Here is a 72089-nt window from a genome sequence, read left to right as displayed (position 1 = left end):
GTAGCATAATCTACTACAGTTAATATGTACCTATTTCCCTTTTCCGATACAGGCGTTATTGGCCCTATCAAATCAACCGCAATTCTCTGGAACGGAGTATCAATAATAGGCAATTTTGCGAGCCATAAATTGGTTTACAGTCTCTCCTTGTTCCGGCTTACTCTCTCTAAATTTCGTTCTGAAACCGTCTTCTGTTAATTGGTATCTTTTCAATACTGCTGTTTTTAATTCTTGATAGTCTGATGCTTGCTCAGGAGGCATACTAGTGTAAACTTCAAGAGCTTTCCCTGTTAATAAAGAACTTAAGCTTATTGTCCATGTATCTTCTTTCCATCCTTGACTTATAGAGAATCTTTCAAAACGCTCTATATAAGCATCTATATCATCTTTTGACTCTTCAAATTTAGGCAATCTTTGCCTCAAACCGGTGCTAGACGGGGTATCAAGGCGATCCCCAGCCTCAATTTTTAACTTCATCAATTCTATTTCTTGCTCTTTCATTTTCATCTCTACTTCAGCTTGAAATAACCGTTTCTTTCCCTCACGTTCGGCTTCTTTTTCAAGACGCTCTGCCTCAAAACGCCGTCTCTCTTCCTCACGTCCAGCTTCTTTTTCTAGACGTTCGACTTCACGTTCAGCTTCTTTTGCTTTACGCTTGGCCTCAAATCGCCGTTTATCTTCTTCACGTCTAATATTTTTCTCTTCTCTATCAATATATTCTGATTCTTTCTTTTGAACATAATCACGTAAATCCCCATCCTTCAACCCAAGCCTCTCTCCCAATGATACCCATTTATCATAATCCATAATTGCTTGATAATGGATTACTATTCAATAAAATAATCAACTTTTACGAAACCCGTTAAATAAACACTTATTATTCAATAAAATGGTGTACCTCTGTAGCACCGACACTTGTTTACCAAAATCAAATCTCTATATAACAATGCCACCTACCGGGCACCGGCAATGAACTTGTATCAACAGTAACAACCAGGGGACCGATAATAATCTTCCTGTAGTGTTTAACAACAATGTAAACTTTAAGAAAACAACCAACTGAGCACCGGCAGCAAAAACTATCTATTCAACTATGACATACACTTTTATGAATAATCACCCACTGAACACCGGTTATAACTTTTAAACAAAGGCCGTCACCGCTTCTGTACATATAATTCTCTACTTAAACTCTATTATACAGAGAGTTTACTTGTATAACACTACAACGAAGGTTTATCGATTTTCGCCTACCAGCATTTTACACTGCTACATTTTACCAACAGATCAAAAATGGTTAAAGGTTTAACAAAACATTTATCAAAATTTAACAAACAATAATTTGCCATGAAAGATTCCAACTTAAAGAGAATATCCCGGACGAGCCCCAAAATTGTCAGGAGAAATGTCTGCCTTGATGTTATTTAATCATAGGAAAGATTCAGTAATAAATTCTGGAACCAATTTCCAAGATATGGGGGCTGGGCAGCACCGCCTGACATAAAAGTGAAATATTCTCAGTTGGAAAACTGGCATGTAATTGTTTAGTTAACACTATCTTTATTTAGGTATTTTTATCCTTTTCTATCTCAAATCAATATATACATGTAAACAACAAACTCTGATTGTTATTTACACCCAAAACAAAGAACTCTGATCATTATTTACACCCAAAACAAACACACATCATTTATCAGCCACTTAAATGAAATATCTTTTCACGTATACGTCTTTTATACGAAACAAGACACCTGGCGAGCCCAAGCTCTAAACAACTTATGATCAAACAACAATAAAATTACCACAAAATGGAAAACACAAAAAAATGAATATTTTTACAACTCTAAGATACGGTATAAACAACAAACATTCATACAACAATATTAACTTCACACAATCTAATCAGCATCAGAAAACAACTTAAACTAAAGCACCCAATATTTACATATATCCTCAAAACAATGCAGCAACTAATATAATCTTGACAATACCAAACATTCAACCAATATCAACTAATTATATCTTCACAAACAGATATAACTCAACAACCAAAACAACAAATTACAACCAATAAACCCTGATCAATTAAGATCACCACAATTATATTCAACCACTTCAACAAACCAACAAAACTGACTTCAAAACAACAAAATTCTCTTCAAAACAACAAAATTCTCTTTCCAATAAAAAAATAACCGCTACACACTATCAGCGTGTCTCTCCTAACTGATGTAAAATCTCTCTCAAAACGCGCATATTTGCTAGCTTAAACGATTTGACATTTAAACATGTACATACATTTTACACTCCCAGCAACAGGTTTATAAATGAAACTGTACATTGAAATATGATACACTTCAGTGTATCGCTGACTCGTTGTAAAAAAAACTATCTATAGTGACACTGTATGATTATTCTGACACTTTCCAAAGCTTATCTCTATTAACCATATCAAAGGCTTTCTTAAAATCAATCATGCCTACATACAATTTACCACGATTTTTTTTGTAACTGTTTACTTACAATAGATTGCAAAATAAAAGCATTGTCAACAGTAGAATACCCTTCCCTAAAACCTGCCTGTTCCTCATTGATTATTCCATAATGATTTACAAAAAAGTTCAAGTCTTTTAGAGAGTATTCCAGTGTATATCTTTCCCAAAATGTTTGATAAAGATATTCCTCTATAATTATTTGGATTATTTCTATCACCTTTCTTACAAATTGTAACAATTACGGACTTTGTCCATGATTCTGGAAAAAAACCTTTATTATAAATTTTGTTAAAATAGTTATACAAAATAGGTAATAATTTGTCAATTGAGAAAATAAAAAACTCAGGAATAGTACCACCTTCCCCACTACTAGACCCTTTTTTCAATTATTTAAATGTTTTCAAGATTTCTTCATATGAGATTTCTTCATTAAATATATCTTCCTTAATTTCATCAAGACTTTCAGAATCTAAACATTCAACTACTTCTGTTATATCAATACATTCAATATCATTATTATTTGACTTAAACAATTCCTCAAAATGTTGTACCCAATTATCATTAGAAATAGAATTTGTAATTTGTTGTTTTTTCCCTGCCATTTTCTTTAATTTTTTCCAAAATGATTTAGAGTCTTTAACATTTTCAGTAAGTTCATCTAATTGTTAATTATAAAAATTTGTTTTACTTTTTTTACACTGACTTTTGAAAAAAATCCTAGTCTGTTTATATTCACTTAAATTACTGTCATTTGGATTTCTTCTATACTCACGTAAGCGCTTATTTTTCTCAAATTTTGCGGTTTTACAGCTTTTATCAAACCACTCTGGTTGATAATTACTGGATATTTTATTTACTTGTTTGCAACATTCACCACATTTTAGAAGAATATCAACAATTTCAGACTTTATTTGATTTTCGTCTACATTAGTACATCTACATTCTTTAATTAAATTTTCAACAACATTGTCATTGAGAAATAACTCGATATTTTCCAAAAATTTTATTTTACGTTGTTCTGAAAATCTATATCTAACAATTTGTTCATTACTCAGTCTTACCATCGTATCATTTCTACATAGATTTTTTTTATTTTTATAGAAAATACAATAGGCATATGACTTGATTCACTCCTTGTACCTATCTCAAATGCACTAATATCATCTTTAGTGTCATGGCTCACAACTAAATAATCAATAACACTATTACCATTTTGCCCTATATAAGTAAAAGCCCCATGGTAACAATCATTAAAGATCTTCCATTTGCAATAGTAAAATTGTAACATTTACAAAAATTTAAAATCCTTGCCAAATTTATTTACACCTGTATCATTACTAACCCTCTTTGGTATATATTCATCATCTAATATATCCCTATATTCATCATAAACAGGAGCATTATCTATGCAACCAAGATTATCAATTTCCCTCCCAATACGACTGTTTAAATCTCCCACAACAAATACATCTACATTATATTTTTCTTGTATTTCTAAGAATTTATGTTCAAGAAGGTCAATACCTATAAGTTCTTGTCTATCATAGTAGGGTGAACCATCCGGAAGTAAATAAACAATACAAATAACTTTATCTTTTAAGCTATCAATAAACAAATTTTTGTCAATGACAATAAATGTGCAAAATTAACAATTTGTTACAACTTGTTTTATAAACATATTCAAAGATTTCTTAATAAAATACTTATTCATATCATAGGACGACCATATTTTGAATGTTTTACACCTTGTATAAAATATTCATTGTATTCATACAATTCATTTGATAATAATTGGTCACTTTCTAACAACCATGTTTCTACAAAACCTATAATATAAAAAGATTTGAGATAATCAATCAAATCTTTATCAAATATCTTATTGTTCAATCCTTCAATATTCCAGCAAACACACTTAAGTTCTGAAAGTTGTAATGTGCTTTGGCCACACCCCTATAAAACACCCCTATCATTGCCAGAAGCATTTTTGTTTACACGTTTGATTCCTGCAAATGAATTATCACATTTATCGTTTATAACTATGTATAAATCTGAATTTATCTCATCAGCTCCAACTTGCGATTCCCAATTCATTTGCTTTCTTTGCATGCTTGCTCCATATTCTTCACTTTTATTACTTTTCTCCAACTTTTCACTATTAACACTTTCCTTTCGTTGATTATTGTTTTCATTTCTCTAAGAGGCATGGTTTGTATACATTTTGTAGAGAAATTTATGGTGATGTTTCATGCAAAATATATATGGGCTGCTCATACTTCAACTGAATATTTTAGACAATTTTTGCATCATAATGGAGTAGACATTTTACAAACCAAAATTATGTCAAGAAACAAAATTGCCTACAGCCGTGATCAATTATTGAACCTTGGATTAAATGTCACAAACCACTGGAGATATTATAAAACTGATCAATCTGTGTTCTATACAATAAATAAATTGGATGTAGCCCCCGGCTGGAAAAAAAGGAAAAGAAAGAGGGGTGGACAATCAAAACCTCTAACAAAGCAAAATGGGATTAACTCTCATAATCTCATATATCCAAAGAAATGCAATACACAGAATAATAGATTCAATGAAAAAGTATCTTTCATTACTCTTAATTGTCATTCAGTTCGAAACAAGGATGTTCGTGTTGGTCAGATACTACTAAAATTGAAACTTGATTTTGCCCTCCTCACTGAAACTTGGTATTCGGACGAAAATCAGCATGAATATGAAACTAGTGACCTTAATCAAAACGGTTATAAAATTAGTGTAGCCAATCGAAAGAAACGAATCGGCGGTGGGATTGCTTTGATCTGTCGCACCGTTGTGAATATGAGGAAATTGAAATCTGGAGTGACAAATTGTTTCGAATTTGGTATTTGGCAACTGGTATTCAAAAAACATTACAATGCATGTAATTGGCATTTATAGACCACCAGCCATGTCAACAAATTCACAATTTATTTCTGACTTTTTCCAATTCATGGAAGGGATAATGCCTCAATATTCCAATCTTCTAACACTGGGTGACTTGAACTTACATCTGAATGAAGAAAATAGCGTGATATCAGAATTTAAGGACTCATTATTCGCTTTGGGCTTGGTGCAGAATGTTAACTTTGGCACACAAGTTTTTGGCAATACTCTTGACGTTGTTATTACGGAAGCAGTCAATGGGGTTGAAATTGTGGCATGTGAACCTGGTGATTATGTGTTTGATCATCGAGCAATAAAATGTGTTACAAATGTTCAAAAAGAAAACATAATTAGTAAGTCAGTCAAATTTAGAAACTTTAAAAATATGGACGAGTCATCTGTTAGAAAAGAGTTCAGTGAAATTACAATAGATCAGAGTGATATTAATCTGTACGTGAATGAGTTCGAAACTAAAATAAAGATCGTTCTGGACACTCATGCACCTGAAAAAGAGAAAACAAAAGTAATTAGAACTCCTAAACCATGGTTCACTCCCGAAATTCTCACCCTTAAAACATCGACTCGGAAAGCTGAAAAAATATGGAGAAAATATCGTCAACCACAACAATATGAATCATTCAAAAAGTCTCGGAACCAGTACAATGATGAACTCGAAAAAGAGAAAACAAAAGTAATAAGTGAAAAAGTAACTAATACAAAGGGTGATTCCAAGAAGCTGTACCAGTTAGTGTCTGAGTTATCAGGAACTAAATAAGAAAACCCAATGCCACCTGGGTACAGTGATAGTGAGCTCTCCGAATACTTTGCCTCATTTTTCATGAATAAAATAGAGAAAATACGTGATGACCTGAAACCATTTGATAAATTCGAGCCAAATACTAGAAACGTTCCATCTCTTCTTGCCTTTGATGAATTTTCAAATGATAATGTTAAAGAGCTGATAAATGAACTACAGACAAAATCTTGTGAATTGGGCATATTACCGACAGCAATATTAAAACTATTCCTTGGAGAACTACTCCCAATTATAACAAAACTTATCACTACAACAAGGAATATTTCCAAATAAATGGAAAGAGGCTATCGTGAGACCACTTTTGAAGAAAATTGGACTTGAACTTGTATTCTCAAATTATAGACCTGTGAGTAATCTATCGTTTTTATCAAAACTGATTGAAAAAGCAGCTCTGAAAATACTAAAAAAACATGCTGATCAGTAAGACTTACTACCTACAAACAAATCCGCCTACATAAAATACCACTCCTGTGAATCTGTTCTACTGCGATTAGTTAATGATCTGTTGGCAGCCACGGAAAAACAAGAAGTTACAGCGCTAATCGCAATTGATCTCAGTGCCGCGTTAGACACTGTTATCATGATATACTCGTCGACGTGCCACAGAAGCAGTACGGGGTGAGCGGTTCAGTGCTCAGCTGGCTTGATTCATATCTTCGTCAGAGGGGCTGTCGCGTGTGTGTGTCAACTCGGCGGTCTCAGCTCCACGGCAACTAGAGTGCAGTGTCCCCCAGGGAAGTTGTTTAGGGCCTTGGCTCTACCTAACGTATGCGGGAACCTTTTATGACGTGATTCCATCTGGATTATCGGTGTATTGATTCGCTGATGACCATACTGCAACCAAACGTTTTAAACCGACTGAAGAAAATAGTGAAATTTCTGCAATAGCTGAATAAGAAAATGGTGCGATTGCTATCAACAACTGGATGAACGCTAATAAACTCAAAATGAACTCATCGAAAACAGAATTCATAACATTTGGAAGTGCTCAACAACTCGAAAAGTGTCACCTAAAATCCATTTGTATTAACGGAGATAAGATCAACTCCGAGGAGTCCATAAGATATTTAGGCGCATTTCTAGACCAAACACTAAATTTCAAGGAACATGTCAAACGAAAGTGCCGTACTGCAATGTTAAACTATCTTAGAATAAAACGTATCCGAAAATACCTCACCAAAGAAGCAGCTGAAATACTAGTTATAGCACTCGTGCCGTACTGCAATGTTAAACTATCTTAGAATAAAACGTATCCGAAAATACCTCACCAAAGAAGCAGCTGAAATACTAGTTATAGCACTGGTAATGTCACACTTGGATTATTGCAATGTCATTCTTTATGGTGTATTCAAAACATGTGCGCTAAGTTAGTTCTGCAACGAAAGAAATTTGACAGTTCGAGACAAGCATTGTTCGACCTTCACTGGCTGCCCATCAAATTTAGAATCGAATATAAAATTTTGTATTGTATACAATTGTTCAATCGGTCATGCTTCAAAATACCTTTCTGATCTCCTAACCAAACAAGTACCAAATACCCGACTACGTTCAGCTAAAACCTTTGAGAACTGCTACGTTATTCCATTCAATAAAAGAAAAACATTTAGAGGCAGAAATTTCGGAACTATTGGTCCAAAATAAAATTGTGGAATCCGCTGCCATTGGAGTTGAAACAAACTAAGAATATTGATGTATTTAAGAGAAATCTTAAAACACATTTTTTCAGAAAGTTTGAATCACTATTTTAAAATCTGAAATGAGATAAGCATGAATAACGTATAACTAATGACTGACAGTGCGATGAATGTGCAATATAAATAAATGTTTTATTCTTTTTAATCTATTTGTAATCAAGTTACATGTAAATAATCTTATCTCATGCTACATGTGTATCAATCAGTTTTATCATTTTATGGTCTCTGCAATTTTTTAAATATGTTAATTGGAATTTTATGTAAAAGCTTTTTTTTCATTTGATGTTGATCCACATATTCTTATGCATACACACTTTTATTCTTATTATTTATCTGTACTATACAACGCCATTGAATATTGTTAAATAGAAACAGGCGTTTAATTAAATAAAAAGTTTCAAGTATGCGAAATATATAAACTCTTAACATTGTACTTTCGGAAGGAATGTAGTTTCGGAAGGAACGGAAGGTTTTCAAAACATTTAATTACACAATGTATAGAAACTGAATGACTCAAATTAAGGTAATTGGCATTTTTTACCAAAAGGAGACATATTGTTTTGTAGCTGTCCACTAGGCAATGTAACTTGCCAAGTATCTTAACGGTAAGATTGTTGTTTCACATTTTATTATATAAATTCATTTCCTACAAAACCCTAAATTAACTCCCCGAGTATGTAATCAGTTTGACGAGTGTTTTGATGTTTTTTCTCTTTTGTATCATAGTCAAAAATAAAAACACGTTCCCTGGTGTCACATTATGAAACTCAAGAGAAAAGGTAACCAATGAAGGAGCATCTGAATATGATATTTCTCTCGCTATCCCTTTCTCTGTCGTCACAATAATTATGCAAACCCCAGACAAAATGAACCAATTAATGGGCATGTTCTGGAGTGCGGGTAACTTATACCCGCACTCATGTTAACGCAATGTGCATGTATATGTGTACGATTTAACTGTGACACATTTTTAACAGAAAGGTCCCCAAACTATGATACAAATTATGTTTTATAGAGGTTTAAAGAGGACCACGGTGTGATGCTTATGAAATGTATCTAGTTTCTTCTTTGCATTGTACTTTCAGATAAAAATTTTTTTAAAAATACACGATACAAGTCCTTATAAACCTCAATGTGGGGCCATTTGAAACGCAACGGGTGTGACTAACTAATCTTTTTTTTTTGAAGGTACACTAAGCAATTCTACATTTAAAATGTCTAAGCTTTTTGCGTTATAGTTTCACAAAATAGAGAAACATGTATTTTCCTAATATACAAGTCTTTTTTATCCAAGTGAACCTCAGAGCAGGGAAATTTGTAACAACAGGGGAATGATTGATCAAAATTTTCTAAGATTTTGGCTTTAATATTGTTAACTATCCACAGTTAGGTGGAGATGTACCACATTCTACATCATATGAGATATGTATTTCTTAATTAATTAGATTTGCTACAGCTGCAGGCGTGTTGATGGATGACTTTATTAAATGCAATTTATTTATTACTAACAAACTTCTTAAACAAGGTTATCGCTATCATAGGTTGCGTAAATATTTTACTGAACCTGATTTCCATGGAGATGTGGTTTACAAACTACGTAGGATCAGGGGTCATAGTAATTATTTTGCTGTCTTCACTAAAATTACAAAACGGTTTATTAAAAGAGGTTATGACCCAATTATCTAAAGGAAAACCATGTGCTTGCTATTCAACCCTTTTACAGTTGAACACTACGCTTTCCTCTATTACATGTATATCTGACCGAATAAGCGGGAGACTCTATGATGGAAAGTTTCAAAATCCCTTTTGGACTGAATTGTCTTAATTTTCTACTTCTGTCTTTCTTCGTCGGGCCCTTGTCGGTGATTTTCTAGTTACACTGCCTTCCTAAAGGCACCGAGTACTTTGGTAATGGTCATTAGGCTGTACCTTTTTTCTACATATTTACACAATATTTTATGTGTTTTATTTATTTTGTCTGATGTAACCATGAACATTTTTAGAATTTCACTTGGCGGGGATTAATTTTATTCACAATTTCGTGTCATTTAGGAACATATTGGGGCTAAGATTGAAGTTTGGCGCGCCTAAAACCGGTTTCAAACTCTCCAGTGGTGTAACTTACACTGACTGTTCCAAGGCGGTACCCCTCTGTGTTCGCTCGTGTTTTTCATGTCTGGATTGTTAATTGTTTTGAATATTGACGTACTTTGTGGTGTCTGGCTTGTTGCATTGTCGTTAACCGTAGGTATTTTCTCACCCCTTCTCTCTTTTTTGTTTATACAAACCCACCCCCTCTTTCACCCTTACCCCTTTTATTCATATATGGACCCATTTTAGTTTTTAAAATTTTACACATTACATTTTTCTCTCGTTTCGCCGCCCTTATGTCCACTCCCAGGTTTTGTTTTGCTGCCTATTGGGTGCCCTTCTTTTATATGTCGGGTGGGGGCTGCGTCCTGTAAACGTTCCCTTTCCCTTGTTGATCTTTGTTCTTAGGGGATTTTTAGTTGTTTTTTTTTTTTTGTTTTTTTTTTTTGTAGAAGGCCACAATATGATTCTACATGACTAATATATAAGCTCTATCAATTATCATCATTATAGCAAATTCAGAAATATGTAATATGTGAATTTTGAAGGCATCGTCAAATACAATAAGATAAACAAGATTAACAAGGAAAGGCGGCGTTCATTGAACGCAATCCCCACACGACCAAGATCCATTAACGTTAAATGAACGCAACCCCCACACGACAAATTACTATATTTACAAGAAATTATCATGTAAAGCTATATTTAAATCGGTCGAGTGGTTTACGTGGAGAAGGGCACACAGACGAAGTGCGACCGAAATGGGTGGACATTTCTTTCGTTAGTTTCTTTTGTATAACAGAGATTCACCTAAATATTGTGTGAAGTGGTTTTTAAGCCAATGTACATTCTTAACTCTTTTTTTTCCTTCGCATAGTATAAGAAACTAAAAACAATTTCCTTACCTTTTTGTTTTCAAAAGTTTCTATTACCACAGACTGTCCTAATTCAAGGCTAAACGTGTCTAGGATATCTTGAATTAATGTAAACACAAACACTTTTCCATCGAACATTTTTGCCTCCGTCGACTCTACATATCCAATTAGAATCCCGATACAGCTCAAACTGTTGTTATCTTCCACAAGAAATACTGCTGATCCACACGAGTGATATGAACAGTCTGGGCTGTTGGTATCAAGTTTAAAATGTTTCCCATAGTTTATGCGATATGTTGGGTCGTACAACAAAGTTTCATGTTTAACAGTAATATTTCCAGTCGATAACCTTCCATTAGGACAATGTACTACAATTTTTCTGTCGCTGTATGTCTCGGGATCTAGTTTATTAAGATCACATGTGCCTCTCATTTTGTATGGAAACTTTAATCCTGTAATTATAAATATATTGATAGTATTAACTGTCATAAAAAGAAAATAAGTATGTTAAAATCAAATATTCAGTTTTTCAAATTTATCAGTCAACATCTACCTTTGTAAGTGCAACCTCTGACAACTAACAAAGCATTGATTATTTGGTATAGTTGTCCATAAAGTTGTTACTTTGCTTGTTAACTTCTAGTCACACGTAAAAATTCAGTAAAGGGGATACTTCCATTATGCATTTTATTCTATCTGTAAGGAACTTTAAACTAAGATATCTGACAGAATCAAGCTTAGAACTTAATCTTATCTTAACCTGCTCGGGACAGATCATCGCTCTCGACGTCGATAAATGTGAAGTGTTTTGGTATGAAATCATCAGATATTTTCACAAGGCTTGCATTAAGTCTCCTTGAAGTCGTAATAACCTCTCCACATATATCTTTTTTTTGACCCTCTAAGGAAGGATAATGAATTACTCTCATTCCATTAGTTATGTCAAATGATCGATCGCAAATATCACTAGTTGTTAAAAAGCATGTCTCCCCCTTCTCTTGTAAACGGACAAAAGGTCCCACACATCCAAAAAGTATAAGCTTTCCATGGGGGATTCCGACATGATCTCCACTTTTGAGAACTGCTTTCAAATGCTCTGAAATATAATTCAGGAAAAGCATTATCTAGACGAATTTCCTATTTCTTACAGATGAAATGAAGTAGTTGACATATGCGTATGCCAGGTTATATAGAAAATTAGAAATCCTTTCATGCATGACTAAATTACAATCCGGATACGAATGACTTGCGTTTACCTTTAAACTCAAATTGTAAGAATGTGAACCTTCAAACTGTAAATGTGATCTTCACCTTTGAGGTAGGGACATGGGTCTTAGATGTGACACATAACTATGGTGTGGCAGACATTTGTGCCAAGTTATTTTAAAATCATTCAATGCATAACAAAGTTACAGATCGAACACGAATGTTTGTAAGTGAGGACGTACAGATCAGTAAAATATCAATAAAATGAAATATGCTTACCTTTAATGTTTGCAGATTGTCCTTGATATTCTTCTACCATTTTCTCCATTTAAAACTTTCGTTTTTTATTAAGGGACTTCTCGAATGTTAGTAACTATCTGATTGAAGTGTGCGATTTGATACACCGTGTTAATTCACAGCAGAATCTACAAGTATACGAAGCAGTTGTTACTTTATGATAATAACTTAACGTTTGCAGTCAACATTATTTATTTTTCATACTTAATACTATTTTAACTTAAACACAAGAACATCTCCACATTCATTCAAATTTCCATGAGCATTTTCAAAATTTATTTAAAAGCAAGATATTAAGATATAATCAAAAACCAATTTACACATTATCAATGGCACTTACAATCAAAGTAAATTACCAAAAAATGTGAAATCAATATATGCAAAATTAGCCATTACTGTGTTAGCAACACAGTATAAATACAGTTATATACTTCATTATAAGTCATATATCGCACATAACATGTAAATTTTTGTTCACTAGTCATCAGCAACCACAACCTCAATTCGTAGGACTAAATATCTTAGCTAACTTAAGTTAATGGTCGGACGATCGCAAGACTTACCCTCAAATCAAAAATTTTCATCAACTAGTAATTAGCAATTTTCATGCTTAATCAATGACCACGGTAAACTTGACATTCGATTTACTGACACTAAAAATCTGTGCTCCATAACAAAGAATTGCTTTGTACATTGTATCAAAAATGTTTAAGTGTCCATTAATGGGAAACGGTTTTTTATAATCTTTGATGGCAGATAGTGCTCTTTTGGTTTGTGACGCCAATTTATCTTGATCTACATTCCATTATAGTTGTGAAATAAATAATAAACCCATATTTATTTTGTAATGCTATTATTATATTAACAGAAATCAAAACACTGAATATTGCAAAACCGTTTCATACATTGTGCATTTTACTTTTAAGGTAATTAATTTTTTTGTCATACTGCACAGGTTTTATGTAATACCAGTTGTATTACAGAAATAACTTATCCGCAACTTACTAAAATATCTTTATTCATTTCTTTATCTCACTGCTTTTGTGTTCATAACTATTTCTTATTATCCTAGTTTTCAATGCCCTGCCCTTCCAAACAGAGAAACATAATTATCGATTCTCTAAACGCTATGTATATATCAATATGTGATTAAAGGTAAATAGTTATTAGTATATAGATATATTTATTTAAATAAACCGAAAGAAAAAATTATTGACAAATAGTTAACACGAATTGTAAAGTTCTGATTTAAAATGAATGTTTAAATACGTGTTTTTGTTGGGGTTTTTTAAACTACAACACTTATATTATATATAAAATGCTTTATACCTTTAATCTGATATTCTATCAATTAATATAAAACCTATTGATTATATCAAAGTTTTCACTTACCTGGTCTCTATTTATAAACCATTGTCAGTATTCTGAATAACAATTTAATTAACAAAAAAAAAAAACAATTCCTCTCAAGAACTGTATTGTAAAGTGTTATTTCACTTGTCGTTTTACAACATTTTACCGATATAAAGTAGATTTAATGACAAACGTCCGATATGACATTGAAATTTTGTTGACAAAAATAATTAGTTCGTCCCTTAACTACCATAGTATCATGTTACCCAACATGCGCGAATCCGATATTCTATTTTTAGATTTTGAATAAAAAGAAACGGATAATTAAAGTCAGCTTAAAACGGAATGACACTAAATGTGAAATAAAGTTCGATGCATTTTAATGTTTCATGTTATTCGTTTCTCAAAATAGAAATTAATCTGCACAGTATAAAAAGGAAGAGTATAAATACAATACTGTATTAATTTAATGAGTTAAAATTATACTAAAATGCGGAGCCTCTTAAAAGTTAAATCATAAAGGCCGAACTAGTAACAAAAAGATTGCTTATATTTTACTTAATTGTTTATTATTAATATATACGAGTATATTTAAACATGACAATAGTAAAATTTATTAATAAGAAACATTCAAGTAAATGAATACGTTGGACCAAAATATATTTTTGTATGAACTGCTTTTGAATTGTTGTCTTACAAGCATGTTTACTATGGAGGCTATTCGTTGCCAAAAATCCAGCCTTGTAGATCTGAGTTGAACAGTTTGTTTACGGACAAAATACAATTGTATTTCTTTGTATGCAAACTCCAATGTTGCATTCTTGGACTGAGTTTGCCGATTTAACATTGTAACCACGCATTTCAACAAAATACATTTTGTTAAACGACAATACCAAGTGTTCATCATAACATACGAAATAGTCATTTTTCGTGTATACGCCGACAAAAAAGAAGTTACTTTCTTAGCTTTACATTGTCAAACCATCATGATTCGGATCAGCATATTCCAGCTGTACACGTTTTTCAATAGGAGATAAAATAAGCTCCGCCCATTTTCCCGCCCATTACATCATCGTAAATAAACGTATTTTACCCGCTCATTTTCAGTATTTAAACGCACCGGTATAGTTTCCGTTTACCACACCTTTTATGTGTTTAGTTATTCACCAAACATAAATCACGTGCATGATTGTCATTCTATGCCTTTATTCAATCAAAATCAGCGGACTTTATATGATTTTAGGCCTATAAGTTTTGAACCGTTGTAGATACCAGATTTCCTAGAAAAAGAAACTAAAAAAAAAAAAACTCACCAGGTTACTTACAGTTTGAGCTTTTATTTTTTTCAAGGAAGTAAAAGGTATTGATAAGACTATATTCGACGAGAAATAAATTTTACTGAGAGGATTCCAGTTTGCATAGAAATAAGAAACAATGACAGTAAAGCTTTCAAATTTTCGAATCAACATCGATACGACTAAATACTAATACAGACAAAATTCTGGTTGTTGTCTTTCCTAGTAATAGCATTTACTATTACATTAGTGACCTTAATTCTAGCTAGCGTATGTCTTCGCAAGAAAAAAGACTTTTTACAATAGTAAAATAAAACCAAAGTTTTATGTACCCTTCCGAACATAACTTTTTATTTTTACCATACTATATAGGATATATTTTCCATTTTTACTTTTTTTTTAATAATAATATTTAAATTAGTCCAAAGGTATGTATGTTAATTATCAATATATGTATACTTTGTTTATTTTATCTCTAAGAAAGCCATCACTTAAAAAACTTAATATTCTGTGTAATATATCATGTACATAATAAAAGTTCTCTGCTTTTGATCTAGATAGACAACAAATCTAGTTAACACATATTTTAGAGCTGTTATTGATTCAGTACACGCATAGTAAAGACCTTAACCTACGTCAGCTTACACATATTCAATAATAAAAGGCTAAATCACATCCTAAGACTCAAAATACCTCCCAATGGAGATAAAAAGAGATTCTAGGATACACTGAATATTTATTTCAACATTAAAATGGGACAAATGCACAAGTTTTTGTTTATACTACGGAACTATCGATAGTAAACTTTGAATAGTTCCGTGGTTTTACACTTGGTCAAAAAATTGGGTTTTTCTACAAGCCAATATAGTCCTTTAAAGAAAGAAGGCAGAGCCTTACTGTTCAGTTCTCTTTATTTGTGCTGCCAAAAGTGACTTTCAATATAGCATTCTAGTACTGTTTGCTGAATGTAAAAGACGTATATGTATGTGTACTAAAGCTGTTACGTTTGAAGACACACATACCCTATCTATATCTATAAAACTGGTTTGTGTCGTTATATATGGGAATCATTTTCTTATGTTAATTCACCAACTTTAGTTTTTGCATATTATTATGCTACAGTCTCACTTCCATCCCGGCAGAGCCCCGGTAGACGTCCGGGGTGATCCGGGAACGACCGGGGTACGACCGGGAACAACCGGAGTACATCCGTAACTCTACCGGCAACGTCCGGGATGATCCGGGAACATCCGGCATTCGACCCGGCAGAAGCACCGTCATGAACCGTAGCTTCACCTGGGCTCTGCCTGGATGATCCGGAGCGCATCCTATGTGGTTAGTTGGGAGCTACCGTAGTGCTGCCGGGGTAAGTGTGACCGCAACAATAATTTCGCCCCGGATTGTCCCGGATCATCCGGGTAACTTACCGGGATGGTCCTGGGCTCTGCCGGGAGTAACTGACACCGCAGCTTAACCATTGCTACATTGTTACATTATATCTCAACCAATTTTGCATTACTTGAATATCCTGTACTAGAATACGTTTTTACAATATCAGAGGATATTCAAAGTCAACTGTAATGCAGTGAAATTTATAAAAGTTTTATTTTTGTACCAGCAAGAGTTACCTCTCTTTATATTCTGCTTTCGTGAAAATTGGCTCCGCCTATTAATTTTCACCTATTTGCGTGATAAGTTGCAAAATCGTTTACAAATGTTAATCGCGTAAGGATGTAAAAGGAAAGTGTGGTGTAGTCAACCTGAGAGTGCCAACTGATATGCAACGTCATGCACAGCATTAAACGTATTGTGAACGTTCTATCGTTTACATTTCTTCATGTCGCAAACTTGAAGATATACATTTCTAAATACAGTTTGCAATTTATCTAAGTTGCATGTTTACAGCTTCCTCTTGTATCATAGTTTGGGGACCTTTCTGTTGAAAAAGTGCCCGAGTTAAATCGTTTACATACACATGCACAGTGCGTTTACTGATGTGCAGGTATTAGTTACCCGCACTCCAGAAAATGCGCATTGATTGACTTATTTTTGCTGGGGTTTACTTAATTATTGTGACGGCAGAGAAAGTGAAAGTGACAGAAATGTCATATTAAGAAGTCGTTCATTAGTTATTTTTCTCCGGGGTTTCATATAGTGACAACAGGGAACTTGTTTTTATGTTTGACTATGATACAAAAGAGAAAGAACATCAAAACACTCGGCAATCTGATTTATACTCGGGGGCCACGCCCCTCGTATAAATCAGATAGCCTCGTGTTTCGATGCTCTTTCTATTACCGAGATTGACTAGTAGATTTTCACTTATCTGTTTAGTAGAACCGAAGTATGCATTGTCAAGTTTCAAAGGCTGAAGTTTTGGCAACGAATAGCCTCAATAGTTTACTGGAATCGTATGAAATTAAGTGTCGATTGTCGTATAACGGGGAAAGAACTCACGGATGTTACATACTTTTAATATACAAATACAAACACACAAGTGAACGAGTGGAATACCAAAGCCGAACTCCTCTGTGACATTTGAGAATAGTATATATAATAATCAACCTGTCCTAAGGACATTTTATAATGTATATAAATACACACGTTTTAGAGTTACATATATTAATCATTTTGACATAAGATCAGTCCGCATGTATCCTGCACTATAATATTCATAAATCAAAGTCATGTTCCATAGTGCACATTATGAAATAAAAACCTTAATATATGTATATACATGTTGACTTGTCATTCTTTTTGAATATAGCGTGTATGACTCATTAGCCTGTGCAACCAGCTATACGACAATTCCTCCTTTACTTATATAAAAAAATTTTAAAAAAAAGTATTAAACAAGGTATTAAATATCAAATATTTCAAACTCGTTCTAACAAATTAAAAAAAAATCTAAAATCAACTTGACATCTGTTTTACCCCTAAGATAAGGATGTTATACATCAACCTTTTGTCACTTTATTTTAAAAGAAAAATCACCTTAGGTAATCATTTTGACATAAGATCAGTCCGCATGTATCCTGCACTATAATATTCATAAATCAAAGTCATGTTCCATAGTGCACATTATGAAATAAAAACCTTAATATATGTATATACATGTTGACTTGTCATTCTTTTTGAATATAGCGTGTATGACTAATTAGCCTGTGCAACCAGCTATACGACAGTTCCTCCTTTACTTATATAAAAGAAAAATTTAAAAAAAAGTATTAAACAAGGTATTAAATATCAAATATTTCAAACTCGTTCTAACAAATTAAAAAAAAATCTAAAATCAACTTGACATCTGTTTTACCCCTAAGGTAAGGATGTTATACATCAACCTTTTGTCACTTTATTTTAAAAGAAAAATCACCTTAGGTAATCATTTTGACATAAGATCAGTCCGCATGTATCCTGCACTATAATATTCATAAATCAAAGTCATGTTCCATAGTGCACATTATGAAATAAAAACCTTAATATATGTATATACATGTTGACTTGTCATTCTTTTTGAATATAGCGTGTATGACTCATTAGCCTGTGCAACCAGCTATACGACACGATCTTGTGTACTGTACTGTAATTATTTCTCATTTTCTTTGTAACTGGTATGCATGCAAACTTAAGTTCAAGTACTGATAATGATATGATACGATGTGCAAATTTATCCAATTAGACAATAGAGTCCCAGTAAAATATTTTGTTGACATTTGAGTAAAGATTGGCAATTGATTATAATGTAATGCTTAGATTTAAAATATCAGCGGTTTTGATAGGTTTTATCGCACTGTCGTATATCGTCATCGCACTACCGCATTGTCTCATTATTGTACCGTCGTCATCGCGTTATCGCACTGTCGTCATCACACTATCGCATTGTTGCCATCACACTATCGCATTGTTCCCATCACACTATCGCATTGTCGCATTAATGTACTGTCGTTATCGCACTGTTGCCATCGCACTATTTCATTGACGTCATCGCACTGTCGTATTGTCGTAATCGCACTATCAACTGATGCATTGTCGCTCTCTGGATTATAAAGTATAACCTCGATGGCCCTAGCGGTATTCCGTAATACATAATGTACGGTTTACATTGATATCTATAAATTCACTTAAAAAGTGGACTTTTAATCGACATGTTGGAATAACCTTAGTCAACAACTCCCTGCAATGAATTACTATTTTGACTACTTGTTTTGTTTCTTAGGGAATATTAGACCGAAATACCGTTTCCGTTCTGTGTTTTCTTACTATTGTGTTGAGTGACCTTATCAGAACTTTGACGGAAAGGGCCAAGAAGTTGCCTTTGTCCTACCTCGCTTAATCTTATACCTCATATTAGGCGTTTTTTGACGTTTTTTTCACCCCCCCCCCCTTTGAGGCCACAAATAGTGAAAAAAAGCCCTAGGTAGGCCCCAAAACTGTTTTTAGTTTGAGAAATGTTGTTAAAAAAGTGATCACTTTTTCGGCGCCGCCCCTATCAAAAAGGTACGTCAAGGGGGTGTCAGAGGGTGAAATTTTGGACATGTAAGGGGCTAGAATTGCCTCAGGTTGATCTAAATGGAACATGTTACCAACACTGAAAAGCCTTTGACTCTATCCCAATCCATTGAGAAGTTGCATCACTTTCAAATCAGTTTTGATGGGGAAAAATAACGCAAAGTGGTGATTTTTGGCAATTTTGAGACGTCCCCCCGTTGCCATGGTAACATGAAATTTTAGATTGAGCATACATAGGCTATGGTCCAGTCAAGATTTGTGCCAAGTTTGATCTGAATTGAAGCATTTTTATAGTTTTAAAGCAGTTTGAACTTGTAACAGGAGGCTTTTCAAAGAAAACAACCATTTTTGCAATATGTTCATGACTTAAATGGTCTTTCAAACTGGAAAACAATTTATCAATTTTTGCTTAAAATTGAAAATATGTTCTGACTAAATAGCATAACATTGCATACCGTGACCAGACGGCCTGGATATAAACCATTTATGTAATCGCATCATCTCGGCCCTTTCCGTCAAACTTTGAATAAAAACCTCGAATACCACTTTTGCTGAGTCAAAGAATGAATAGTCACAAATTTGACATTAAACACTTTCCTGACACTATTACCAATGTATCTGAACATTTTAATTCTGAAGGACATTCTATCAAAGATTTTCCATTCATGCCAATTGATAAAGATTATCAAAAGAAACTTCATGGATGTATAAGCTAGGTACAATTATTCTTGATGGCGTGAATTCCAAAATACTTTATTAATTTTGTAGATTATAATTCTTCATTTTAATATTATTTTATTAAAAAAATGTATTTTCTAATTTTTACTTATGACTTAAAACTAATTTCATGTCAATATGTAGTTCATGCTGGTTTTCTAATTTTATATTCATTTACACACATTTATCTATAGTGCAGTTTTATGACTGTATACATAATTCTACCTCACATGACTATCTACGCCTACTTCACATGACTGTCTACGCCTATTTTACATGAACGTATACGCTTACACCACATGACAGTGTAAGCCTACTTCACATTACTATATATGTCTACTTCACATAACTGTATACATATAATTCACATAATTCACATCGCTGTTTACGCCTCCTTTACATGACTGTATACCTATACTTCACATAATTCACATGGCTATTTACGCTGCTTCACATGGCTGTATACATTTACTTCACATGGCTCTATAGATCTGACCAAAGACTATTGTATATTATACATGTATATGCTACTGTATATTATTGGATCAGATCGAAAGTGGTGCAAAAACATTCGCAGACGAACTCTTTTCCATTGATTCATTACTCACCAATTTAGTACAAATGTTGTATGTATATTATATGACCTGTTTGAAATTGACATGTCTCATTAAAAAAACGAATTTAAATGAAAAAGAAAAAAACATACGTTAAGTGTTTTGTCAGACTGAAATGCCTGCTAAATCAATTTAAAATCATTTGCTATTGCTAAATAGTCGTGTAAATAATTCTTAAATGTGTCTTTAAAGAAGAATATTACTTAAGGCCATTATCAAAACAACCAAAATTGAATGCATTGGATTTTACCAGTCACTGAACAGATTGAAAAGTATTATTAATGTTATTATATTTGAAATTCTGATTTTCCATTTGCCAGATTTTTAACAATTTCGGCTCAATTTTGTACTTTTTTGTATTTTCTTTCATTGCTATTTATTCGGTCATTAATCACTTTAATTATCGTCTGCATGTTCCAGTTTGACACATAATTATTTACATTGCAAGTACTTCCGTTGAAAACGGATGTTCACTTTTTGACTATTCAACAAAAAGATATTTTATACACGAAAAGCACACCAGGGTGCGAACAACTAAATTTTATGGGTGTCAAAGTTCTCCAGAGAAGAAACTGATGTCCTGTAGGGGTTTAACTTCGAAAATAAGAATGAATCGAGAAAAAATGGCGGCCATTTTATTTCATTTTATTGAGAAAATAGACCACGTGACCAGATATTATACTGTTAAAAAATACTGTTACCTATGTAACAGTACAAAATTCTTAGTCACGTGGTACACTTGCATTAACAGTAAAAACAACTCCCAGAGGCCTATGGGAAATTAACATTACGAAAAAAGTGAGAACTATACGATGTCACGTTGATATCATTAACATGACAGTTTGAATTATCATTAACTCTATATTTCTAAGCATGCTTTATTATTGATACATTTAATGATTAAAAAAATAAATAAGGAGGGAGATGTTTTTATATTGATCATTACAACACAGACTTTAGTTGCTAATAAGCTCCGCCTTCATAGCATGCTACATGTTCCATCAGTTACTTGTGTTTTAAATCTTGGAATATTAAGACGCGTTCTTGTTGTCTTTTCCTGGTGAAATAATACGGTTGTATAGTTTACGTGGGCATCTCATTTGAGATATAATATTCTTAATAATATACTTGTCACCCAAAAACATTTATAACATACAACATAAGCTAAACAATTTTTCTCCATAACTTTTGGTAAAGATCACGTCACTTTACAACTAGAAATCGTGATTACATTAGATTGTATCAATCATTCTATCCTATAATATTTATGAAAATTATAAATTACCATCCGGACTGATTCGAAATAAACTTCCTCACCGGACACACAAGTTCAAGTAGGTCCATTGTTGTATTTATAAAAACAAATCGCCCTGGTCCATAATAAACAAGGTTCGACAGGTACAGTCAGTTGCGGATATATTTCTTCTTGATATAGTAGTTTGATATAATATTATTATATATAAGTATATTAAACATGGCTAACTCACATCAGAGTTGGATAATTCATATCTTTTCTATGGCTATATTTTTAGCAAGTGTGCATCTAGGATGTGAAGGTAAGGAAAATCGAGATCTTTTCTATTAATTTTGTCAATGAGCGATAGAAAAACAAAATTTCTGAATGCCTTTGTAAATGAATTTGAATTTCAGTAAACATTGCAAGATGTTGTAATGTATCAGTATCGTTTTTTCTAAAACTAAATATTTGTGGTCATGTCAAGTCAAACATTTAATTGGTAAAAAATACAAATGTTTATTGCCAAGTTAACCTTGTGGATATAACATATTTATAACACATAGATGATAGATATGACATTAAATAACTACTAGAAATGTTGAAAATACTCTATGTTTCAAACTTTGACTTATGCTGCCTTGTTCTATATTTTTACTCAGAATATGCGTTTTAAGAACATTGATATACGTACATTTTCATCTAACTTGGCAATTTGATTTTCATGAACACTTAAAATATACGTACCGGAACCGGATATAAAATGTATAACTACACTCTAGTGTCACATTTTCAATAAATATAAGTTTCAATTTAAAAAAAATTGTATCTATACATCAAAACAAATAAGTTGTAAAACTCCAAATCTTGCCATTCCGTATATCTGATATCAAAAAGTGAAATTTGTCTTACTAGTAATCATACATATTTGAGCCGCGTCATGACAAAACCAACGTAATGCGTTTTCGACCAGCATGGATCCAGACCAGCCTGCGCATCTGCGCAGTCTGATCAGGATCCACGCTGTCCGCTTACAAACCCTATAACAAGTAGAGAAACTGATAGCGAACAGCATGTATCCTGATCAGACTGCGCGGATGCGCAGGCTGGTCTGGATCCATGCTGGTCGCAAACCCATTATGTTGGTTTTGTCATCACGCGGCTAATTTGATTTTATGCTTAAATACAGGTGATAGCAGTTCCGAGTATAAGCGGGTATGCTATTACACAAACTGGTCTCAGTACCGTCCTGGACAGGGTAAATACACGCCAGAAAACATCGATGCCAAGCTATGTACGCATATCATCTATGCTTTTGCCAAAGTCGTCAACAGTGAATTGAAAACAGTTGAATGGAACGATAAACAAATGTTAGATTTGGTTGTACTTTATTACATTTTCATGATCTGATTTGTCTACGTTTCATATACAATGTATCTCGTCTTACTTGCTGTATTAGAGCTTATTCTAACTCTGTAGATAAAGCTGTTTTGATTCAAACACTAATCTTAGAATTGTGTCGATTTTTACTCGAAAATAGCATCATCAGCTATTTTGTCAACCATTTTCCTATCATTCGAATATATAATGATACATATATTTATATATTCAAATATAAAAGAGAAACACGTTTTTTTTATTTCAACTTAAGAAGCTTATGAAAAGATCTTACACTTCCTTGATAAAATTAATTACATGTACGTTACCTTAAAGGTTTCAGAAACTACAGCAACTAAAAGTTTCTAACCCGCGTCTCAAAACACTTATTGCTGTTGGTGGATGGAACGCTGCAAGTACCGAGTTCACAAGGATGGTATCGAAAAGACAAAACCGACAGAAATTTATTGAATCATCCGTTTCTTTTCTACAAACATTTGGTTTTAACGGCCTTGACCTTGACTGGGAGTATCCAACGAAACGTGGCGGAAAACCAGATGATAAGAAGAACTTCGCCCGTTTAGTTAAAGTAAGTTTTTAAAATTGTAGAATGCTTAAAAGTATATATAGTTTAAATATAAACTAAATGTGTATGAGAGATTTACTTCGTGAATACATTTCTGTTATTTCAGGAAATGAAGGGGAAATTTAATATGAATGGATATTTACTGACAGCGGCAGTACCAGCGGGTAAAAAGAACATTGATGATGGATATAAAGTTAAATCACTTGCAAAGTATGTGATAAATTAATAAAGTAAATGTATAGGCATATGTAATTGACATTAAAAATCGTGTTCGCTTCCTTCTTCAACGTAATAATTTTATATTTTTCTGGTCCTCGGAATCATTGATTGATTTATAGGGGCGTGAGGAATGTTGCACTTTATAATTTTCCCCCATGTACAGATTCAATCAAAACCGAGTCTCCAGTTTTAATATCAGTGTTTCCGAGGGACAATTTTTTTCTAGATTTTGATGACTTACATTTATACTTTAATACATTTACATTTATAATATATTTATATAGATACTTAGATTCTCTATCACATTTTAACCTGATATAAATCAAAACTTTATTTCTTTCTATTTTATCGCCACATCAACGTTGTTTGTGTCGTGTGGAGACCGTAAAATGTTCCCCGTAAATTTAATCAGTGATGTTATTTTTCCGACCCTTGAAGATCGTTCGGCACGCCATTATTGCTATGTCTGTAGTACTTTTATTTGGCTTTTTTCTAGTTTGTTGGTTCCAGCATTCCTTTATTGAATACTGTTTCACCCTCAGGAAATGTGGCCTAGCTGCTTTTTAAATTTGTCTTTGACAGCTTATCAGTGATATGCAGGCTTCATAACCTCTGCTCCCCTTTTCAAAATTCTATTTTATTTGGTTAAACCTATTGTTTTCCCGTTTAGGGCACACACATTCTTTTACTTTGGGACAATACGTCGCGTTTCATGAAATGGAACTAGCGTGTCACATTAAAGTACCTATGATAACCGCCGTACCAACACATTTGCAGATATTTCAAAATTCACGTGGCTTGCACTTTCCAGTATTATCCATAAACAGGCTCAATCAAACCAAGCCTGCAACATTTTTATGCCCCGAAGGGAGGCTTGTTTAAATCGTTAAAAGTCTGTCTGTCCATTTGTTTGCGCGTCCCCACTTCATTCTTGTCCGGACCGTAACTTTGTCATACCATTTTGGCACAAATGTCTACCACATCAAGACGATGTGTCGCGTCCAAGAACCACGTACGTTCCTACCTCAAAGGTCAAGGTCACACTTACTTTTTGAGGTTTCACATTATTACAAATAGAGTTAATAGGTACACACATTCGTGACCGGACTGTAACTTTGTCATGCATGGAAGGCTTTCAAAATAACTAGGCATAAATGTCTTCCACATCAAGACGATGTGTCGCGTCCAAGAAATACGTTTCTACCTCAAAGGTCAAGATGACACTACCATTTTGGAGTTCACTTTATCACAATACGAGTTTATAGGTACACACATTTGTGTCTGGACAGTAACTTTATCACGCATCGAAGGCTTTTAGAATAATTAATAATAAATGCCTATCAAGACGATGTGGCACGTCAAAGAATCACGTACCGACCTTAAAGGTCAAGGTCACAGTACCATTTTGAAGTTCACTCTATCGCCATTACAGTTTATAGATACACACATTGGTGTCCGGGCTGCCACTTTGTAATGCATTGAATAATTTTAAAATAACTATGCATAAATGTCAACCACAACCAGATTAAGACGACATGTCACATTCAAGACCCCTGTCCCTACCTTCAAGGTTAAGGTCATACTTATAGTTTGAAGGTACTTATTCTCTCGAGAAGAGTTTGAAGATACACATTTATGTCCGGACTGTAACTTTGTCATGCATAGTACCACAGTACCATTTTGATGTTCACTTTATCGCCATTAGAGTATATAGATATACACATTGGTGTCCGGGCTGCCACTTTGTAATGCATTGAAGGATTTTAAAATAACTTGGCACAAATGTCTACCATATCAATACGATGTGTCGTGGCTAAGGCTCATGACGGTTTGTCCGTCCCAACTTACACAACAAGCATTTCCATACTAACTTTTTGCTGCATTGAGGGATTTTTAAATAACTATGCACAAATGTCTACCACATGGCAATATTGTGTTGCGTCCAAAATGTCAAGGTCAATGTCACACTTATATTCTGAAGGTTCACGCTATCACAATTAGAGATTATAGGTTCACACATTTGTTTCCAGACTATTACTTTGTCATGCATCGAAGGATTTTAAAATAACTTGGCACACATGTCTACCACATAAAGATGACGTGTTGTGTGTAAGACCCATGCATGTTCCTACCTCCAAAGTCAAGGTCACTCTAATAGTTTGAAGGTACACATTAGTTTCCAAACTGTAACATTGTCATGCATTGACGAATTTTAAAATAACTTGGCCACATCAAGATATTTTGTCGCATCAAAGACCCTTGTCCCAAGGTGTTAAGTTTGCTTTCAATAGCACAACATTTCACAAGAAAAATATAAAGCAATTAGGTACTTTCATTCCCTTTTCTTTTCATAATACCTGTATACTTAAGAAACCGTTTCGGGGGCATTCGTCACTTGCGTGACAGCTCTTCTGTTTAATTATGCCGTTTTGATGTTCTTTTGGGATTCTTTATTTCTCTCTAGTTTAGTTTCTTTGAGCTAGAGCAATTTACTATTTCATTCACACTTTTGTAATATTTCACACTTTTTTGTGTTATTTCAGGAATCTAGACTTTATAAATTTAATGTCTTATGATCTTCATGGATCCTGGGAGAAAACAACGGGAGAGAATTCCCCTCTGTATCCTAGGAAGAAAGAGTCAGGTGAAAGTCGACAATTAAACATGGTACAGTTATTCACCTTAACTGCATTTTTGCACAATAACAAACTTTATGTTGATACACAAGACTAATATAACATGTATACAATACTTGTTGAAATTTAAGTTTTGATCATTGAATAACATGTAACATATTTGTTGTATTGAACGTCTTATTTCAAAATCTTAAAGAATTGGGCAGCGCAATACTGGACGAGAAAAGGAGTTCCTAAAAACAAACTTATTATTGGCATGGCAACGTACGGACGCTCCTTTACACTTACAAACCCCGCACAGAATACAATTGGAGCCCCAACTAGAGGAGCAGGTCAAGCGGGGAAGTTCACCAGATCCGCTGGTTTCCTTTCATATTACGAGGTATTTTCTCAATTCATGACAAGAAAACAATTATTTTGAAGAGATTGTATTGAATGGAAATCGATTATCTTGAAACTTTGTGTCACCTTGTGGAAACTTGTGTCACATTGCAGGTTCCATGGTCTGCTTTAGCCGGTGCCAGGGGTGCTTGGACAGATGCTTGCAATAACCATTACCGTCAATAAACATGCTCAATCAAACTGAATCTGCAACATTTTTATTTACGTTATATACGTTCGTCAGAGATTCCGTTTATTCTAATTTATTGACAGGAGAAACCAAATAAAATATATACATATAAAACGCATGTCTGTGTCTATGTTTTCTATTCTTCTGGTCCTTCCGGGCTTAAACAAAGGGACGTGAGAGTTGTGGTAATTCCAAGGATATTTCATAAATAGACTCAGTTAAAACCGATAATGCGATTTTAACTTATTGTTTTGTTGCCATTTGCCTCAAATTATCTAGACTGTTAAAACGCACAACAGCAGGTTGTTAAGTAATTTGTGGTAGATGTGATAGGTTTCCCCCGATAACCTGTTAAAGGAAATTTCTTCCCTTACCTCTCGTTCTATTTAATGAAATTTGACCTGATGTTTTAATTCCATTTCTATAGCAAAACGAAAATGATAGTTTTAATTGAGATTTTGAAAACGTATTTTCGTTTAGATTTGCCAGATGCAGGAAACTGGACATGGTCAAGAGTATTGGGACGATGAACAAAAAGTACCTTACTTCGTCGACGGATCGCTTTGGGTTGGGTATGACAATGTGAGGAGTATCACGGAAAAGGTACTACTAGTATCTTAAACATGTCATTTAAAAGATCTCTATATCATTTGTAAGATATGATAATCATTCAGACTTAACTAAAATATAGACACGATCTTGTAAGATCAGAAATAACACACAGATATTCAATGCTGAAATGCTAAAGTAAACTGGTTTATCTATGGAGATTCTCAGAGATGGGTCAGTAGTGATATTTAATCAATCATTCTTTAGTACGTTTAGGTTAACGTTCTTTATTTTTAAAAAAACAGGTCAAGTGGTTAAAGGACCAGGGTTTCGGTGGTGCTATGATATGGTCATTGGACCTTGATGACTTCAAAAATACGTGCAGGTCTTCGGGGCGGCCATATCCGCTTCTCGGTGTGATATATGACCTTTTAACATCCGGTAAGGTTAAAACCACAACACCTTCAAGCAAAGGAACAACATCACAAAATCGAACAACATCACATACGACTCGCCCAAAAACATCAACAACTTTGCCAACAAGGTCAACGACACATCATGGGAAAGGTAAAATGTTATTTGAAAATTCTTTCTCTGTACATTTCTTGTTCTATGTGAAATTCAAACCTTTTTTGGCTAAAGACTTTGCTTTTAATGACATATTTTCCTTTAAATATTTACAGAGTTTCGATGTACTTCAAGAACAGACGGATTCTACCCTGACCCAGTGTCTTGTCGTCATTTCTACAGATGTGTCGACCATTTTGCTTTTCATTACATATGTCCAAGTAACTTGTACTTCAATCCCAAACTGCAACTCTGTGACTGGCCAGACAACGTGGACTGTAAAAACGACAAGGACTTTTGAAATTGAATATCTAACTGGAGACACATTCCGTTTCTGCTTTTATTGTTTATAAATATTTAAACTGAAATATAATTATGTTCCTTTTTTTGTATAGAAACTTCACAGATTATAAGTCGTATCTTTGACACATCGTAAATTTCTGATTTGCTGAATTAACCATATCACTTTACACGTCTTAACGTTGATCAGAGTTTCTTATGAAAAGTCCGTCGCAAGACATGTTTCGTTTAGTATTATTTGTCTGTTTGTTTTTGGTTTGTTTTTTTTTTGGGGGGGGGTTTGGGGGGGTTTTTGGTTGTTTTTTGGGGGGGGGGGGTGGTGTTGTTGTTTTCACATTTATCTCTATAGTTTCAAAGCATATGCATTGTCCGCCCAAAACTAAAGAAAACAAAAGTTGTAAAGGTACAGATTATTTGGGGCTTGTTTATGAGAAATGAGAAGACAATAGGCTATAATTTTGGACCAGCTAATTCCTAAATCAGGATAAGTATGAATGAGTTTCTTGTCAATCATTAAGTTATTTCATGAGACAATATCTCAATTTCTCTTTGATCTAGTTTCATTTTGAATGATATTATCATTTATTTGATTGACACGTTATTTGTCATCAAAATACTTATACATGTATAACTAAAGTAAGACTATAAAGATGTAAGTATCTTGGAACATGAAAAAATAAACATGAAATTAAATATGTTAAATTCATATTGGCCATCTCATAAATAATTATTTTGGAATGAAATCCGGATACAATTGATCACGTTTAGATGTGTAACGTCTTTGAATTAAAACGTCTACAATGTGAACAGTTGAGAAAATAACATTTGTTTCATTTTTGTCATTTTTATTGTTGAAGATAACAATCCACAAACGTGTATTATCAAAGAGATATGAACAACAAAATACAATATACATAAATGTTCAACTTAACTGATAATTATAAGTGTTAGTCAAAGTATAATTCTATTAAAATAGAGAACATAAGAATGTCTATTAATGTCTATTAAGTCATTATATTTTGAAAACTAAATATGTTAAGCAATACGTTACAATACATTTTTATGTACAAATAGGGAACATATAAGAACTAGTAAGCAGTTGAAGAAATAATGTTGATGAACTTTAAGGCTTAAACATCCAGTCATAATACTGTGTTGTATTCAAACTTACACGCAAAAATCATTCCTTCAGACGGGAATATATTTGGGCGAGTATTTGGCTTTATAAACAATATGCCGACCCGCTAGACTTATACATCCCGTCTGGTGTTGTGTTCAACACTCAAAGACATGACAAATATTCAACTAAAGTTCAGAGTGAATGGCAATAATTAAGATTTCAATCACTATAAAGATCTCACTTATTTTGTACAGCGTCACCAATCAACATTAGTCTGTAGCTTTATACAGCCTCGTAGTTGGCAGCAATATTCTTTCTTCCCAATTTATCATTTATTGTGTGTTTAAAGTGTTCCTTTGCATCAGGTGTGTCACTCCATTCAACAATTTGGTTTCTCTTCATCGTATGGGAGATGCGTTTTGGAATCTTGTCTGGCAACCCTTTTTCAATATGGACAACAATGATTTCCTCAAGCTTATTGTCATTATCATACATTTGCACAGTGGCAAGATCTAGCTCCCAAAGATGCATTGGACTTTGCAAATAGTTTCGGCTGAGGACAACGATAACTTTGCGACTGACTATCATATTTTCATAAATGTTACCAGCAACTGAACGACCTGAAAAAAGACAATAATTAACTGTTAAATTGTTATCTGAAATAGGATATTCTCTTTACGTTAATAATGACTATGATGTTGTATATAACGGTACTGTTTCATTCATTAAAGTTTCACTCGAAGATGAAGATTAACAGGAGTAACTGTGAGTTTAACTATATTTTGTGCAATGTACACTAAGAGGAAAAAAATCTGGAAAAACGGTTATAATTCGGAAGCATTAGTTACAACAAAATTGCATGAAAAATGCAGAATTTGTTTGAATGAGTCTCTACATGAGGAATAATGAAAAAATGCACCATCCCTCACGCATCCTAGCCCCGGATACAGGGTGATCCAACATATCTAATACTGTTTTGAAGTTGAATAAATAAGGCATTCCTGGTGCAATTATTAAGTGTTATATACCATTGTAAAGAGAATTGTCATAAGTTTCTGTCATAATTAATTTACGGGAAAACGTTAACGTCATGACGTCATAGATGACGTCATCAAATAATAGTTGTTTTTCAAGATGGCGACGTCACAACAGAAAGCTGCAGTAAAAGTTAAACTTTATTTTGAGACTAAGTCTCCAGTTATTGTTATTCTCATGATGCAGAAAAAATATCCTGATGATGACAGACTCAAAAAGCTTCAAGTGCATAGGCTTGTAAATAGATTTAAGCAGACAGGGTCAGTTGAGGATAGCCGACCCAACAACAGTGGACGACCAAGATCAAGCCGCAGTTTAGAGAACGTGGCAGAGATCCAGCAAGTGATTCAGGAGACACCACAAAATTCTGTAAGAAAAGTTCTTGGAGACATTACCAGTAAGTCTAGTTATGGAAGTGTACATAGGGCATTGCGTTTTGATTTGAATTTGTTTCCCTATTCGTTATCGATTATGCAACATTTGAAAGAAACAGACATTAACAGCAGATTAGAGTTTGCTCGTTGGAAGATTGATAATGTAACCACAATTGATAAAATATGGTTTTCAGACGAATCACATTTTTATTTAAATGCCGCTGTAAACAAGCAGAAATGTCGAGTTTGGAGTAAAGAGAAACCAACATTCTACTTAGAAAAGCCTCTTCATGATGACAAGGTGACAGTATGGGCAGCGTTGAGTTCGACTGGTGTGATTGGACCATTCTTTTTTGAATCGAAAGGTGAAACCAAAACAATGAATAGTGAGCGATATCTTTCTCTCTTGAAGACAAAATTTCTGCCAGCCTTACGAAGAAAAGGTATTAACATTAATACAATATGGTTTCAGCAAGATGGAGCGGCACCACACACTGGGGGACACGTGTTGGAATGGTTGAAAGAAACATTTGGCAGAAAATTTATCTCATTTAAATCAGACAAAGTATGGCCTCCACACTCACCTGATCTAAGTCCGTTAGATTTTTTTCTATGGGGACACTTAAAAGACAATGTTTACAATCCAAAGCCAGACACCCTTGAGCAGCTAAAGTCAGCCATTCGCAGAGAAATAAGAAAAATTACACCTGCAATGTGTGTTAACGCTATTGAAAATTTTAAAAAGAGACTTGACGTCGTAGTAGCACAAAATGGACGTCATATTGAACATTTGATGTAAATTTTGTTTGGTGAAATTCATTTTTAGTTTTTTATTAAACAGAATGACTTTAATGTTAAATAAAACTTTAAAATCTCTAGTTTAAATATGTGTGTTGATATTTAAAATCGTGTGATATATGTAAAACATACAAGAAGCTGAAATGATATCAGATATTTTGGATCACCCTGTATATATAGTGGTACTTAATTTTTCAACATTTAAACAGTTCTGGAATCAATATTCCCGAAGGATCAGAAAAATATGAAACACTGAACTCAAACTGTACAGGGCAACTTTTTTGCAGCTGCAACATAGCACTTGACACCTGCTGTTCTGAAGTATAAAAATCTTGAAAAAGGGTGATCCTTAAAAGCATTAATCACCACAAAAAACACATTGCACCCTAGCTGAGGGGGCTATATATGATTTTACCCCAAAGTACGTCATACATCGAATATTTCATGCTCCATGTTATATGGTTTCAAGTCTATATTCAAAACAATCTTTTAATAGCGTCAGTTCTTAAATACTTTACCTGGTTCTGAATCCCTGTCTTCGAAATAAAGACAGAATTGTCCGCCAAAAACGTGTTCATCGTCTTTCTTTCCTTGATCAACGCCAGGGAGAAGATTATCAAGAACCCATTGCTTGTCTTCTTCTGCGCATGAGACGTAGGCGTCAAATCCTTCCTCATTATTAATAGCTCCATAACCACCACGTCCGTCGGCAGCCCCGTGTTTTCGTGGTTCTCGTCTTCTTCTAAGTTTATAAAAATATAACTTAAGCGGCCAACGTTTTCGGTACAACAACCCGGAAATGATGATGACAAAAACAGCTGCAACTGCACACCCAATCATGATGTACCACCATTTTATTATAATGCAGTTTATTTTGTTCCTGTTGAATGAAAGCAGTTTCTTACCCTGCCAGTCATCTGGACTGTAACATCGGTAAGTGTCATTTTTAGCAAGATCAACTGTTGTAGAATTGATCCAGTCGCGGAACCACCGTAAATCACAATTACAACTAAACGGGTTTCCGGTAAGGTTTAAACTTTTCAATGTACTTAGATCTTTTAGATTTTCTTTCTTCAGCGTAGCGATAAGATTGTTTGTAAGGTCTAAAACTTGTAGTTTTGACATTGATTTAAATAGATTAGGACCCCATCCTTTAATTTTGTTGTCAGTCAGATTTAAGAAAACAAGTGACTCCAGATTTTGAAACGTAGCATCTGGAACGGCATAAAGTTTGTTATCCATCAAATTCAGTTCCCGAAGTTTTACAAGTCCTTTTAATAATCTGCCTCCAAAGTCTTCAGCTAATAAGTTGCTAAGCGAGTTATGTTCTAAATGCAAATACTTCAAAGAAAGTGTAAACTGAAATAAGTCAGGCTGTATATATCTCAAGTTGTTATTGGCTAGATTTAGGTATACGAGCGAACCCAAAGCTGAAAATCTACCTTTAGAGTACTGAATTTCCACCAAGTTATTTTTCTCGAGATCTAAAGATATCAAACGTGATAGAGGACTGAATACCTTTCCTGGCAGTATTGCAATGTTATTATCATATAATGATAATTTGGTAAGTTGAACTAGACCACGGAATGAGTCTTGTTCTAGTGTTAGAACCGTGTTGTAACGTATTCGTAGTTCTTGAAGTGATGTCAAATTGTAGAACGATTTGTCTGGAATGGTCGTTATTTCATTGTCATCCATGTAAAGGCTTGTTAAACTTGTCGGTAAATTTGTTGGCACATTCTTCAGTTTATTTCTATTCAATATCAGTACTGCTAATTTATCTAAACCTATAAATGATTGTGGAGACGTCTCCATTATCTCACATTGCGTCAAGTCTAGGACATGAAGCTTGTTCAGTCCAAAAAAGACGCGATCTGGTAATTTAACGATTTTATTAGAGCGCATACTCAATGTTGTTATTGAAGTGTTCTTCAAAAGTTCAAAAGTGTTTTCAGGAAGGACTCCATTCAGTTGAATACCTGATATATCAAGAGAAGCCATGTTCTTCCCTTTCAGACTCCCAATGGTTGTTCGTAGCACCGGTGCACTTAATGGATTTGAGCCAATTCTAAGTGACGTTATAGAACCAGGCGGATAAAATGTTCCAGTGCCAACTTCTGAAAGTTTGTTTTTTGTTAAGACTAAACTTGATAATGATTTATTGCGCAGAGTCTCAAAGGTGTGGTTACTTATGATTTTGATGTTGTTACCACTAAGTCCAATGTACAGTGGCATCTGGATTGTTGAAAAACATGAAGGGAAAGTGGCATTCGATATATTATTTGCATCTAGAATAAGTTTCTTCAGATTTTGTACTTTTCCTAGTTCTGGTATAGCAGTTAGTGCGTTCGCCTGTAAATATAGGTAAGCTAGGCGTTCAGTTCCGCTAAAAGCTGATTTGTTTATTCTTTGTATTCGGTTGGTTAAAAGATAAAGCGTTTGCAAGCTCTGCATGTCTGAAAATGCATTCTTTCCTATTTCGAATAATTTATTTTCACGGAGATCGAGATAAACAAGACTTGAGAGGTTTTTAAATGCATACGGCTGTATGATATTTATCTTGTTATGATCAAGTTGCAGACGCTCTAACACTGGAAACGAAGCAAACGCACCCGTAGTTATGTTAGTCAGCTCATTGTAGCCTAAGAAGAGCTTTACAACCCATGTTGGAATTTTGTCAGGAATAGTTGTCAAATGTCTTCCTTCACAATTCACTGATGTCTTGTCTTTGTTGCAGAAACACATTGGTAATCCTGGGCAAGTGTTATCTGTCTTGACAGTTGTAAGACCAAGAAGGAGAAGTACCATGCGATTCATACTGACCTGCAATGAAATGTTGATTTTCTTATATACTTTTATCAATACATCATTAAAACATAACGTATTTCAAAAAGAGCTTGCAAAAACAAACAATAATGTATACATTCAATTCATACTATAGCTCCAGTTGCGCCTTAAAGACGTTTCCAGAGAAGTGCGACTTTTAACAAAAGCAAAGAAAGAATATTTAAGACTCTATAGGACCGGTAGGTCTCTTTAAAATTGCAAAACATTCTCTACGCTTGTTTACATTTTCCTTCCTTGCCTACATAATATTAAAGTACTTGTAACTTTTGATGGAATGCGATTTGCGAATTGTTAATAGTTTTGGTTCGCGCTCGAGCAACTGTTTTAGGGAAAAGGTTCACTAGATTTATACATAGTTGATAGATCGGTGATTGACACAGCTTATCATTTTGTTCCATTATAGTATATGGACTTCAACATTGTCATCGTATCAGATACCTTATCACCTCCAATATAGACAAAATACGACTTACCAAAATGTGGTATGTAAGGTAAGTAAAACTCCTGAAGATTTACAAATAGCTTAGATCTTTTGCACACATGTTGCTATAAATGGGGATTAGAAATTAATACCATTAAAACTAAAATTGTTGTCTTCAGAAAAAAAATGCGTATTTCGATTTTGATTTTTATCCCTTTAAAGGGATTCCACTGAGGTATTTTGACATGATGGGACTGAAAATATTTTTTCCACATAAATGTAAAATTTGATGTAGGTTTAGACCACTAATCTTTGTGCAAAATTTCAGATCATTCGCGCACTTCGTTTTTCCAGAATAATTATTCAAATTGTAAAAAAATGACCCAAAAAGAAAAGCGTTTAAACGCTTTTCACTCAAATCGGTCCAAGAAAATCATTAAAATACGATTTTCAATTTATTTCATATTATATTTCTTAACTATCTTTGCATATATTTCTGTTAAAAGTGCCCCAGCTCATTTATGTCAGAAATTCAAATGTTATGTTTAAGGCTTTTAAACCTCAGTAGAGTCCCTTAAGTTAAGGTAAAAAGAAACTGGGTGAAAATGTTAAAGAGATGCTTGAAACGTATGATAATTTATTTCATTCAGATTCACTAGACTTGACTGAAAGCCAATGATTCAAACATATACAAAACTCTATGGCTAACAGTTTTTATCATGTGGCTTTCGATATTAAGTCTATACTTGTGCTTTGCCAATATTTCAAATATATACATGGTTTATCCGAATAGATCATTATTTATAAATATTGTTGACAGGTTATATGACCATAATAAACGGATGTTTGTAAATATAACCCGAGCCGCTAGGCGAAGGGTTATATTGCAAACAGCCGTATATATACGGCCATATAACCTGTCAGCAATCTTTATAACGAATTTATAATACAGCAAACATCATTTTTTAGAGAAAAAAGTAAGATTTCTTCATGAATCGACAACAACCGTGTATATAAAACTACATAAACGTCTCGATTATCCAATGAAAAATGACGTTACAAACGTGAAGTATTATAAAAAAATCTATGTAAACGTCACGATTATCCAATGAAAAGCGACGTTACAAACGTGCAGTTTTATAAAAAAAAAACTTTATAAACGTCACGATTATCCAATGAAAAGCGACATTACAAACGTACAGTATTATAAATTTGAAAATAATATGGCAGATAGTAAATTATTTCCAAACCTATTTTAAGTTATTATATACGGCATTCATGTAGAAAATAATGCTGTTTTTGAAATGGAAAACACTGTATTCGTACGAAAACTATCTTTATATATGACTTCAAGATTTTAGATTTAATATCACAAGAATTTAAATTTCTGCATATACACCAATTAAGAGTCCATTAAACGGCAGATATGGTTAAAATAGAAATCCGCGGAGTGAAAGATATTATATATGCTGTAATACTACATGGATTGAGAAGACGAAAAACACTTACATGTATTTTGTTTTCATATGTACAGGTTATGTTGACATAAGGGTAAAAATATGTTAAACAATATTTATGTAATAGACCATCTATGCTGAATTTATTGATCTGATTTCTTTTGACAACAAAATTTTACATGCACAAGTTTACACTGTCTATTTGTTACTACAAACAACTGAAGTTTGATATTTGATAATTTTGTTACGAATTAACACTCAAAATCAAATGATTTCTTATATCAAATATGTTAATACTCTACCAAATTGTTTTATGCTGTAGTGATAAGTTTTTTTCCTTAAAAACCATTGTTGTTCACTCTCAATATATCTCATAATGAAACCCAATTAATGCTATATCAAATTCTATATTAATTTATATTGAACATAAACGTGACATCTTTACAATTAACTAGTGTATATATATTGTAGTGATGATGTACTAAGTACAAATCCAGAATTAAATTATGTACTAAGATTTTCAATAGATGTAATATATTGATACTATTCTATTTTGAGAAATTTACGCAAACAGTTGACTCGTGTATCATTTCACCTCAAAGTAATATACAATGTACCAAATAAATAAAATCTAGTAAGATATTGTATAGATAAATAGAGAATACCATGCAAGTTTCTGATATAAAACCTATCAGGAAAGGGTTAGAAAAAACAAATGAGCCGTGTCACGACAAAACCAACATAATGGCTTTGCGACCAGCATGGATCCAGACCAGCCTGCGTATCCGCGCAGTATGATCAGGATCCATGTTGTTCGCTTACAAACCCTATTACAAGTAGAGAAACTGATAGCGAACAGCATGGATCCTGATCAGACTGCTGGTCTGGATCCATGCTGGTCGCAAACGCATAACGTTGGTTTTGTCGTGACGCGGCTCAAATGAATGGCGAGGCTCACTTTTAGGGTTTAAACGAGTACAATACGGAAGGTTTTTAGTTAAAACCGGTCAGGAAACTCAATAACCGGTAACCGAGGTAAGTATTAGACAAAGTGTGATTGAAAAAAAAATCTTAACTGTATCCCAAAATAAGACATTTTATATAGACTATTTCATTTCTAACGAAAAATGATTACTTTATAATCAGACTTCAATTGTAATCATTGTTGAGTAAAACAAAATAGGAACAAATGTCTTATCTTGTCATGAAGAAACAAAGTTAACGATTTTTATTGCTATGCTCGGTTAAAAGTTTAACAAGGTTATTAGGTCGCCGTTTTCAAACGTTTATCATTTTTTTGCTATTAATCGTGACACCCCTACTCACTTTATCAAGAGAAATCAATGTCATGATAAAATCTATGACCTAAGGTATTGAGGTACCGGGGTTTTTATTAAGGTATTGATTAAAATTTGACTAGATATTGACATGCATTGTAAATGGAGTTTTTAATCTATTTTTTTTTCTGTCTACCGTGCATTTTTTGTCTACCGTGCATATGAAATATGAAAACAAATTAAAAGCAGACGTCACGTTACTGTATATACTGTACACACAATTGTAAACGTTTCAAAATAATGAAGATATTGATAAACGTAAACCTGCGCGAAGTTATGCATGTAAATGTAAGCTAAAAGAATTTATATGGTTGTGTATATTGTTTGCATACATATTTGTTAACTTAATTATTTTCTATACATAATGTTCATTAAGTACTGTCAATTTATATATTCCCGCACTCATGGTTGAATTTACATACATTTATATTAACTTTAAAATTATAAACGTTTAATACTCACAGCTGAACAATCCAAAAGCGGCACGATCAATGACTTTATATCGTGGGAATTTAGATGACTGGGTAAATTCTGGTTTCCGAAAATGAAAATAGGTTTGCTGGTACCCGTCCGTGTTATACATATTATGTAACAGCTCTTGTGAAACCGGAAACGGGTAAATCGATTAGTCATTGGAATTTGGAATTTACAGTTTTCGAGAAACAATCGTTAAGCATCGGTCATTTCCGTTGAATTCATAAAAAGGTTTTTTATAAATTCTTCACTATTTGAAGGTTAATATTATTCTTGCGTGAAAGTTACACAGTAAATCAAATTCACATATACATATATATAAAGCGATGAGAAAACAATCTGTTGTTTTTTTTTTCAATTTTTGTCTTAAATTGATTTCGCAACGATCGAACAACATATATTTAAAGTTTTGTTTGAATAAAGACATGCGATATTATATAATGCCATAATATATATCAGATATAAAGCATGCAATGTCAATTCATATTCACCTATCACATTCTGTGTCTCTAGATCATTAATTGATTCGTTATTATTGTATTATTCTTTATATCTGTAACAATTACCATTAAAGCCAATTTATTGGATCACTTGTACAGCTTTATGTGCAGCAGCGATTAGATCTTTAAACCAAAAAAAATATATATATACAAAATCAATTAAGAGTATAATATGCCTATTCTTTTTTTTTTCTTTAATAATGTCTGTAAATTGGTTTTGTTACAGCCATATGTATTATATATTAGTAGTGCACATTATGTAGTTGTATCATAGTTTGGGGACCTTTCTGTTGAAAATGTGTCAGAGTTAAATCGTATACATATACATGCACAGTGCGTTAACTGGAGTGCAGGTATAATTAGTTACCCGCACTCCAGAGCATGCCAATTGATTGGCTCATTTTGCCGGGGTTTACTTAATTATTGTGACGGCAGAGAAAGGGAAAGCGACAGAAATGTCATATTTAGAAGCTCGTGCATTGGTTATTTTTCTCCGGGGTTTCATATTGTGACAACAGGGAACGTGTTTTTATGTTTGACTATGATACAAAAGAGAAAGAACATCAAAACACTCGGCAATCTGATTTTACTCGGGGGCTACGCCCCCTCGTATAAATCAGATAGCCTCGTGTTTCGATGCTCTTTCTATTACTTATATAGTGAAATGAATTGCTATAAATTCCGCTGCTATTTTAACCCACATTCCAAATACTTTTGCGAAACGTCCTTAATTTCCATAACATAGCATCCCATATAATATTTATTTGACATATACATTAACAAATTATTGCATTTATTAACACTTATATATTGTATACGATAGCTGCAGGTCGTTATGTTTACGAATGGTCTTTTGACAACCTGGAAATAATAATATATTTAGGGTTTAAAATGTATTTAACTTACATTATTTTATATCTTTCACTGATTTACAGTAAAGTTAACGTGTTAATTGTACGTTTTCTCCATAGATTTACACAACTCGGCACTAAATATTTTGTATAACGTCTGCAGACTCATGTGCTGCAGTATAGTATTCAGTTATGTAAATTGTAACCGCCTCCGTGGTCGAGGGGTTAGAGTCGATGACTTCTTATCCAGTTACCTCTCTGGCGGGGGTTCGATCCCCGGGAGATGCTTTGGTAGTTTAGCGCAGAGGAAGGTAGTCTAGTACTGGTGTAACTCTCCAGGAACGATGGTTAGGAAACTACCCGCCTATATGACTGAAATACTCTTGGGTAAAGGTGTAAAATTAAACAAACAAACATGTAAATTGCTTGTCAATAATACAGATTACATAAATACTTATGCGTAGTATGTAACAAATGTTCTACAAAAAATAACCAATACAGTTCAAAAACAACAACGAAAACACCTCGGCCTAAAACACACACACACACTCCCCAACCCCATCGAAAATCACAATCACCGCCTTATGAGAACATAAAGCTGCGTTCTCACTTACTCCCGGCAGAGCCTAGGACCATCCCGGTAAGTTACCGGGATGATCCGGGACGATCCGGGGTGAAATTATTGTTGCGGTCACACTTACCCCGGCAGCACTACGTACGGTAGTCCCCAACTAACGACCCAGGATGCGCTCCTGATCATCCAGGCAGAGCCCAGGTGTCGTTCCCGGATGACGCCGAAAGAGCCCCCGGTCGATCCAGGCAGAGCCCCGGCAGAACCCAGGACGATCCAGGCAGAGCCCCGGTAGAACCCCGGTGGATTGAAAACGCCCGAAAATGATAACATTGATACATAATTTTTATTTAATATAATATCTATTGAATTTGTTCTAGAATAGTAATTCTTGATGATTTTCTGAAAAATCCTTATGCCATACTGGATAGAAGGGAATTGGGAAGGGTTTTAATACAAACAAGTGCATTCATCGCAAATTGTCGTAATTCTTTTGAAATGATCCGGGCTTTGCCGGGGCTCTACCGGGATCAACCGTAGCTCGACCTTTATCCTCCGGAGCTTTGCCTAGCTGTAGTTACCGGGGCTCTGCCGGCATCTCTACTGGCTATATCCTACCCCGGATCACCCCCGGTTTGTGCCGGCAGAGCTACGTACGGTGCTTCCCCGGTATAACCCCGGTCGTTCCCGGCTGAGCTAAGGATGAAGCCGGCAAAGCTATACCTTCCTTGATCATGCCGGACCTGACCCCGGTGATATTAAATATTTTATTCCATCCGGGGTCGAATGCCGGATGTTCCCGGATCATCCCGGATCATCCCGGACGTTGCCGGCAGAGTTACGGATGTACTAAGGTTGTTGCCGGTCGTACCCCGGTCGTTGCCGGACCACCCCGGACGTCTACCGGGGCTCTGCCGGGGCTCTGCCGGGATGTAAGTGAGACTGTAGCTTTACGGGACCCAAGCGCACATAATTCTCCCTTATTATGATTTTTTATGTTGTGTACTTAACTTACAAGAAGGCATCTAGTTGTTCATGTTTTTATTTATTTGTTCTGGGAGGTTTATCGGGAAGGCGAGACCCTATCCCGCTACTCAGCCCCACAAACAACACCCCATGCATACTTCTTTAGAAAGCGCAAACATGAGTTTTACTATATTCAAATATCAGTACTTGAGCATACTATAGATAAAACTGAAACTGAAACTGTTTTATTTAATTAAACGCCTATTTCTATATACATATTCAATGGCGTTGTACAAAAGGATAATAAAAGTATTTACATATAGATAAAAAAATCACATATGCATGACAAATGAACTACAAAAAAATAAGTAAAAGAAATCAGCCGTGTAAAATATAAAGTATTAAAAACTTGAAAAAAAAAGAATAGTTATAAAAAATAATAATAAAAAATAATTTAAAAGAAAATAAAAATTAATGGTTATTTTAGTAAAATTTTAAACACATTTCCACATCTCGATCAGTTTACAGCCCAATCACAATCTTAAAACAATGCGTAAAAATCTCTAAAATAGTAGGTTTTGACATTTTTCTTGAACATGTCCAAAGTCGAAGACTGTCTTATATACAGAGGCAATTTATTCCAGAGAGTTGGACCAACGGTACTAAAACTTCTGTCGTTAAATGTTTTCCTTTTGTTAAAGGGGACAGCAAAACAATAATCCATATTATCAACAGATCTGAGATTTGGTCTTTTTATGACAGGTTTGTGTAACAGTTCTGTTAGATAAACCGGAGCATTGCCCATAAAACAGTTATACATTGTACATAGTATTTTAAAATTGATTCTAGCTTTAATTGGTAACCAATACAGTTCAAACAAAGAGTCTTTGGAACTATCATATTTTCCGCGTTGTAAAACAAGTTTAGCGCACATATTCTGGATACGCTGATAATTTCTGTAACTCACTTTCTGAAATGCCAAACAATATAGCGTTGCAATAATCCAAATGTGAGATTACAAGCGACAATATTAGGATTTTTGTGGCGTCCTGAGTCAGATATTTGCGAATGCTCTTTATTCTCAAATAATTTAACATGGCAGTTCTACACTTGGTCTTAACATGTGTTGAGAATCTTAGGCCCTCGTCTAAGTAGGCACCTAAGTATCTTATGACACTGACATTTTGAATTTTATCACCGGCGATATCAATTTCTTTAATTGAGCATTTACCAAGTTGGGCTTTACTACCAAACATAATGAATTCTGTCTTAGTGGTGTTCATTTTGAGTTTATTGGCATTCATCCAGTCATTGATGATTACAGCAATGTCTTCAAGTTGCTTTATAGCGTTAAGTTCATTGGTCACTGGAGTTGGTCGAAAGCGCTGACTAGCTATGTGGTCATCAGCAAAGCCGTACACAGATATCGTTGGTGGTATCACATCAAATAGGGTTCCCGCATATGTGAGATAGAGCCACCGTAACTGTACTATTTGCAAAAAAAAACAAGGATAAGATGGTTCAGGTGATTGGCCAATGAGAAACTATTTGGAATCTATAATACAGCAAAAATAAAAGACTATATTGAGAAATAAAAAAAGCATTTCTAAGGATAATTAATGGGCCATTAAAATGAAAATTTATTTTATTATATTTGGATATTGAGAAGACATAACAGATACTTTTAAAAATAATATTGTACATAACCGATTCTTTTGATGATTTTCAACTGATTTGCTGCCCCTTTTTACATATATTGCGTATATAAAAAGTTGAAAATTAATTGTTGGTCAATATCTATTCCGAGAAGTTTAATTGGTTGTTTATCACATATTATTTCACTAGCATTTCTTTAAATTGTTGGAGAATTTTGAAATATTTTCTTTCCAACTGCAATATATCTTGAAACTTATCTGGGTTTGCTTTCATTTTTATCAAAAATCAATGAAACAATCTATATGAGAAACGCTTAAATTTCTTACTCTATATAGTACACGCCAGTTCTTCAAAATATATATATATTATGAAAAGATAAGTGATGTCATCTGCGTAATTATATGAGCCGCGTCACGACAAAACCAACGTAATACGTTTGCGACCAGCATGGATCCAGACCAGCCTGCACATCCGCGCAGTCTGATCAGGATCCATGCTGTTCGCTTACAAACCCTATTACAAGTAGAGAAACTGATAGCGAACAGCATGGATCCTGATCAGACTGTGCGGATGCGCAGGCTGGTCTGGATCCATGTTGGTCGCAAACGCATTATGTTGGTTTCGCCATGTATAGTGTGCATTTATTTACAAAAAAAGTATCATTTATGAAGATATTATAAACATTAGAGGGCCTGGGATGGATGTTTGGAGGACTCATTAGATATACTAACCCATGAGTTTACAAATGTTCAGGACTATTTTCATTTCATGTTTTCTATTTGAGAGATATAAGGCTGCGTGAGGCTATACTCCGTATGTTTTTGTTTTTTTAACTTGTCTAAAAGAATGCCATGTGACAGGCAATCAAAAGTCTTTGATATATCCATTAATTTGGCAGCCACATATGTATTGTTGCCAAGGACCTGTCGCCAATCTTCAAGTAGTCTTAATTGTGTACTAGCTTCACACATATGACCTAATGTATTATAAATTTGTAGGTCTAATTATTAAATAAATATATATATTGTTAAAATAATCGATCATGCAAATCGTACTTTTTTCAAAACCTAAGCTTGAATAGGTAATAAACTATTTGACCCCTATAGTTTGATTTTTCATAGCATCATTCTTTTTGTATTATGGTTTTATTTACTAATGCTTAGAGTTTGAGTTGTGAAGAAAATACATTTGATTATTTATGTATTGTCCAGGTCAAGCAAATATAACTGGCAAGACGAACTTGTTTGGTATGAGAAAAAACACAACACTTAGGTTGAATGAAATAGGGCATTTATTAAATGCCATAAATGACAAATGTTACATAATAACAAACATGGCATGTACATATTTGTATCGAAATAACCAATCTGGGAGGTAAAAACCGCTAGATTATGATATACATTGTAATGTAATGATTAACCACAAAATCAAAATAAACTATCAAATAGTCAAAGATTCAACCAATGAGGGCTTGCTGAGCTTTATAAAGTTTGCTGATATTTTACTCTGCACATGTACATGTAGCCTTTTTAACATTTAGTTGATACTCAAATTTAGAAATTGTACATTTATAACTTATAAGTGCCTCGGCACGGATTGCGAAGCATTGGGTTTCCCTACGGTAACCTCTGTCTAAAACAATAAATAAAATAAGACTGGACACTAATCATCCAGTACTTGCGCTTAAAATTAACATGTTTACGGGTTTACAAGATAAACTACGTGATGACACATCACTCTTACATGAAAAGAGATGACTTTGTACTCGACGTATTTTGTTTTCGTAAAAGTATTAGACAAAAACGGTGTAAACAATAGTAGTTACTTCCGCATAAAATAAAAATGGCAACTGAATTCACGGAAAAAAGTGTCAGAGAATTTCTAATTGCTAATGGGGGACGAGTTAAAAATACAGATTTGGTTACACACTTTAAAAAGTTCCTCAATGACCCTGCTAGAAGAGGTATTCATTTACTTAGTCAAAAATTAATGTTAACTTACTTGAGCAGTGATAAATAATTTGAAAATTTTCTGTTCATCATTATGAACTTGAGATTTCAAGTTACACGCTCATTGTCAATCATGATGGCTGATAGTATATTATACTAGATAGTATAATAAACTATATTCTAATAAGTTTTAACTGAGAGCAGATCTAACTATACTGTTGACACTGTTAACTCATGCCTACCACTGCTTCCTGAGAACCAGTAAGGCTCCCAGGTAAAACGATTTCTTTTAAACTTTTATGTTCTATACTTCTATACAACCATGTACTGGTTGGAGACCACCAAAACTGGACATCCACCAAACCCGGACAGCCCCAAAAATGCCTTTTTTATTTGTTCAGTGGTTATTGATCTATCAGTCGCTTTTATATCAACAATAACTTCATATTTCAATTGTCGTGAACGGTAATATTTTAATGTCTTTTTCAAGAATGTTGACATTGAAAATTTGGATGTCAAGAGTGCAATACCTGACCACTTTTACTAGCTGTAATCATTTGTAGAGTAAATAATAGCATATCCAAAACTTCAGTATTTGCTATTGAAAGATTTTATATTATGTTAAAAATGAAAAATTAAAACACCAATTTGATGCTATTATTGAATTGAATCAGCATCATGGACATATCTGTCCGGACACATGGTACTGTAATGTGGACAATTCAGGTAATTTTGATACCCTCCTTCATACGGGGAAGTCAATGACAGGGCCCGCGAAGCGGGTTCCGGGCTTTGGCTTGCCCGGCTATAGACTACACGTGAATATTTAAAAGAAAATCAAATAAAAAACAATTAAAAAATATATAGAATTCTATACCTATCAATGAAATTTTCAGTGTCAGTTCTAGTCGGGCGCCGCCATTTACAATGTATGTCAATGATAATAGGCGGGGTATTCCGATAACAGGCTTCGCGAAAGTTGCCGGACCGTCGGACATGTCCGACAAAAATTAGGCCGGTCCGATATTTTTTTGCGAGTTCGTGGGTAAATGGAAAAATGGCCGCTCGTGGTTGGTTTTTAACGAGGAAGAAAAAAAGATGAAATGTACATTGTGTCATAAATTTTATAAAGATCATATGATGATGATGATTTTGATCATGAATGTTTAAATTTCCAGACAGAGTCCATCAATCTGGATAAACTGATGTTTTATTTAAGAGAATAAAATTGTGTTGCAAATCTTTAAAAGTTCCTATGTCTTTAAAAAAACACAAAGGTATTACCATATACATATATTTGGAAAAAAAATTCGGTCAGACAAAAGTTTTTTCGGTCAGACAAGAATTGAAAGTTTGTCTGACCGAATGTCAGGCAAATGTTTCAGCAGTTTCGCGAAGCCTGCGATAACAGAACAAATCTCAACTTTTCGGATTAGTAATAATAGTCGAGTGTTCCGAGTGAAAACGGAAGCGGTGTATGTAATAGCGAGCTCGACAAGCTGGCCCTAAGGGCCTGCTCGCAAAGCGAGCTTTACGGTAACGCGAGTACCTGCTAAGTGATGGTTTTCAAAACTTTCGTCCAAAGTACCGAATTGGACACATCGCAACTTTTCGAATTTAAAGATAACGATAAAAACTAAGGAATTCTGACTGAAAATGGATGTGTAGACTGGTCACCCGCGCACGTCTATGGGAACCATAATTGGACAGGGAACCAGAATATATAATGGAAGCTTCCATTGAAGGCGCCATTTTGTTTGAAAAATCAGATAAATAAAAACAATTTTTGGTCGAATTTTGTTGTGAAAACTATCTAGAATGAAAGAAAATGGTCTAACTAAGAAAATGAATCCGAACATCAATATCTTTTATTCAGTCGTTAACGCTGTACAGACGTTTAAAGTATTGTTTACGTGACGTCACAATGTAGCGCCAAACAGCACGTGCAAAACAATCAAATCAAGTAAGCTATTTTAATGTCGCAAACGTGTAAAGTTTTACATTTATTTCACTTTTAATAATCTTTATTTCGCTTAGTAAAATTATAGAGTAAAATAAAATAAACAAACAAAGTTTTATTAACGTTTTCAAAACTCGTTATTCATTTAACGACAGGGGCGGAGCCATATTTAACACAGTAAGTGTGACGTCACACGCACTCTGAATAAAAATGAGCGATTATTTCATACTATTTCAAGTTAAAAGTACATCGAGCTCGCTTTGAGGCTTAAATGCCTTTTTCATATTATCGAATGACACCGTTAAAACGGAAAGAATGAAAGGATTTCTTAACGACTTCCCCATTCATAGGCTTTGCCTAATTTCATATTAGGCCTCAGATATAAATGTCAACATTTTTGTCATAATCAGAAATAAACAAACTTTCCTGTTTGTTCGGAGAAGAACCTAGCTGTACCATGGCCAAAACACCATTTTTGGGGAAGGGACCTCAGCCTTTTTCTTGGGGAAGTATACGTGATTTTGGCATACTTTGGGAAAAGGGTTCTCAAATTTAACACAAACTTTTAACAAGTTCTTCAAAATAGAAAAGCAAAGAGCACTGGGAAATACTCAGGGCTCGAGCTAGTGGGCTATTCGGGCGAAATAGTCGCTGAATTCCGTCTGACTTCGCCGATATCCTACATGAAAGTGAAGATGAAGTCGCCCGATTTTATTGATCCATTATTGAAAATTACCAACAATAACTGTGAATAACATGTTGTGTGTGTTTGCTTTGTTTACCCTCGCCGCCGGAAAAAGGGACTGTCATGCATCTCAATCAACGCGAAATGTCATTAATCCGTTTGTTTACCATTTACCAACATGTCATAAAAGTCTAATTAACAGACACTCGAGGAACAATTAGACTCCGCCCACGGTGAGATTTTACTGATACGTGCGAGAAACCAATCGTAATTCACGTTTTAATCGAGGCAACATTATTAAACCAATCATTAAATCGCTAACACACAACTACCTGTAACAATTATTTATGATGGACGGATCAAACGTCAATTAAATTTTCACTATCGAATGATTGTCAGAATTAAGAGGACCGCTCGACATATAACTGTAACGGTAATTTTAAATGAACGTTATGATAACCTTTTTTGTCGACGAGTTAAATTTGATAAAATTGACGGCGTATTAAACCGTATTTATTACAAATGAAGTTAAATTAAAGATCGTTTCTTTCGTTATCTACTTTCATTTTCTTTACAACATAAGTGAATATGAATATACAGTCAAAACTGCCATAGTGACCCACTGTATTCAGCGACTTCCTGTCTTATGTGACCCTATTTGGGTCCGCCCAACGATTTTGGCTATAAAGTTGCACTGTATTAAACGACTCACTGTGTTACGTGACTAGCGACCGTGATTTGAACGGTCCGGAACGGGCTAAGCACTGTTTTTAGCGACTATGTTATGAAAGATAACTCTGTTCCTACTTCCTGTTTCATTGAAAAAAATGTCGGAAAGAAAGAAAACACGTATTGTTTTAGATCTTCCACAGAAATATTAAGCCTTACAAAAATTGGATAAAGGAATATCGGCGTATAAAGTGGCAGAAAAACTTTGTGTTGGAAAAACACAAATCCAAAAACCTTTGTTAACGTAAATCGGAAGTAATTTCGGACTTTGAAAATGATGTTCCATTGAATTCTAAACGTCGGAGACATGCAACTGGTGACGAGAAAATCAATGACTTAAATGTATAAATTTTTAACACGGTAAAGAAACAATTTAATTCTGACATTTTAATAACTTTATTAAATATATAAACATTAATTTTTAATAATCAATTTTACAATCATATATTAAATAGCATTTTACATGTATACAATTTTAACACTGTACACACTTTTACTGCTCTTATCATAAATAAATGTTTTAACACTAAATGTATATGCTGTATTAGTATTATTTAACTTTTTAATAGTGTTTGGATGTTTTACTGTAAACCTGTATTAAGAGACTCCCTGTCTTATGTGACCTTCTTAAGAAAGTCCCCTGTAGGGTCACATAAGACAGTTTTGACTGTAATGTCCGGCGCAAGCTTTTTAATAGTAAATCAGAAGGGAATAACTGTTAATCCACCCATGATATGATCCATGATAGGAATCAACTATGGCTTTTTTATCTTCATTTAATGCAATGGTTGCATTACATGATACTCATTCTTATTACTTCTTTCAACCTACTTTTAAATTAAAATTGAATATATATTCTGTTGTAACACAAATCAAATTCATTTAATAAGATATGTACAGTGAGTCAACATAATTGCGATAACATACTAAATGAATCTTCTCACTTCTCCCTAAAGTCTCCCCACTTCTCCCTAAAGCAGCTGGAGGGAGAAGTGACTTCTCCCTAAATTTTGAACCTAGCTTGAGCCCTGATACTAATAAGGTGGTAAAAGACCTTTATTCAACACCATCATTTAATTTTGTACTAAATTCTAGGGGAAATTTCAAAAGCCTGGGGAGTTTTGAGGACCAAACTGGGGGGAAAAAAGAGGCTAGTTTTGTTGGGGAAGCAGCCTATAATCGGCCTCTACAAAGTAGGGTTTTTTGGCCTGGTGTACTGTGTACAATTTTCAGATCTTTAGCTTAAAAATTGTAAAATCTGTTTAGAAAATGTTTAAAAAGTGTGCGGTTGGTGGTCCCCAACCAGTACTCGAGTTGCCAAATGATAACCTATTTTCTTTTTAATATAAAATAAGGCAAAACCTCAAAGCGAACTCATTGACAGAAATTATTGTACATTATAATTTGAAAGGGGAAGTCAGTTAAAATAATTCTATTTTACATTTTCGTTTTAAAAGTGCCATTCGTTGTTTATTCTGGTTCCCTGTCGTCTACGCATCTGTTTTCAATAAAAAAAATTTCGGTTTTTAATGTTATCTTGTTATTCAAAAAGTTGCAGTGTGTTTATTTCTTACTTCCGGCAAAAGTTTTCAAAACCATCACTTTCAAGCAGGTACTCATGTTACCGTAAAGCTAGCTTTGCAAGCTTTTGGCCAGCTCTTTGAGCTAGCTATTACATGTATAAATTAATAATTTTCAAGGCTCATTGTAAGGGAGTACCCACAAATTTTCTGCATTGTAACCCCATTTGAAAGATCAAAGGAGAAATTAATATACTTTACCAAAAATGTATTATGTCACAAGCTATCGAGCGGTGATGCTATGTGGAGAGTTGTGAGCACCCATTTCCTGTTTTTTACTTTGGAATAAATCAATTAGAATTGATGGAATTCATGATTACAGGCAATGATTAAGAAATTTTATAAGACAATTATAATAATTATGGTCATTTCATTTAAACAGTAAAAAATATCGTTAACATTTACACATGAAAATCGAAACGTTTAACCATAGGGGCCTTAATAACAAGTAGATCTATACTGGTTGGGGCTACCAAAACCGGATAACCATCAAACCCCGACAGCCCCGAAAATGCCTGATTAAATTTTTTCTTTGTTCAGTGGCTTAATATCATGTTAAAATTGATAAATTAAAACATTTTCATCTGGATTAAATCAACACCATGTAATATCTGTCCGGACACATGGTACTGTAGTATGGACAATTTAGGTAATTTTAATACCCTCATCGACAGGACTCTAATGAAATGTCAACATAATTAGAAATAAACAAACTCGTTTGTTAGTTAGGAGCAGAACCTAGCTGTACTGTGTCAATTTTTAGCTAACCTGTCACAAAGTGACAGGGTGAGCTTTTGTGATCGCTTTTCGTCCGGCGTCCGTCCGTCGTCCGTCCGTAAACTTTTGCTTTAAATGACATCTCCTCATAAACCACTGAGCCAATTTCATCCAAACTTCACAGGAATGTTCCTTTGGTCGTCACCTTTAAAAATTGTTCAAAGAATTTAATTCCATGCAGAACTCTGGTTGCCATGGCAACCAAAAGAAAAAACTTTAAATATCTTCTTTTAAAAAACCATAAGAGCTAGAGCTTAGATATTTGGCATGAAACATCTTCTAGTGAGTGTCTACCAAGTTTGTTCAAATAAAAGCCCTGGGGTCAAAATTGGCCCCGCCCCAGGGGGTCATTGATTTTCCCTATATGCATATAGTAAAAACTTAAAAAATCTTCTTTTAAAGAACCGTAAGAGTTAGAGCTTAGATATATGGCATGAAACATCTTCTAGTGAATGTCTACCAAGTTTGTTCAAATAAAAGCCCTGGGGTCAAAATTGGCCCCGACCCAGGGGGTCATTGATTTTCCCTATATGCATATAGTAAAAACTTAAAAAATCTTCTTTTAAAGAACCCAAAGAGCTAGAGCTAAGATATTAAGCATGAAACATCTTCTAGTGAGTGTCTACCAAGTTTGTTCAAATTAAAGCCCTGGGGTCAAAATTGGCCCTGCCCCGGGGGTCATTGATTTTCCCTATATGCATATAGTAAAAACTTCTTTTAAAGAACCCAAAGAGCTAGAGCTAAGATATTTAGCATGAAACATCTTCTAATGAGTGTCTACCAAGTTTGTTCAAATAAAAGCTCTGGGGTCAAAATTGGCCCCGCCCCAGGGGGTCATTGATTTTCCCTATATGCATATAGTAAAAACTTAAAAAATCTTCTTTTAACATGTTTAAAGAACTCAAAGAGCTAGAGGTAAGATATTTAGCATGAAATATGTTCTAATGGGTGTCTACCAAGTATGTTCAAATAAAAGCCCTGGGGTCAAAACTGGCCCCGCCCGGGGGGGGGGGGGGTCATTGATTTTCCTTATATGTGTATAGCAAAAACTTAAAAATCTTCTTTGGAAAAACCCAAATAGCTAGAGTTTAGATATTAAGCATGAAACATCTTTGAGTAAATATCTACAAAGTTTGTTAAAATAAACGCCCGGGGGTCAAAACTGGCCCTGCCCCAGGGGTGACATTGTTTTTAACTATATGTGTATAGTAAAAACTTTAAAAATCTTCTTTTAAAAATGCCAATGAGCTAGAACTTAAATGTTTAGCATGAAACATCTTCTTATGGGTGTCTACCAAGTCTGTTCAAATAAACAAATAAAAGCCCTTGGGTAAAAATTGGCCCGGGGGTGGGGGGCCTATATACAGGTGAGCGACCTCAGGGCCATCATGGCCCTCTTGTTTATATCTCTAGCTTTCAAATTAAAAAAATTTGCGTGGAAAAATGTTCAAAAGGTGTCTGGTTGATGGACACCGAATATGCCTCTTTATCAAATTATTATTATTTCAAATTATTTCTTCAGGAAAATCATTAAATTAATAAATGAATGAATAGGACAATCCAACATTCTGTGTTTATTTTGATATAAACTTTAAGTTGCTATTTAATTTAGATGTTAAATGAAAATTTTGTGTATTTTCAGATGAGATGAGGGAAAAGTTCAAGAATTTTGTCAATACACTGGCAACAATAAAGATGGATGACGTGAGTGAATGATGAACTTCTCTTAAATACAAATTTTATTTTACAAGAGTTAAGATATCTTTATATCTTAAAAGGATATAAATCTATATCAAATAGAAAATATTTTTGTGAAAATTTATAAACAGTAAATTTACATGTATGTTGTTTCCATAGTCTAATGGTTGATAGTCTAAAGGTATTTTCGAAAGCATTTTGTGTTTCAAAATGAAAACAATAATTGTGTAAATAATTATAGCAGATATAAAATAGTATAGTTTTATACACTTAACCCTTTCGCTGCCAGAGGGTTATTGTTTTATTGATCACCTATTTGCCAGAGGGTTTTCTAAGAAATTACTATATTATTATTTAATATAATTATTATTATTTGTTATTAGTATTATACTAATTATATATGTTTCCAAATCTGTGAGTATAATAATAATTATTGTCAATGGTATAATTTTCTTTTTTTTTATGATTATTTAATTATACGAGGGTTGTCCCAAAAGTCTGTGACAAATTTAATAGCCGGTTCATTTTTAATGCCAATAGAAAATAATTCACACATATAACCTTTAAGTTTATAATTTAACATTACAACAAATCATTTACAAAAAAATTACCCTAGTTACTTAGAAATTTTCAGTATTAACGACCTTGGTTTGAGTTGCCGGCGCACGTCAAATAATTTACATTTTGTTATTAATAGGCTGAAATTAATTACGTATATTTCAAATATATGATGATGTGTCTGCACAATGTCACGTTGACTTCCTCTGTTGCTATGTTTAAATTATCTCTGAAAATTTTAGTTAAATAACTTAAAAAATGATAAAGATACGAATAAATGAAAATATCTCATAAAAAATAAGCAAGTTAAAATGGCGACGTTTGAAGAATTTGCGGCGCAGTCAACATGTCACTCAAGTTTTATGACTATTTCGAGATGACACATGTAGGATTTTCAACAAATATACCAAATACTGTATAACAGTTTAGCAACATATTCTGAGCACTTGTGTACAAAAGGCATGGATGGAACCAGACTTTTGCTCTACAAAAAGCGAAAATAAGGAAAACACGGATAGGAAGACCGATCTTCGTCGCCTATTTCCTACAGCTAAAAACAGGAGTAACGAGACCGGAAGTTCGCGTGTAGCAAAAATTAATGTATGCCGTCCAAACATTCAACAGACATTAACAACCACATTATTTAAGTCAGAAATTGACGATTTATAGGTACCATTATTGCGTTGAAAGCCATTGAGAGTATTTGAGAAAGGCGCCTGATATAGATTTAACGCCGTCTTTGACGTTGGACGTGCGCCGCCATTCAGTTAGTTGCCATGGTGTTTATGGCATATTTTTGTTGTTTGTTGATATTTATCTATGAAAATTTGTGAAAATGTTTAAATTATATGGGTTTATAACATATTAAAATATCAAATTCGTACCTGTTTTATTTAACTTTTAATCAATCTTGTCACAGAATATTGGGACAACCCTCGTTATTATCAATAATTTATTATTATTACTATTATTATTATAGAAACAGCTTAAGCCGTCCATATGGCAAATACGCCGAAAAAAACAGGGCCGTCCCTATGGCAGTGAAAGGGTTAAATATTATTGAAAATTGCATCTCACTCTCAGAAAAGTGAATATATAATGATTATCAGGGGGGAAAAATCAAGTAAATCTGAATGGACATGTTTGCCACTCAAAACAGGGATTGTGGGTTTGAGCCCTAAGGTGGTCACAATTATGTTTCCTCATTATGTTGAATCTGGCTGAATCAAATAAACCCCATGCTCTTATCATGATCAAAATAAACTAATCTAATTTGCATAATATTTGATCTTTTAATGGATGAATCATTTATTGTTAAGTGTGCAAACCATAAAATTCTTGTTGTTTTTGAAGTTGTTGTTTTTTGTTGTTGTTTCTTTTTGTGGGAGTGGGGGCAGCATTTTTTTGGTTTGAATTCTTGATGTTTTGCTAACAGTTACATACTGTATGTACTGGAATTTGTTCTGAATATTAAGATAAACTTCTTATACTTCAAATGTGACAAATGCTGACAGAATGATGGTAAAATTTCTTTAAAAAATGATAACAATAATATGCTATGTTATAGTAACGTTTTATGTTTATAGAATAAAGAGAAGATACTGATGTTAAAGAAGAAATACAGAGAAGATGGCGGGGGTGGTAAATTTGATACCAGGGCACAATCAGAACCTCCGTCTGGCCCAGTAACTACCCAAGGTATGTTGATTACGGAAGATTACTGATTATGGCTCACTCTGTTATTTAAACCATTTGCTAAAATTTTATTAATTTTGCCATAGACATTTTTAATTTTGCTACAGCCTCCATGTTATGCCATTTTGATATAACTTCGTATAAAGTCAGAAAATCAAACAAATTTGGTAAAAAAAAACAACACTCAACAAGGCACAAGGCTAAAAATTGATGATGAAAAGTTTGGACTTTAAAGGGTTGAAGAATCAGAATAGATAAATAATTATACATGATTTTATCCAGCATGTAAAAATGCTCAGTGTCTTTATTTTCTTCGATGTTATTATTTTTAAATGGCTTTACATGTATATCCTTACTTTTAGATGTACAATTTCAATTATCTTTCTTCACAAAGTTTCATAATAAGAACCCACACGTAAAATTTGGGAAAAACTAAAAGTGTTTATATATATTATATTTAGATCGACCTGATGGTGCAGCGCCCTCTCGTGTGAAGAGTGACGGTAATTTATCAGCTACTGATCAACGCCTGTCCTCACCCACGTTATCTAATGATACAGGAAGTCTTGGGTCAAGCCAATCAACATCTTCTATGCGATCATTGGTAAACTTTTTGATAAAGATTATTGTTATTGTTTGTACAGGCATGGTATAAATTCTGGCATTGTGTAATGGTTTCAATTGAAGAATGACCTTTGAATGTGTGTATTGCCAATCTGTGACAGAGTGGGTAAGGCATCAAACTTTGAGGCATGCAGATTGTCATTAACTAATGTAGATTACCATCCATTATATTATTTGTTGCAAAGATTTTTATGCCCCCACAAAGTGGGAGCATATAGCGTTGCACTTGTCCGTCCGTCCAGAGGTCCGTCTGTCCGTCCGTCCGTCCCAAAATCTTGTGAATGCAACTCCTCTTAAACCGGATGGCAGATTTTGCTTAAACTTCCAGGGATGAACAACCTTAATGTGTAAATGGTAGTAAAGGAAGGAATTTTCGCTGCGACCAAATTTAACAGAATTATGGCCCTTTGTTGATTTTTTCTCTGTATACTATGTACAAATTTTGTGAACGCAACTTCTCTTAAACCGGATGGCAGTTTTTGCTTAAACTTCCAGGGAAGAACAACCTTAATGTGTAGATGGTAGTAAAGGAAGGAATTTTTGTTGCGACCAAATTTAACAGAATTATGGCCCTTTGTTAATTTTTTCACTATATACCATACTGGTTGGAGAGATAACTCCGTCACTAAATCACTATTTTTTCTAAATATCTTTTTAGCTCACCTGTCACAAAGTGACAGGGTGAGCTTTTGTGATCGCTTTTCCTCCGGCGTCCGTCCGTCTGTCCGTCGTCCGTCCGTTGTCCGTCCGTAAACTTTTGCTTTAAATGACATCTCCTCATTAACCACTGAGCCAATTTCATCCAAACTTCACAGGAATGTTCCTTTGGTGGTCACCTTTAAAAATTGTTCAAAGAATTTAATTCCATGCAGAACTCTGGTTGCCATGGCAACCGAAAGAAAAATCTTTAAATATCTTCTTTTAAACAACCCTAAGAGCTAGAGCTTAGATATTTAGCATGAAACATCCTCTAGTGAGTGTCTACCAAGTTTGTTTAAATAAAAGCCCTGGGGTCAAAATTGGCCCCGCCCCAGGGGGTTATTGATTTTCCCTATATGCATATGGTAAAACCTTAAAAAATCTTCTTTTAAAGAACCCTAAGAGCTAGAGCTAAGATATTTGGCATGAAACATCTTCTAGTGAGTGTCTACCAAGTTTGTTCAAATGAAAGCCCTGGGGTCAAAATTGGCCCCGCCCAGGGGGGTCATTGATTTTCCTTATATGCATATAGTAAAAACTTAAAAAATCTTCTTTTAAAGAACCATAAGAGCTAGAGCTTAGATATTAAGCATGAAACATCTTCTAGTGAATGTCTACCAAGTATGTTCAAATAAACGCCCTGGGGTCAAAATTGGCCCCGCCCCAGGGGGTCATTGATTTTCCCTATATGCATATAGTAAAACCTTAAAAAATCTTCTTTTAAAGAACCCAAAGAGCTAGAGCTAAGATATTAAGCATGAAACATCTTCTAGTGAGTCTCTACCAAGTTTGTTCAAATAAAAGCCCTGTGGTCAAAATTGGCAACACCCCCGGGGGGTCATTGATTTTTCCCTATATGCATATAGTAAAAACTTAAAAAATCTTCTTTTAAAGAACCATAATAGCTAGAGCTTAGATATTTGGCATGAAACATCTTCTAGTGAATGTCTACCAAGTTTGTTCAAATAAAAGCCCTGGGGTCAAAACTGGCCCCGCCCCAGGGGGTCATAGATTTTCCCTATATGCATATAGTAAAAACTTAAAAAATCTTCTTTTAAAGAACCCAAAGAGCTAGAGCTAAGATATTTAGCATGAATATCTTGTAATGGATGTCTACCAAGTTTGATCAAATAAAAGCCCTGGGGTCAAAATTGACCCAGCCCCAGGGGGTCATTGACTTTTCCTATATGCATATAGTAAAAACTTAAAAAATCTTCTTTTTAAGAACTCAAAGAGCTAGAGCTAAGATGCTAAGATATTTAGCATGAAACATGTTCTAATGGGTGTCTACCAAGTATGTTCAAATAAAAGCCCTAGGGTCAAAACTGGCCCTGCCCGGGGGGTGGGGGGTCATTGATTTTCCTTATATGTGTATAGCAAAAACTTAAAAATCTTCTATGAAAATACCCAAATAGCTAGAGTTTAGATATTAAGCATGAAACATCTTTATGTATATATCTACAAAGTTTGTTCAAATAAAAGCCCGGGGGTCAAAACTGGCCCTGCCCCAGGGTGTCATTGTTTTTAACTATATGTGTATAGTAAAAACTTTAAAAATCTTCTTTTAAAAAACCCAATGAGCTAGAACTTAAATATTTAGCATGAAACATCCTCTTATGGGTGTCTACCAAGTCTGTTCAAATAAACAAATAAAAGCCCTTGGGTAAAAATTGGCCCAGGGGTGGGGGGGCCTATATACAGGTGAGCGACCTCAGGGCCATGTATATTTTAAATTTTTACCCACCTAAACAAAGTTAGGTTCAAACATTTATAATCATGTGCAAATTTCCTTTCTTGAAATGGAAACTGGTACTTCCTTAAGGTCTTGAATAAGGTATCCGAAACATGGTCTTTTTGACCCTGGACAGTAGATAAAGTCAACACTTTAATTGTAAAATAAATACTAGCTTGAAAATTATTTATTTAAACATATAATAGGCTTTAACTATGCCTTATTGATAATTTAACAAATTTTTAAAGAAATTTTCCCAAGTCACTACCCTGTGTTCAAGACAAGTCTTAACTACCATCTGGAAGTTAAGTAAAAAGAACGTTTTGTGGCTGTTTTTGTAACAAAAAATTGTGGTCAACATAAACACATTTAAAAGTTTACCAAATTTAAAAATCTCATCACAGTCTGTCCTTCTCCTTTATTACTAGGAGACCATGTGCTTGTTTGTTGACAAAAAAAGATGAATAAAAAAATTATACCAAGTGTCGGGTTTATATATGTGTCGGAGTTATCTCTTCAACCAGTATAGAAATGTTGTGAACGCAGCTCCTCTTAAACCGGATGGCAGATTTTGCTTAAACTTCAAGGGATGAACAACCTTAATGTGTAGATGGAAGTAAAGGAAGGATTTTTTGCTGCGACCAAATTTAACAGAATTATGGCCCTTTGTTGATTTTTTCACTATATACCATGTATATGTTGTCAGTGGGGGCATCCGTGTCCTTTGGACACAGTTCTAGTTTACAGTTTATATGTCCTTGAATTATTAGTTTACAATGTATATGGTTGTAAATTTATAGAACTTCAGCTTGCAGTTGTCAAAGATTTACATCTTTGAAATACATGGAGAAGTTAGTTCATAAACTCGAAATGGTCATGTACGCAGTATAGTGACATCAAGATTATCCAATGAAAATCCTTGTTACAAATATGCGGTCCTATGATAGATACTGTGAAAACTTGTGTTTAATCTTGGAAATACAAATAAAGTTACAAAAAACAATATGATTTCAGTCATCAGTGGGTCAAGAAGAGGACAACAATGCATCTGTTTTAAGTGTGAAAGAGAGAGCTAAACATTTGAACCGGATAGAATCGGAGTCTGAAATACAAAAAGTCTCATCCTCAAACCTTGGCGCTGTCCGTAAAAAAGAACATAGGAAGGTATGTTGTTTTCTTTTCTGTAAAAAGGTTTGGTACAGTTATAGTCAGTAGTTATATCAATATATATTCTAATTATCGAAAGTTAATGAAAAATGATTAGGGATGGCAACGAGTAACCAGTTAACAGAGTACTTGATCGAACGTCCGAATATTGGTTTACAAAATTGATGTTCGATTAATCGGAAAAAAATGTATAATCTCTATTGTTTTTGCAATTTAGAAAGGTAAGTGCAGAAATTTGGAGATGTATATGTAGCTTCATAACATAATAACATGACATAATAACATAACATAATCTTCATTTCTCTCAATACATTTAAACATGCAAATATGAGGAATTTACAATATATGATATAAACATTCGAGGCTTACAAAGGATCACAAACCAAACGTGCAAATCAATAATTACAAATTAAGAATTTCTATATTTAACGTAATGTAATAGCTATAACATAAGTATTTCCAGTTTATAGTTAAATTCTTATCTTTTGAATAATACATTTTACAAGTTTACACAACTTGAGACATTGAGACTTGGTTTTAATACACATAATATTTTCTAGTTTAAAAATGTTGGTCATTGATAATAGACTTTTTTCAGAAATCATTTTCTTTCTTCATTAAATTGACAACATTCAAATTAATAATGAAATTCGTTGCCAATTTTATATTGACAATTTGAAAAAATACCTGTTAAATCGTTAAAAAATTCTTGCAGAGGTGCGAATATGTTAACGTAAATTTAACAAGGGGATCAACAGTTTGAAACGCACATGGGATAGAACACCTGTGTTGCTTATGTCATTCGGTCTCTGATGATATTTAATTACCTTAAATTGTACATTATTTAAAACGTTATAAAATATAATGTTGTTGATTTAATTGTAATATTTGTTTATTGGTTATTCTAAGTTACCTCCCTTGCAGTGCTATTTATAGTTACAAATTCTATGAATTTAACTAGAAAACGAAAGTAGCATGCCGACGGTGTTGATATTGTGTGATAAAACTTTGAAGATCATTTAAAATCATCCAAGTAATTGATTAATCGATCAGAAAAATGGCAGAGTACTCAAGTATTAGTTTTGGTATTGGTTGCCATCCCTAAAAATGATGTTATTTTCAGAAACATTTTAAGATTTAATAAACAATTGAAGTAAACAATTAAAAACCGTTATTTATAACTATTAATCTTCAAGATACTTCATTAAGATAAGATAAAGTCTCGTCAGATTTAACCAGCTTATATCATGTGTGTGACCTGTAGATTAAATACTCAGGGCTTTTTTCCTTCTATAACAAGTATTTCACAGTAAGTCTCCCATATTGTATGTTATATTCATATTTTATAGAATGGGATTCTATATCTTTAGCTAACCATTGTATGATTTGATGTTTCAGGCTCGAGACCCTGAAAGTGATGACTCCAGTTCTGATAGTTACTCTCCTGTAAGTATATATCATTTTATGTTATATTAATATATAAAATTAAAGATTTTTGTACTGCCAAAAGCCATCAGTTGTCTGCATTAAATGAAACAAAATAAGTTTTAACTATAAAGAATTTTAGAAGTTTTTAGCTCCCCTTAGCATAAAATGCCCAGAGGTTAGCTTTTGTGATGGCATGTTGTGTGTCATAAGAGGATTTTGACCAAATTTCATAAGTGTTATCCTTACATGGCCATCTGCAAGCTTACAATAAATTGTTCCAGTCTGATTCACAAATATATCAGAAAGGCTCGAAATAGACTTTAAAAGTGATATCTTAAAAAAAATCTCAACAACTGGATTGTTGAGAGCTTAGATATTTGGCATGTAGCATCACCTTTAAGTCCTACAGATTATATAATGACCCTATTCTAGGAGTAGTTAGTTTATGTAGACTTATATAGGAAAACATATATATTAAACCTACAATGCCCAGAGCTTAGCTACATGAATTTTGCATGTGGCATTTGCCTTGTACAAAAGTGATTTAAATCAAGCCCTTGGGCCAAAATGGTCAACTCATTAGGGTCACATAGTTTATATAGAGTTGTATAGTAGACATGCCTTAAAACATGAGTGAAGTGTGTATTTCAGTCTGAATAGTGGAAGTGTGTATTTCAGTCTGAATAGTGGAAGTGTGTATTTCAGTCTGAATAGTGGAAGTGTGTATTTCAGTCTGAATAGTGAAAGTGTGTATTTCAGTCTGAATAGTGGAAGTGTGTATTTCAGTCTGAATAGTGGAAGTGTGTATTTCAGTCTGAATAGTGGAAAGTGTGTATTTCAGTCTGAATAGTGGAAGTGTGTATTTCAGTCTGAATAGTGGAAAAGTGTGTATTTCAGTCTGAATAGTGAAAGTGTGTATTTCAGTCTGAATAGTGGAAGTGTGTATTTCAGTCTGAATAGTGGAAGTGTGTATTTCAGTCTGAATAGTGGAAGTGTGTATTTCAGTCTGAATAGTGGAAGTGTGTATTTCAGTCTGAATAGTGGAAAGTGTGTATTTCAGTCTGAATAGTGAAAGTGTGTATTTCAGTCTGAATAGTGAAAGTGTGTATTTCAGTCTGAATAGTGAAAGTGTGTATTTCAGTCTGAATAGTGAAGTGTGTATTTCAGTCTGAATAGTGAAAGTGTGTATTTCAGTCTGAATAGTGGAAGTGTGTATTTCAGTCTGAATAGTGGAAGTGTGTATTTCAGTCTGAATAGTGGAAGTGTGTATTTCAGTCTGAATAGTGGAAGTGTGTATTTCAGTCTGAATAGTGGAAGTGTGTATTTCAGTCTGAATAGTGGAAGTGTGTATTTCAGTCTGAATAGTGAAAGTGTGTATTTCAGTCTGAATAGTGGAAGTTTGTATTTCAGTCTGAATAGTGGAAGTGTGTATTTCAGTCTGAATAGTGGAAGTGTGTATTTCAGTCTGAATAGTGGAAGTGTGTATTTCAGTCTGAATAGTGGAAGTGTGTATTTCAGTCTGAATAGTGGAAGTGTGTATTTCAGTCTGAATAGTGGAAGTGTGTATTTCAGTCTGAATAGTGGAAGTGTGTATTTCAGTCTGGATAGTGGAAGTGTGTATTTCAGTCTGGAATAGTGGAAGTGTGTATTTCAGTGTGTGTCTGATAGTGGAAGTGTGTCTTTCAGTATTTCAGTCTGAATAGTGAATGTGTGTATTTCAGTCTGAATAGTGAAGTGTGTATTTCAGTCTGAATAGTGAAAGTGTGTATTTCAGTCTGAATAGTGGAAGTGTGTATTTCAGTCTGAATAGTGGAAGTGTGTATTTCAGTCTGAATAGTGGAAGTGTGTATTTCAGTCTGAATAGTGGAAGTGTGTATTTCAGTCTGAATAGTGGAAGTGTGTATTTCGGTCTGAACAGTTGAAGTGTGTATTTCAATCTTAATAGTGAAAGTGTGTATTTCAGTCTGAATAGTGTAAGAACAATGGAAGTGTGTATTTCAGTCTGAATAGTGGAAGTGTGTATTTCAGTCTGAATAGTGGAAGTGTGTATTTCAGTCTGTATAGTGGAAGTGTGTATTTCAGTCTGAATAGTGAAAGTGTGTATTTCAGTCTGAATAGTGGAAGTGTGTATTTCAGTCTGAATAGTGGAAGTGTGTATTTCAGTCTGAATAGTGGAAGTGTGTATTTCAGTCTGAATAGTGGAAGTGTGTATTTCAGTCTGAATAGTGGAAGTGTGTATTTCAGTCTGAATAGTGGAAGTGTGTATTTCGGTCTGAACAGTTGAAGTGTGTATTTCAATCTTAATAGTGAAAGTGTGTATTTCAGTCTGAATAGTGTAAGAACAATGGAAGTATGTATTTCAGTCTGAATAGTGGAAGTGTGTATTTCAGTCTGAATAGTGGAAGTGTGTATTTCAGTCTGTATAGTGGAAGTGTGTATTTCAGTCTGAATAGTGGAAGGGTGTATTTCAGTCTGAATAGTGGAAGTTGGTATTTCAGTCTGAATAGTGGAAGTGTGTATTTCAGTCAGAATAGTGGAAGTGTGTATTTCAGTCTGGATAGTGGAAGTGTGTATTTCAGTCTGAATAGTGGAAGTGTGTATTTCAGTCTGAATAGTGGAAGTGTGTATTTCAGTCTGAATAGTGGAAGTGTGTATTTCAGTCTGTAAAGTGGAAGTGTGTATTTCAGTCTGAATAGTGAATGTGTGTATTTCAGTCTGAATAGTGGAAGTGTGTATTTCAGTCTGAATAGTGAAAGTGTGTATTTCAGTCTGAATAGTGGAAGTGTGTATTTCAGTCTGAATAGTGAATGTGTGTATTTCAGTCTGAATAGTGGAAGTGTGTATTTCAGTCTGAATAGTGAAAGTGTGTATTTCAGTCTGAATAGTGGAAGTGTGTATTTCAGTCTGAATAGTGGAAGTGTGTATTTCAGTCTGAATAGTGGAAGTGTGTATTTCAGTCTGAATAGTGGAAGTGTGTATTTCAGTCTGAATAGTGGAAGTGTGTATTTCAGTCTGAACAGTTGAAGTGTGTATTTCAATCTTAATAGTGGAAGTGTGTATTTCAGTCTGAATAGTGGAAGAACAGTGGAAGTGTGTATTTCAGTCTGAATAGTGGAAGTGTGTATTTCAGTCTGAATAGTGGAAGTGTGTATTTCAGTCTGAATAGTGGAAGTGTGTATTTCAGTCTGAATAGTGGAAGTGTGTATTTCTGTCTGAATAGTGGAAGTGTGTATTTCAGTCTGTATAGTGGAAGTGTGTATTTCAGTCTTAATAGTGGAAGGGTGTATTTCAGTCTGAATAGTGGAAGTTGGTATTTCAGTCTGAATAGTGGAAGTGTGTATTTCAGTCTGTATAGTGGAAGTGTGTATTTCAGTCTGAATAGTGAAAGTGTGTATTTCAGTCTGTATAGTGGAAGTGTGTATTTCAGTCTGAATAGTGGAAGTGTGTATTTCAGTCTGAATAGTGAAGTGTGTATTTCAGTCTGAATAGTGAATGTGTGTATTTCAGTCTGAATAGTGAAAGTGTGTATTTCAGTCTGTATAGTGGAAGTGTGTATTTCAGTCTGAATAGTGAATGAGTGTATTTCAGTCTGAATAGTGAATGTGTGTATTTCAGTCTGAATAGTGAAAGTGTGTTTTTCAGTCTGAATAGTGAATGTGTGTATTTCAGTCTGAATAGTGGAAGTGTGTATTTCAGTCTGAATAGTGAATGTGTGTATTTCAATCTGAATAGTGGAAGTGTGTATTTCAGTCTGAATAGCGAATGTGTGTATTTCAGTCTGAATAGTGAATGTGTGTATTTCAGTCTGAATAGTGGAAGTGTGTATTTCAGTCTGTTTGGGGTTAAAAAATGTACAGTCTAACTTGCCCATGCGACCACATGTATTAAGCGACTTTTGTCTTAAACGACCACTTTAAATTCCCCCCGATCTTTTTCTCTCAATATCTTTAATGTATTAAGCGACTTTCGCTCAACGTGACCAGCGACCGCTAATTAGTCACCTAATTGAGATCAATCTTTTCATTAAACGACCACTTTTACCTGTCAAGTAATTGTGTTTTTAGAGAACGCCATCTCGTAATGTCACAAGTGTCAACAATCAAAACACAACAAATAAACGTGTGAAAAACTCTATTTCCCATACTGTTTTAGCGTATGCAAATGAAGTTAAGTATACGCGCGTATTATCCAATAATATCGGATAAACAATGCAACGCTCCGCCCCTACTGAGATGGTGTATACGCTTCGCTTGTTGACATTTAGACTGCATTGAATTGACCTTGAACTTGATCAGCCATTAAATTAATCGTAACAATTAAATGTAGTTTGTTTATTTCAAATGAAAAAATGAAGAACAATAAACATCTTCACTAATAGGGGTTTCGTGTTGGAGACAAGGAAAAACAACGGAGAAGTTAAAAAATTCTGGAAAAAATGTCAAACATGTATATACGTAATGGATCAAAACTGTTTTGTTAATGAATATCAGAAATTATTTTTTACATTTGCATCCATTTAGATTATCGGAGCGTAGTTATTATTAAACATTTGATTTATATAACAATGAAGTTGAAAAACATTCCCAACACATTAAAAAAGATGTCATTTATAAAGTTTGACTTATATCATGCTGACTGTCTTAAGAGACCGTTTAATTAAGCGACCATTTTGGGTGTTTCCCTTGCGCGGTCGCTTAATATGCGTTTGACTGTATTTCAGTGTATTAGAGTGATAAGTGTCAGGTTTGTACATATATTTCAGTCTTATTAGAATGGATACCTAATTGAATCTTATAGGATGCTAATTGAAAACAAAATTATTTATAACAATTGATATGTGATTTGAACTTTGTAAAAGCTAATTTGTCAATTCAGTTCAGTAGAAATGTTTTACTGACATAAATAAATACTTGTTTCCTTTCAGCTCAGTCCGGTAGAGAAAGATTGGCTCGTGAAATGTTCAGCTGCGGAATATCATCTGATGCATGAGTTACTCTCTAAGAATCCCCATCTTGCCACTGTGAAAGAGTTTAATTCTGTAAGATATTTTGGCTTATTGTTAGTAAATATTTTCATCCATTTCGTTCCGATGATGATATTGATGTTCAAAAATGTTCCGAAATATGGGAAAGTATGGGGATTGGAGGCTTAGTTTGGGTAGGACATCTCTCCAGGTCCCCTTTTCCATTTATCTATGCCTATGGTATCAGTAAGAAGCTATACTGGTTTCCTAGCGTTTTCCGGCCGTTTATCATTGTCCAGTACCGTCTATATTTACCAGTGAGGCATCCACATTACTTCATCAATCCGAGAGACATTTGTTTTCTATGCTAAACAGCTTTTAAAATAGTACAGCAATTTATATGTTTTGAAGTTTTGCCTGTTATTAAAAATTACATAAGAGAACTTGCGACATTCAAAAATAAGCAAAACCTGGGGAATTCTAGTTTGAATATCCATGCACAATAACTAAGACTCCATTTTAGGTAAAGCAATACTTCGGAAAATATTTTTGCAGACGACACGGAAAAGGTTGAAAAGTTATGTTTGTCTGATAAAATCTTCTTAATATTGCTTTATGGTACTGAATTATATTCAAAATAAAAAGGTCCGGAAAACTGCTATGAATTTTTAAGTATAGGTGAAAAAAGATGTTACATTTCAGGCCTATATTCAAATTAAAAAGTAAAATAAAAGTGCAACATTAAACACATGGCAATGCTGGACATGTACCTAACTTTGTCCTGTCAAAGTTTTGTACCCCTCCGTAGACTGATTTTTATTTTATTTGTTAAAAAGTGTGATTTGTGGCTGGAAACTGCTAGGAAACCAGTAAAGGATATCATTTACAAGAGGTTTTATATGAAATATTTATGTCAGATCAAAACGTACATGGACAGGAAGTTCAACTTAAATACATTATATACTATGTGTGTTTTTATATAGTCTCTTATGTTTATAGTTGTATATGATGTGTACACTCAGTGAGTTAACTTATGTTATCACCAAACAATATACATCATGTCAATCATGTATTTTACATATTTCACAAATGTAATATTAAAAGTCAGACATAATAAAGTAATAATAAAACATATTATTAAAGAAATGACTGTAAATATTGCCTTGAATAAATTTTAGCTGTGTTTTTATACCTTCACAAATGAAATAACCCATTTTATATTTTGCAATGTACCAGTGACCTTGACCTATAATTATTACAGTGACAGGTAACCTCAGGTAATATTAAAGTTAATGAAACAAACTTAACCAAAAAAGTAAACTATCGCCAGCCCCAGCACTTAGGCCATTACAATTTTCAAATAAAAAAACTAGAGCTATCACTAAAGGGGATTAATACCCCCACCAGCAACTTTGACTTTTGTTTAGTTAGCTTCAATATTACCTGAGGTTACTTGTCACAGTCATAATTATGGGTCAAGGTCACTGGTACTTAATATAAAATGGGTTATTAAATCAAAGTGCATTGAGCTGGGAATTTCAAAATTTCTATGTAGATGTACCTTGATGTCATACTCACCTCATCCATTTTGGGTTAAAAGGTCAAAGGTCACTTTTTGGGTCAAATTTCACTGACATTTGCAGTCAACTATTTAGCATTAAGAAAAGTGAAGCTCCTTGCTCCTTTGACAACTTTTGTTTTACATTTTATAATGTAAGATTGAAAAAAAAATGAATTTTAACTAAATAATTTGTTTTATTTTCTCTTTTTCATGTATCTGCAGGGGGTATGTTTGCTTATTGTTTTTAGTATTTTATTTTTTCGAAATTTCCATATGATACTTTTACACCTTTCATTTTATAACACTGCCATTTGTTGTTCTACTCATTTGCTCGTTCATAAAATAAAAAAAAATGAAATAATGCACAGAAGGGCACCTGAGGTCTTCCTCCACCAGTAAAGCTTGAAACTTGCCATATGGCCTATACTATGTTGGTGTAATGTAAAACCCAACAAAAATGAAAAAAAAGTATGACAGTGTTTTGTTTTGTATGTTCTTTATGTAGTAAGTTTCTGATGAAGATATTAAAGTAAACACTAGTTATGAATATGTTGCTGTGGTACTTTAACTTATTAATGTTTTTCAAATTTTTTTTAATCCACGTACACATTTTATTAAAAATTTGTCAAATTCTTTTATTTATATACATATTTTTTAATTGAAAAGTTTATAGTGTTTTATATTTACAGTTTATTTAAGACTATTCAAAATAAAGATAACGAACGTACAACATTCTCAATATTTATTTTACTTCGCATATGTTTTGAATCGACAGATCATAATACGATATTTAAATGAATTACTAAAATGTTGGCATATATTGGCCGCTTACCTATGGTAGGTTAGGCGTAGATGCTCCTACCACAAGTGTTTCTCTCAACCGAAGGTGATCAGGCGTCATTAGCATGTTACAACCCCAATACTTTAGAAACCACACAAATATGCAATGCAACGACTTGAAGCAACTCAAGCTAGCAAACGCACTAAACAAACGCTAATAACTAGTCACCAGCGCATTACCTCTAGAGTCTATCCAACTACGTGATCATAGACCTCAGCTCCCCACGGTAACATAATGGTAACCACTACCAACGTAAAGAGAAGAGAAACTATGACCACGCAGTTAGATATGTGGATGTGCCAGGGAGGTAATAGTGCGCGACACTGACTTCAATTAAAGCTATACAACGCAACAAACGCCTGATCTCCTTCGATCGGTATAATTTCATGCCAAAATAAATTCCTATTTATCCCCCAAATTAAAAAGAACCTTAGGAACTAGTATTCTTAATTATTGCTTCTTTTAAATAATAAAGGTAAAACTCCAATCTGACGTCAATCGATGAACCCCATCATCACGAAAAAAAATTTGCCTCAACATCAATGTCTGGAGAAATAACGTCAGTTTTCCCTGTAAATTTGATAAATTGTCTACCCAGACGATTGATTCGTTTGCATTTGGCTTCAAACGGTTTGTTACTATGAGCCCCTCTCCAGACCCTCCGTGGCAAAATATCCAGCCATATTAAGGTCGCTTGCGGGAAGACCTCACATAGGTAGCCAACTTCAGACTCCATTATTCTTTTAAGCTTTATTAAAGAAAGACTCGTTAAGTCATTAACGACCTAGATGGATGATGATGATAGATGGTGGAGAAGATAATAAGACTTGTGTTTGCACTGAATGTCTGAATGATGCCCATCTCAGCCCTCTAACACCCCACCAAGCTATGGTCTTGCCTTGTATACTTAAGTTGACCTTTCCAGTTGACTCAGCTCGTTTTCCAGCCCAAAACGGAATGGAATCACCAATCACCTAGATGTTGGTGTTATCCTGCAGGAACCTGCTATCTTCCCCACCAATATCCTCTGACTCTGGTCTCGAGCCACATGCCACCACGTGCTCCGTGTCTCCAACACAAGCTTCCTCTGCGCTGTGCTTACGCCCCCTTGTAGTTGGCGGATCATTTTGTTGGCGTTCGTCTTTTCGCTCTACCCTGAGTCGCCACTCTTCCTCGTCCTGCATCTCTTTGCTTGCCTCTACCTTGAGGCATATTTAATAGTTAAGAAATATTGCTAATGCAAAGTTTTCCTCTGTCCAAGCGTGTTGAGCCGTCGATTAAAACTAGCTAACTGAGAGCGCTGCACGGGATTTTTATGCTATATCAACTTTACTACTTGAGACCGTTTCCTAAACACACATACATAACATGCGATCATTTTAATGGGAACCAAACATATGAATGTATCTATAAAACAGAAAGATCACATGGTTATTTCTCAAGCTTAATAAATGAAATTATTTTTATACAAAATAATTTATATTATTTTTCTTCATTATATATTTATACAAAATCTGTTGTTACTTTTTCTTTCCATATTTGATGATGTCTTACTTCACATCACTTTTGGATCTCTCAGTATGTAAGTATAAATGCTACATTATATAATATACTTAATCAATTGATTAATTATTTATGTTTTAATAATATGACCTATTGTTCATCATGGGCAAATGTTAAATTTTTCAACAAATTAATATGAGCCTCCACGAACCACTTAGTTTGACACTTATAACAAGTAGTACTTGTCAAGTACTGATAATTTATGTATTTGTGTTAAAAAAAATGCCTTGTTATTATATATATATATATATATATATATATGTAGTCACTACAGGTTTGATTTTGTTTACATGAAAAGTTGATTAATCAAACTACTTTCAGTTCTTTTTGTGTCCAAATTAAATTGATATAAATGTGCTTTGAATGGACAGTAGTTTTATTGGTTTGCATAAAACTGGGTGAAAAAAACATTAGATATCAATGTAAATTTTCATATACTGTTGCTTTAAACATTACGATATTCATCATTACTTATTATTCTATTATTACAAAAACTGAATAATAATTTATTCTTTTAAACCATACAATATAATAATTATCTTTTTACACCATACAATAATATAATTATCTAGCATCATATTGGAATTAAATTATTTACATCATTAAATACTTATATTTTTTACAGACTGCGTTACATTGGGCAGCAAAGAAGGGAAAACCTGAGGTTATAAAAATGTTGTTAAGCAAACCAAACGTATATGTAAACCAAAGAACAGTAAGTCTTTGAAATATTTCGTTCAAACTTTCTTTTATGCAAATGAAGAATAATAATTTTCAGTTTATTTTTTTAATAACAAACTTGACAGTATTGTTGGTCAGGATGTGAAGTTGTGAACCTGGAAGAATCTGGGCTGTGGGCATTTGTGTTTACCAAACACGTTCTTGTTCAATAAGTTATCTTTCTTTAACACCAATTTGATAAATGGCCAATATTCTTTGTATCAATTTAGAGTTTCTGTTTGCATCGGGTCTTGTTACAAAAAGTTATCTTACACTCCTTAGTGTCTGGATGAGACTTTGTTTGCTGTCAACAGTGAAATAGGGTGCATTCTTAGTAAGACACACTGTTAAATGCCAATGAAAATTAAATTCTTGACTGCCAATATTGTTTTATATTTGTATTTTATCCTTATAGTTATATTAGTGTTGAATGAGAAATTAGTAGTGACCTGTGTAGTCGTGACCTTAATTAACCGTTATTCTGCTGATTTTCTTTACTGGACTTGTCCAGCTTCCTTTCTGGAACTGTCCATTATCATTTTTGGGGTTATCAAGATGACAAACTTAAGATGGTCAGCCACACTGTTATGTCTGTATGTGCAGACTGACCCTGGCTCTATACTGAGGGCAAAGGCTTGTCACTTTCCATCCCAGCAGTGGAAGGGTTAACTGAGGATCTATAAAGTATGTCATATTGAGAAAATATGTATTTTTATGCCCCCGGGCATATAGTAATTGATCCGTCCGTCTGTCTGTTTGTCCGTACGTACGAGGTTAACCTAGAATGGCAAGTTCTACCTGTACCAATGGCTTCTTAGTTTACACACTTACTAATCAATACAAAGTACATGATCTGGTCAAGTTACATAACTATGGCTTCCATATTTACCAAGTTATTGCCCTTTTCAGCACTTAGAAAATGAATAATGGTTAACCTAAAACGGCAAGTTGGAAATATCTGAAGTGCTATCTATACTGATGGCTTCATAATTTCCACACTTACTTATCAATACAAAGTACATGATATTGCCAAGTTATATAACTGTGTCATCCATATTTCCCAGTTATTTCTCTTTTTCACTTTATAAATAGGGCCTTGTCTGGTTAATCTATTCCGGCAAGTTGGATTTTGCGTAAATTTCTCTTAATTGCTTGATTTGTTTAATGATATATTGCATATTTGGTAGGTGGATACCTTTAATGGTCCTCTAATTTTTTGTGGAGTAAGTGGTCTCTAGGGTCAAAGTCAAGGTCACTGGTTTAGAAAATAAATTTAAACATGTTTGCTCATACAGCCTTTATTTATTGACAGATATATTTCATATTTTGTAGATATAACTTGCATGGTATTCATCATTTTAATTGGGGTAGGGATCAGTGGGTCAAGGTCACTTGTGCTAAAAATAGATTTTTACACTTTTGCCCATACAGGCTTTATTTATTGACAGGTGTATTTCATATTTGATAAGAAGATAACTTGCATGGTATTCTTCCTTTTGATTGAGTTAGGGATCAGTGTGTCAAGGTCACTAGTGCCAAAAATAGATTTTTACACTTTTGCCCATACAGCCTTTATATATTGACAGATATATTTCATATTTGGTAGGAAGATTACTTGCATATTATTCTTACTTTGGATGGAGTTAGGGGTCAGTTGGGTCAAGGTCACAGGTGCTAAAAATAGATTTTTACACTTTTGCCCATATGGCCTTTATTTATTGACAGGTGTATTTCATATTTTGTAGGAAGATAACTTGCATGATATTCTATAGGTGTCAGTGGGTCAAGGTCAAGGGTGCCAAGTATAGATTTCTTACATTTATATATATTTG

At 33.9% G+C, this 72089-nt stretch overlaps 4 protein-coding genes across 4 annotated transcripts in view; 2 read left to right on the top strand and 2 right to left on the bottom strand.

The window, feature by feature from the left end:
* The window catches only part of LOC132754618 (uncharacterized), a 2339-nt gene extending 1532 nt beyond the window's left edge, over window positions 1-807 (bottom strand). Inside the window, exons 1-2 of the mRNA XM_060745280.1 lie at window positions 514-807; window positions 1-86 (exon numbers count right to left, since the gene is read on the bottom strand). The exon at window positions 1-86 is cut by the window's left edge and continues 145 nt beyond it. Of these exons, the coding sequence (XP_060601263.1) occupies window positions 1-86; window positions 514-807 (380 nt within the window). The remainder of the gene's footprint in view (window positions 87-513) is intronic.
* Window positions 808-22281: 21474 nt separating this feature from the next.
* On the top strand, window positions 22282-29047 carry LOC132754615 (chitinase-3-like protein 1). The gene is made up of 9 exons (XM_060745275.1): window positions 22282-22438; window positions 23306-23486; window positions 23830-24082; window positions 24186-24289; window positions 26842-26965; window positions 27131-27316; window positions 27986-28108; window positions 28360-28621; window positions 28738-29047. The coding sequence occupies exons 1-9, from the start codon at window positions 22357-22359 to the stop codon at window positions 28920-28922; spliced, it is 1500 nt and encodes a 499-aa protein (XP_060601258.1). The 5' UTR covers window positions 22282-22356; the 3' UTR covers window positions 28923-29047.
* Window positions 29048-29745: 698 nt separating this feature from the next.
* On the bottom strand, window positions 29746-38958 carry LOC132754614 (toll-like receptor 3). Its single transcript, XM_060745274.1, has 3 exons — window positions 38773-38958; window positions 32767-35071; window positions 29746-30661 (listed from the first exon to the last, which is right to left on the bottom strand). Exons 1-3 carry the CDS (start codon window positions 38941-38943, stop codon window positions 30324-30326), a joined length of 2814 nt encoding a protein of 937 aa, XP_060601257.1. The 5' UTR covers window positions 38944-38958; the 3' UTR covers window positions 29746-30323.
* A 6169-nt stretch (window positions 38959-45127) lies between these two features.
* On the top strand, window positions 45128-65776 carry LOC132754612 (ankyrin repeat domain-containing protein SOWAHC-like). The gene is made up of 7 exons (XM_060745273.1): window positions 45128-45291; window positions 52651-52712; window positions 54851-54962; window positions 55421-55563; window positions 59029-59178; window positions 60580-60627; window positions 65534-65776. The coding sequence occupies exons 1-7, from the start codon at window positions 45171-45173 to the stop codon at window positions 65759-65761; spliced, it is 864 nt and encodes a 287-aa protein (XP_060601256.1). The 5' UTR covers window positions 45128-45170; the 3' UTR covers window positions 65762-65776.
* Window positions 65777-72089: the final 6313 nt, after the last annotated feature.

Source organism: Ruditapes philippinarum, unplaced genomic scaffold (genome assembly GCF_026571515.1).
Source record: "Ruditapes philippinarum isolate M1 unplaced genomic scaffold, ASM2657151v2 ctg2847_1_1_1_1, whole genome shotgun sequence".
NCBI classification, from domain to species: Eukaryota; Metazoa; Mollusca; class Bivalvia; order Venerida; family Veneridae; genus Ruditapes; species Ruditapes philippinarum.
Note: the sequence above shows the minus strand (reverse complement) of the source record. Positions and strands in the feature narration are given on the sequence as shown.

Bases quoted from the DNA above. Each gene is read 5' to 3' on its own strand.
- LOC132754614 (XM_060745274.1), bottom strand. From the start codon at position 38,943: ATGACTAATCGATTTACCCGTTTCCGGTTTCACAAGAGCTGTTACATA. The intron at 35,072-38,772 runs GTGAGTATTAAA...ATTTCATTGCAG, and splicing joins CGCTTTTGGATTGTTCAGCT to GTCAGTATGAATCGCATGGT. The intron at 30,662-32,766 runs GTAAAGTATTTA...GTCTTTTTTCAG, and splicing joins AGACAGGGATTCAGAACCAG to GTCGTTCAGTTGCTGGTAAC.
- LOC132754612 (XM_060745273.1), top strand. From the start codon at position 45,171: ATGGCAACTGAATTCACGGAAAAAAGTGTCAGAGAATTTCTAATTGCT. The intron at 55,564-59,028 runs GTAAACTTTTTG...ATATGATTTCAG, and splicing joins CATCTTCTATGCGATCATTG to TCATCAGTGGGTCAAGAAGA. The intron at 60,628-65,533 runs GTAAGTATATAT...GTTTCCTTTCAG, and splicing joins GTTCTGATAGTTACTCTCCT to CTCAGTCCGGTAGAGAAAGA.
- LOC132754615 (XM_060745275.1), top strand. From the start codon at position 22,357: ATGGCTAACTCACATCAGAGTTGGATAATTCATATCTTTTCTATGGCT. The intron at 22,439-23,305 runs GTAAGGAAAATC...GCTTAAATACAG, and splicing joins TGTGCATCTAGGATGTGAAG to GTGATAGCAGTTCCGAGTAT. The intron at 24,083-24,185 runs GTAAGTTTTTAA...CTGTTATTTCAG, and splicing joins ACTTCGCCCGTTTAGTTAAA to GAAATGAAGGGGAAATTTAA.